The 60,948-nt window shown below is 41.7% G+C and overlaps 1 protein-coding gene across 1 annotated transcript; it reads right to left on the bottom strand.

Annotated features, from left to right (window-relative positions):
- Nucleotides 1–6,665: 6,665 nt before the first annotated feature.
- LOC311187968 (HLA class II histocompatibility antigen, DM beta chain) lies at nt 6,666–56,785 on the bottom strand (the record flags this gene model as incomplete). The annotated part of the gene is made up of 6 exons (XM_084259318.1): nt 6,666–6,851; nt 52,738–52,790; nt 52,833–52,949; nt 54,271–54,555; nt 55,828–56,109; nt 56,731–56,785. 6 exons carry the CDS (start codon nt 56,783–56,785, stop codon nt 6,666–6,668), a joined length of 978 nt encoding a protein of 325 aa, XP_084115444.1.
- Nucleotides 56,786–60,948: the final 4,163 nt, after the last annotated feature.

Below are 60,948 nucleotides of genomic sequence, written 5' to 3'. Positions count from 1 at the left end.
GATAAACTCATGCCATCCACAGCAACATGGATGGACCTTGAAGGAATTATGCTCAGTGAAATAAGCCAGAAGGAAAAAGAAAAATATCGGATGGTTTCACTTATAGCAGGAATTTAGGGGAACCCAATAAGACATCAGTGTAAAAAAATACTAACAGTACAAAACACAACAAAGCGAAAATGGGCAATTATGAATCAGAGACATCCTGCAGGGGAGGAGGAGGGAGAGGGATCAGAGGGAGGGAGGGAGGAGCACAGGGCACTGAGGTGATGGTGCAGGGGTGCATTGGGGAAAGAAACTCTATGGGGGCTACTCCTGGGGGATGGAGGGAAGCAAATATTGTTTAAAAATGAACAATGATGTAAAAAATAAATTTAAAAAAAAAAAGAATTATCTGACAGAGATTTTAAAGCCACCATCACAGAAATCCTTCCGCGCAGCAGTCCATCCCCTTTCCTTGCTCACTTCTCCCCCTTCGCCAGCATAACGACAGTCCATTCTATTGAGCAGGAAGCAGAGACAGTTTAGAAACTGCCAGAAAAGTTTTTATGTTGTTCAAAATGTAATATTCTGCAAAAGAGAGACACGTACTCCCTTAGTCCTGCCCTTCATGACCAAAAATACCTGAACTGGGGCAACAGCCATCAGCCAGGACTGGTCCAAATGCCCCGCAGAGCGCAAGGCCCGCAAGGGCTGCCCTCCTGAGCCTGCCGCTCCCAGCCAAGCCCAAAGACAAAAACTGACCCAGACGTCTAGACGCCTTCCCAAATTTATGATTTATGGCATGGGTGTTGACTTCAGATATTTACTAATCTATGCCTTTCTTTCATCTAGACTCTACCGTGGTTTTCAAAAGTGAGATTTTATTTTATTTTTTATTATAAATTTTATTTTTATATTCCCCATACAATTGCGACCCCCTTATTTTGAACCCAATCCCTCCCCTCCTCGGGCCCCACCCCCCATAGAGTGTCTCTGGTTCATAGTTGTTTGTTGATTTTGATTTTTACTTTCTTATAGTTATTCTTTTTCCTGGTTCAAAAGTAAGATTTTAAATTTAAGAGCTCAGTTTCTTGGTCATCGCTGTTTTGCTGTGGTCCTCCGAGGCAGGGAGGGAAAATGCTTTGTCTGCCTCAATGGTAGAAAAACACCAAGGAAAATATCTTCATATCATCTTCCTCGCTGATGTCTCCGGAGATTTCCAGCCGTGTGCAGTGTGTGTAACAGCACTGGGAATGTCTCAGCAGGTGCCCGCCATCTGGGAAGCAGAATGAAATGGGGCACAGGAATACCAGGGCAGACCTTTGCTAACAAAAGTGAAACCAGGTTATTTACTGTGGAATTTTTAAAATAAGAAATAGGACTTTGTAAAAACGCAATGAATTTCCACTAGATGGTAGTAGAGAATCACAATCACTATCAGTCTGAAACTGAAGGGCAAAAGGTCTCCTTAGGCTGAAATTTAAATGAAATTAAATTTAAATTTGTAGCTACAGATATTTATAAACTAGTTCAGCCTAGAGTTTAATTCCTTCATGAGGACCTCCCTCGTGGCACAAGGGCTTAAGACACACCTAAGAAGCTGTGTGCAGCCACTGCAGCAGACCTCCTTCCTGACTCACCCACTGCTCCCCTCAGCAGTGTATTTCAGTCGATCCACCTGTTCTGTTCCCCACTCTGTCTCTGGTGAATCCTCTCACCCCCTACACCTCTGGCCTGTACCCCAGTTCTTGTATGCATAAATAAATAAATATTTAAAAATATATTCCTTCATGAATGTCAGATGGTATTTTGCCTCTTCTTAAATTTGTGCTATTTCATTTTAGAATCAGTTTATTTAAATTCTATGAAACATCCTATATAGATTTTTCTAGGAATTGCATTAAAGCTGTAGATCATTTTGGAGAAAGCTGACATTTTTATACTGTTGAGGATTCCTAACCATGAGTATGGTATATGTTGGATAAATGAAAGTTATCAGGCTTTTTCCGCCCTCCTGCCATTAGCATCTATGATTGGCACCTACGGTCTCATACGCCTGCCTGATGGTAGACTGGAGTATGGTGTGGGCGTGCATAAGCAGGCAACCTGAGCTGAGAGACTGAGGCTATAAGGGTAGTGTCACTGTCACGGAGGATAGCGTGCGGTGGAGGACTACTATGGTGGTGGCAGAACAGTTGCAAGACAAAGAGATCACAAGAGAAGGTCAGAGCAATCCCAGAGAGAGTAAAGATTCACCGGGGCCTGGGAGGCCTTCCAGTCTCCCGACCACCCCACCTGCCCTGTACCTGGTAGCCTCACTGCAAATGGTGTAGAAAGATCATTAAAAGCCTGAAAAGTCTCTAAGGGCTCTAGGACTCTCTTTTACCCATCTGCCTGAATCAATAGAGATGCCTGCGCCAGGCCTTGCTGACACTACAGTAGATCTCCCCATTTATACAGAACTTCTTCAACATCTTTCAATGTTTTTAACTTTCCCCGTGAAGACCTTGCTTATTGTTTCTTTTTGAGAATTTATCCCTGATTTCTACAAGTTTGCTCTCCAATGGGACAAACTTGCTACTCCAATAATTACTACTTTCTTTGTTTTGATAGAAAAATGCAATTGATTTTTCTGTACTTATCCTACCTAACTAAACTCCCTTATTCATCTGTTTTAGAATCTTTTGCATTTTTTTTCTGTAGACAATCATATCACCTACAAATAATGCAAGGTTGCTTTCTTCCTTTCCTATCCTTCTAGCCCTTCCTTCTTTTCTCCCTCCATCTCCCCTACCCTTTTCTCCTTGGCTGTTGTTAAAAGTCCTCTGTTCTCTGCCTAAGTAATTCTACTATGCCATTGTCCTTTTCACAGTACAAAATGTTACTTTCTAAAACTATCTGCTTCTTTCAGTTCTTAGCCTTGAAATGTCGGTGACAAAACTCTCAGCAAGAAAGAAAAAAACGGGGGGGGGGGGCAGGGAAAGGAGGGGTTGGGTTCAAAATAAGGGGGTTGCAATTGTATGGGGAATATAAAAATAAAATATAAAAAATATTTTAAAATATATTTTAAAAAAAGAAAGAAAAAACGTTCTTTCCTGCCCTTCTAGGGAGAACAATTAATGCTTTTTTTTTTTTTTTTTTGTGGGACCCTCGCCAGCAGCGGGGAAAATGAACCGGTGCTGCAGAGGCTGTGGGCAGCCTCACAGCCCAGCACTCAACCACTGTGCCACCAGGGGAGGCCCAATTAATGCATTTTTTAACATAAAACTGTCTTTGTAAATGATACTTCAAACAAAGATAACTTGTCAGACCTCTAGACTTCAAAGACTTTGGACAAGACCTTATAAAAATGACCCTTAACCTGTAAAACATCTGTAATTTTAACCACTCATCTTTCTTCATAATATAGTGCATCGTTATAATGTTGGTAACCATCATTTGTAGAAAGGTAAAATTATTAATACTTGTGAGTTGTTTTTCTGCCAAACAAAACAAAAAATGATTGCTCTTCTCCCACACACAGAATAAAATTATTCTATTGGTCTTTTTCTTAAATAAAGTGAGAAAGACTGTTGAGTGACTGAACCAAAGGGTAGAGATGTAAGGAGGGTGATTTCCATGCTGAGTCTAAAATTGAGTCATCAGTAATACATTTTTTTTTTTTAATTTTAAAAAGTCAGTAAAGATGAATCTCTATTTGGACCTCAGTGGGAGGCTGCCTGTCTCTGTGATCTTTCCCTAGTTAGCTCAAAACTTTGTTGTGAAAGAATGCTTTTTACTGAAAATCCAGAGGTATTAGAAAGTAAGAAATTTATAGGATTCATTTTGCCTAAATGACTTTTGCAGAAGTCCCAGGGTGTATGTCCAGGTGGAGTCTTACCTATGAGTATGCTAACAATGGAGCACAGCAGGCATCCCAAAGTTGTGTGCATCAGAATTGCCATCAGGATTTGTTAAAATGCAGATTATGGGGTCTCACATCCAGAGTTTCTGATTCAGCAGGTCTGGGTTGGACCTGAGAACTTGCACTTTAAATCCTTTTCTAGCTCAGACCATGTTTTACAATAGTTTAGAGAACTAATGTAATTCTGGCATCTCTTCGTTCTCTAAGTTGATCAAGTTATCAATTTTCTCTGATTTGAGGTGTTCTTTGTGGGAAATGAGACTGAGAAGGAGACGGACACAATGCAGAGCATAGTGGTTCCAGTTTGAACTTCAGAGGCTGCTTTTCCTCAATGGCCCCAAGATTAAAAAAGGAAACAGGGAAATTACATGATTTTTTTTCCTCTTCTATGTGTATTTTCTCCTTCCTTCTCCTTGGAAGGCAAATGCTACCATACAATCTTCAGCTGTCCCAAGAAGTTAATTAATTCTTCTTTTATATCATGTAAGATTTATTTTCCGTATGACAGCCCATGTGAACTGTGTTTCAGAGTCTTGTTATCTATGTTCATGGGTAAAGAGTAATTTATAATTTCCCTTTCTTGTAGTGTTTTGTCAAGTTTTTAATAAATGTACTAGCCTTAAAAAATGAGTATGGGATAAATCCTTTTTTTCTCTAAGAAATTATGTAGTTTCAGAATTGGTTTATTTGGGTGGGTTTTTTTGTATGAGTTTAGCACAACTTACTGGTACAGCAATCATGACTTGAGTTTCCCTTGTAGGGAAATACTCAAAATTCAAATTTTTCTGCAGATGATTATTAAAATGAAGAATTCAGTGGGGCCTCCCCAGTGGCGCAGCGGTTGAGCGCTGAGTTGCGAAGCTGCCCGCAGCCTCTGCAGCGCCGGTTCCATCCCAGCCGCTGGGCGAGGGTCCCACACGGCGTGCAGACCTCTCCTGCCGCCCGCTGCTCCCCTCAGCAGTGTACTTCGGTCCTTCTGCCTGCTCTGCTCCCCGCTCTGGCTCTGGTGAATTCTCTCACCCTCCCGCGCTTCTGACTGTACCCAGTGCTTGTGTAAATAAATAAATAAATCTTTAAAAAAAAAATGAAGAATTCAGTGTAAGTGAAAACTGAGGGGTTGATGATTATCCAATACTCCCAAGCAGCAGCTGTTTAAGAAAGAAAGAGCAAAGTCCCTTACCATCACCTGCCATTTCCTGATGGAAGGTAACTCTGGGTTCAGGCCTTTAGTCCTCTGGAAGTAGGCATGGCTCTGAGGAAGAAGTTTGGAGGTTACTTTTTAGGGGGGCAAAGGACCCAAGAGTTCAGTTCTGGAAGAAGGATCTGTGTTCTTCAAACTTTTTTAAAGGTTATATACGTATATATCTGCTAATACACAACACACACACACACACAAATACACTTAACTAAAACCTTTCATGAAACTTACATTTACATCTGTGATGCAGGTTGGTATTTTTCATTTCATGCCACTAAAATATATAACATATTCATATCTTTATTTTATACAATATTTCATGTATGTATATGCAATATATCTTCAGTACAATTGTATTTTTTAATTCTTTTTTTTAAGATTTATTTTTTTATTTATACAAGCACTGGGTAGAGTGAGAAGCGCGGGAGGGTGAGAGAACCCACCAAGACAGAGCGGGGAGCAGAGCAGGCAGAAGGACCTAAACGCACTGCTGAGGGGAGCAGCGGGCATGGCAGGAGAGGTCTGCGCGCCATGTGGGGCCCTTGCCGGCAGCTGGGGATCAAACCGGAGCTGCAGAGGCTGCGGGCAGCTTCGCAGGCCAGCGCTCAACTGCTGCGCCACCGGGGAGCCCCAGTACAATTATATTTTAACATATTTTTTTATTCCATTCCACTAACGCACAATATAACGTCAATTTTATTATATATTAGACGAGTGTCTGCTTCCAGGGTCATGGGTGAAGCGTGGAAGTAGGAGTGGCCAGTGCTGGGGACCTCCGCAGTCCCACATTTCTACACCCACGAGCCTGAGGCGTCAGGTTATTCTGTTCAGTAACAGACGACACACCTGTGGTGTTAGTGGGGCATGGGGGCGAGCCCGGGGTTAGTTAAGATCCGCATTTATCAGGTGATCAGGAGTGGACTTAGATTTTAAATGCCTGTTCCGTGCTGTGGCATCTGAAGAACCCGAAAAAGCTAGCAGCACCCCGCCCCCTGCTCCCTCCGCGCCACCGGCCGCAGGGAGCGCGCGAGCGGGGGAACTGAGGTGAGAGGCCTCGGGAGTTGCGCTCCCCTGGAAGGAAGGGCGCGTGCAGCAGGCACCCCTCACGCGCCCCCATCTCCCCCAGCGCCTCCAGCTCCCCCAAGGCCGCGCCTCTCCTCTCCCCACCCTCTTCCTGCCTGCGGGCGAGCAGCTCGCAGCCCCCCGGGGCAGGCAGGGGCGGGAGCACAGAGGCCAGGGCCCTGGGGGTGGAGCCAGGTGGCGGGGCGCGGCGGCCGCCCGGGACCCCAGGGTCGCCGGGCGCAGGGCGCGGCGCTGGGGCGAGGACAGAGCCGGGGTCCGGCCTTGGGGGTGGGGGTGAGGGGAAGCATCAGTTCACAGCCCTTGACGCAGAAACAGCGCAGGCAGCAGGGGGAACCCGGGGAGGGTGACTGGGTGCGCGCCTCAGGGCACCGCGGGCCCCGGACCGCGCTCGGGCTCCGAGAAGCCCCCACAGACCCGCCCGAGCCGGTGGGTGGAGCTGCGTCCCCCAGCCCGAGAGCGCCGAGCACTGATTGGCCTTCGGCTCGGCCAATCATAGCCTCAGGGCCGAGGTGGGAGGGGGCCGAGGTGGGAGGGGCCTGGGGGCCGGAGGTGGGAGGGGCCGTAGCGCTCCCGGCGCCCGCGAAGGTGCATCCGGAGTACTTCACCTTTCAGGTCCGTGCAGCGGCCCAGCTTCTCCGCGACTCGAAGGCACTCGTTGAAGTGCCTGCACCTGGGCCTGGAGACCTGGAGAGTAGCGGATGCTGCGGCTTGAAACCCCAAACTCAGCGAGAGATACCTATAGTGCAGGTCTGGAACGCTTGCTGGACAAAAAGGGTATCCCGGGGCACTGCAGACACCAAAGGAATGCGCAGGAAACTCCACTGCAGGGTGAGATTTGGGACTGTAATTACCCCGGTGGGGTAGTGAAGAAGGGATACAGATCTCTGGATTCCTCTCTCATTCCATTGTCCACCCCCACCAAGAACCGATGCTTCCCACTCAGTAGTGTCTCCTCAGAACTTAGAACCTCTACACCTAGGTGGAAGCTGATGACTCCATTTCCCATCTTCCATCTCCATCGAACAAGCAAGTGTCCTTTCTCAGATGAGTTCGATGTGTTTTCAGTGAGTAAACCTTACCTCTATTCTGGAGGCTCCAGAATATTTCTCCTGATTGAGTACCTGAGAGTCCCTCTCTCCCTTCCCTCACCTCAATCTCTGTACAAACTCTGTACAAACTGTACAAACTGTACAAACTCTCCTGACACCGTCCCCTAAGTCCTACAACACCCGGTGCCAGAAGTCTGCAGATGGTGAAAAAAAACACAAGGTATAAAATGTGGGGAAGCAGAAGTTAGTGTGCGGGAAATTCTTCTACTCATCCGATGTGTAAAGTTATCACTGGAAACTATCAGAAATATATAAAATTATAAACATTTATTTTTATGAGAAATCAGCAACAGAATTAGCAAAAACCCCTGTGTGTGGAAAGCATGAATTTATAGGACTGTCTTTCACAGTGAGTACATCGGTGTATTATGAAATCACATTTCATACATACCAACAGTCTTAAAGAGAGCCTCCAAATGTGTACAAGATCCAGGCTTCATGTAACCTGGGTTCATCTATTCTCTGACTATGTGAGCTGTTCCCCCCGGCCATGACAAGGTCACTCTGGAAGCCTGGGCTCTTGAGTCTACCTATTGTTGACTTGGGGACAGGAAAGGAGGCCCAAATCCAGAACATGAGCTTATGAAACCAGGTCTGCGGACATGAGACTTCAGAAGTAGGCAGCTGATGGTGGTGCTTCCTGGAAAGGAGCAGAGAGAGGTACCCTGTCATGTTGCAGCCCGAGGGGCAACTTGACCCCTCCCCCACTCCTGAGATGGGTCATGGAAGGGATATGTGGGGAAGGCACTGTCTTCTCAGACCAAGAAATCAGGAGCATCCAGGATGCCTTAAGCACGACCAGGGATCCAACCTAGAGGGAATCATAAAGCATTTCCTCTCCCCATCTCTCTCATCTTCCTGCCTCCTTGTAATCATCATGGACATAGTGGCTGACCTACTTTTCCTTGGTGTTCTGGAGTTGGGATAATGCAGATGAAAAGCCTGAATACCAACCTCTTTAGCTTGACTTGTGGGTTTCCCACTCCAGGTAGGAGTAGTACACACTATCAGCCCACTGTTTTAGGAGCACAGGAGTCAGTGACTCGCAGATGTGCTATAGAGGATGGAGGGAGTCTCACCATCAGGCAGGAAGGCTCAGCCTGGTGGACAGTGTGGTCAAGAAACTCTGATGTAGGAGGCCAGACATTCAGTTCCTGTTGCTGCTTGGGTCTGAGGAGGTAAGGCAGGATGCTGGTGGAAACTCAGCCTAGTGGTGAGTCTGAGAAGCTGTCAGGATGGAGGACTACAGAATCAGCAGTACAGGTTTTCTAGGAGATTCATTGCCCAGTGCCGCGCCTCTACCAGGGATGGCCAAGCCCTGTGGACTGAGCTCCATGTGTCTGCACTGCATTCGGATCTCCCTACATATTCATAGTGGTTGAGGGACTCTGTAACCGAGGGCCTCGAAAGTGACCAAAGGGGTACCTAGGCACCTGAAAAAATGGTCCTCTTATCTCTAAGAAATCCACTCAAAGAACTCTCTTCCGTATTTCCCAAAAATCAAATCCCAGGCTTGATTAAAAACAAACCACAGAAAAAAAACTCTAGATGAACACGTATGTGTGTGGAAATAGATGTGGGTGTGATTGGGTGGTCAAAAGGGATATCTGCCCCAAGTTTATATGAGGAACATGTACACTTCGGAGCCAAAGAAACATGGGGTCTTCCCAGCTAGGGTCCAGAGGAGGGAAGCCACCACTGCAGGACAGACATTTTAGGACAGCCTTGTCTAATGCCGGGGACCTCGCCTCTTCCTCCATTGTTTCAAACCCTGGGTCTGGCATTTACATTTCTTTACTGCTTCAAGTATAAGATGACTTACTCTGGGACCTCAGAACCCCATTTCCACCCTGGCCTCACAGGGGTCATTTTCTTTTCACAGGTAGTGAAAGAGGGTAATAACCCTCATCTACAAGTCAGTAGGGGGCGGAGGAGTCCTAGTTATACAGAAAAGGAAAAATTAGTTCTTTGCTGTGAGTAAATGTCACTGAAAATCAAACAACCTACTGAGCTGAAGGCAGCTTTGGGATTCAATCATTTGGTCTGTGGGGCAGGCCTTCCAGAATGCCAAGGGCTTCCAGACTTTCTCCCTTAAGGCCAGCTTTCTCGGTTTGAAAGGAATTCCCAGCATAGGACTGAAGGAAATGTCCACTCTTTCGTGTCTCTGCTGACACCTAGCAGCTCTTCTCCATTGTAGTAAGGTAACACAGGAAGGGGGCAGAACAGCTCAGTGGTCTTCCTTTCACATCTCCCATAACTGTGAAATATCATATGCCTCATCCCACAGGCTTAGGTTGATCTGAAATTCTCAGCATAAATTAAAATAGCTGCAAAGAATATAGTTTCCATGTTATATATAAATACTGGAATAAAATGGTTAATTACACTGTCACTTGTCCAATGGAATCTACATACCACAGTGTTTGACATCCACCATTAATTTTTTAAATGCATAAACAACCTCTTTCTTAACAGTTGGAAAATTTTCACTGCTCTCTTTTTTTTCTTTGAATTTTTGTTTTCATTTTACTTCCCCTATAGAATATTTTTTAAATTTCTCAAACCTGTCTTCATCCCGGTGTAATATATTTTTGTTCTTAGAAACTTATTCCTGACGCATCTGTTATTCTTTGCAACAGGATGCTCTTAAAATTAATTTATTTTTTCTTGCCCTAAGTGTTTAAAAAGTCATATTACTAACATAATAGCATACACATTTGATAAAAATATATATAAATAATATAGATTTTAATAAAGTATTTTTTAAGTTAACTTTTACTGGAAATATATGTCTTTCCACCCTGGCCTCACATGGGTCATTTTCTTTTCACAGGTAGTGAAAGAGGGTAATAACCCTCATCTACAAGTCAATAGTGGGTGGGGGAGTCCAGTTATACAGAAAAGGAAAAATTAGTTCTTTGCTATGGGTAAATGTCACTGAAAATCAAACAACCTACTGATAGGGGCTTTATGGATAGGGGCTTTATTTCCCCTATTTCATGCCGATGAATGTTACTTATGGTTATTTTAAAGCTGATGCCTATATTATTTACAGTTCCTTAAAAAAAAATCTTTAGCATGAAGAAAAATAATCTCGTTCACATAAATAATTATAGGAACAGAAAAAGTATGGGAATAGAGAGAATTTTTTGTAGTAACTTCACCCAATTTTTAAATTTCTTCCTCTTGTATGTCCCAAATCATGTCATGAGCTATTATTATTAAGTACTATTTTTAAATAATATCACAGTGCAAGTGTAGAGTTCCTCAATTTTGTTGAAGCAAATAATTAGAAACTACCTGCTTTTCATAACTATTTTTACACACACATTATGTTTTCACTTTCTCAGTTCTTAAAAATATACCAAAAAGGCTTTGCAAATTCTTGTAAAACAAGTACACCTGTTAATCTTCTAAGTGAAGTAACTTGCTTGTGAAACCCAAATAAAAGAGGAATTTTTTTTTAAATCCCACAAAATTGGAAATTAAAAATCAATTTGTTCTGAATAGAAATCTTTTTCCCTGTTTTTCTTAATGGCATCTGAAAGTGCTTTTAAAAGTATAACAAAGAGAGGGCCACTTTAATATTTGTATGTGTGTATAATTTCATCTCATTGTAGAAAATGCATTTGACAGATGCAGTACAATGTGTCACCACCCAAAGAGGGAGACGTTAATCCAAAATAACTGAACCTGGATTTTTAAAGTATAGAGTTTTAAATCCAAGGTTGCATTTGGGAACATTCTGTTTTGTATCCACACATAAAGGGATTTCTGCTTTTAAGTACACAATTTAATCTACTTAGTAGAGATCAACAGTAACATGAAGAGGTCATTAATAAGTGTGAGTTTACAGAAATTCTATTACAGATTGCTATGTGCATTAATTACACTAGAATCCACAAAATATTTCCAGCTGCTGAATCTCAATCTAGTGGTTATATGATAAAAATAAAGGCACAGAGAAGACCATACACACGTAGAAAATGTATTTATATGATCCAGAATTATTTGGGAAAGGTTAATGAAAATATTTCTCCTATGAGTCTAAATTAGTTCAAGGAAACATATGTTAAAACCCCCCAATATGTATTTATCTTACTCTGAAATGAGGTATTGATTTGCCAGAAAATAAGTGGAGACTCTGCCTTCACTGCTTTGGAATTGTGCAAAACCAGTAAGTGAGGTAGAGACAAGACACCAGTGAGTGGGACCTTGTTAGTACTCAGTGCTCTGTGAAAGTTAGTATTTCTTTACAAGATTTCTATAAACTTAGAATATTCTAAGACAGATACGAATTGGAACCTCACCCAGAGCTTGTGACCTGAAATGAAACAACTTGGCTGTCAGTTTTTCAACAAAGCTAAAGAGCCGTTCAGTCTTCTCAATTATGATGAAAGAGGCATCAAGGTCATCAGATGCACATATTTCAGCATTCCAGCTTCTCTGCCAAGGAATCCGAATCCAGAATATTGAAACATAGGCCTAAATTCCCTTTGCTAATGCCGCATGTACTCAATCTCGAGCGTTATGACACTTAGAGCGGGCTGATTCTTGGTATCCGGGGCTGTCCTGTATGGTGTAGAGTGTGCAGCAGCATTGCCGCCCTGCCCTCTCCCTGCCAGTAGCACCAATCCCTGTACCCAACCTCTCAGTTGTGACAGTGAAAATGTCTCCACATTTGCCATATGTCATTTGGGGGGTAAAGGGGTAAAATGGCCGAGGATCATTACTCCTAATAGAAATATGCATAGAAGACAAAGAAGACACAAAGCTGTGATTAAAGGGGGTTTCATGGACACACGTTTCCTACTATTCTTTTGTTCAGTACTTAAAATATTTTATTTCCAACATTGTCATTGCTTTCTTGAATTTTCCTATTAATCTCTTATTTTAGGCTGAGATTGCTGAAACTCTGCAGCAAGTACTTGCAGATCTTAAGCAAATAGAATCATATTACCAACAAGCAGAGCATTTAATTGTTCTAATTTTTCTATCCAGTTTTTCCTTTAGTGTGAATGTGAGATTGTTCCTAAACAGACCCCTGGTGACTATTTGAAAAAGATCAACAAGCAAAGTTGAGGTCTAAAGTTCTCTCTCTTGGGGTATCTGCAGTTAAATTGATCCCTTACAGCAACCTCAGCGATCTCATTTTTCACATCTTTCTGCAATAACTAGTGGTAAATGAGTAGATCTGCCAATGAATGTAATTTGCAATTTACTCATAGTACACCCTTACTCCACATTCATTTTTGTCTTGATGTAATTGACTTAACAAGCAAGCATTTATCACACTTATTGCTGGAAAACATTAATTACCTTTGATCCTGCTGAACCTCAAACACTTATTTTAAGAAAATTTGACCAGGTGATCTAATTACTTAAATAATTACCACTCGTATTAGCAATTCATTAGCATTGACAATTGCATCTTAGGAATCCCACTAACAAAAAAATACAGAAATTTGAGGCAAAATAGATTCACTATTTGACAATAAATTACAATACTCCAGAAGAAATTGGGAAATAAAATGAAATAAATTTAATAGTTATGCCTTTTCAAAATCAATGAGGCTAAATTATTCTCAGTACGAACTCATATGCCTGTGTGAGCTGGCCAAGGTCTTGAGGGAGTGGATAACACATCCCTCTTTATTTAAAAAAATAACATAAATAGCAAGAGATCTTTAATTTCTGGGAGAATCTAAATTTTATGTCTCAGCTTCAGGACGCAGACTAAAGATGAAAACTTAAAAGTTGATTTGGATGTTTGAAGTGTTAACACAAATCAAGCAATGGATAGTGTTTAAAAAAAAAAAAAAATGTTTTGGGCCTCCCTGGTGGTGCAGCGGGTTGAGCACAGCGCTATGAAGCTGTCTGTAGCCTCTGCAGCCTCTGCAGCCTGGGTTCAATTCCGGGCCAGCCAGGGAGATTCCCACATGGCGTGCAGACCCCTCCTGTCTTGCCCGCTGCTCCTCTCAGCAGTGGTTTCAGTCCTTCTGCCTGTTCTGCTCTCCTCTCTGGTGAATCCTTTCACCCTCCAGTGTCTCTGGCCTGTACCCCAGTTCTTGTATAAATAAAAATAAATCTTTAAAAAAAAAAAAAAGAAACGTTTTACTCCCAAATTAAAGCACCACATTGTTTTGAGGGTAGGAAGATATGTAGATGTATTGGGATTAGGTAGATGGGGAAAATGAAAGGGGCAGCCAGAAAGGTGCTGTAAGAACAGTCGAAAGGTCATCAATTTTTATTTTTTCACATACTTTACTGAGCAGTCACACACCTGCCCAGGTTCAAAGGGAGGGGAAATGGACTTCATTTTCTGCTGAGGGAGTGGCAAGATCCTAGAAGCATAAGTGCACCTTTATCACAGATACCGTCTGCCACCATAATTTATTTTTTTAGACAGATATCTCATCTGTGGTTTCATATGTACTAATAAATAGTTAGACTATTCTTTATATAATATATGATATATATACATATATATCTCCAAAAGAGCAGATTTATTATAAAGGGAGGGAAGGGTGAAGAATACTTGCACACAATCAGGCAGAAACAGCTACCCCAGAAAGGGACAGGTTTGTTAGAAGAGGGGCATGGTCACAGGGGGCAGCCTTGCGAGGAGAGTTGCTTCTGCTGCTTTCCAAAGGGGGATGGTTATTCTTTCTTTTCTTAATTGCTGTTTGAGTCTGTCCAAGTTGGTATTCTCATTTTGTTTTATTGAAAATATTACCTTTTTTTCACTGCCTGCTAGTCCCAGTGCTCTAGCCCTCATACCCCACATGCCCTTTTTATTTTTTTCTTTTTCTTTTTTTGGTTGTGTCACTCCCTGCCACACAGCATGCAGGCGGTTCTGTTTGCATCTTTTGCACAAAGTGATAATGCCACAAATAAAACACTAACTGGGAAAGATTCAGGAGAGAAAAATACAGAATATTCCAAGCCATTTAAATTTCTGTAGAAAAAGTGGAGGGGACAATTGCAGCAGTGTTATAGTCATATTATATTAGGGCAACATTTCAAAGTGACAAGTTTGTGACAGCAAGTTGTATCTAAATGGAGAAAATATAGCTCTGTTGTAATTTACTACTTAATCAAGATAAGTAAGATAAATAAGCAGTGCTGCACATGACCAGTTAACTATTATGACCTTAATAGAAATAAAACACAGGGTGAGCAAAGATGTCAAGTTTATTGCCCCCCCCACCAGCCCTTGTGTCTCCTTGTCCTTTTCCCGCCTCCCTCCCTCTTAACCTAAAACCCCCTCAGCATGTGCAGTCACATACCAGCAGTTTTTGAAAGTGTTTTATGTTGTCAAATTACCTTATGTGAATAACCAGTATTGTTTTTATTGACTTACTCTGCTGCACATAATTCTTTCAAATTCCCTCCATTTTGTTGAAGATGGCTTCATCCACCTGTTCTTGTGGCTAGATAATACTGCCTGGTATACGTGTACTCCCGTTTCTTGATCTACTAGTCTGTTGAAGATTTAGGCTACTTCCATGTTCTAGCTATTGTAATAATGCTGCTGTGACCATTGTAGAATATATGGGTTTTTTGGCTATGGATATTGCCCATATATTCTTTGGATATTGCCCAAGAATGGGATTGCCAGGTTTTAAGGTATTTCCATTTTTAATTTTTCAAAGTAAATCCAGATTGTCTTCCATAATGGTTTAATTAGTTCACATTCCCAACACACCAACAGTGTGTTAGCGTTCCTTTTTCTCCACATCCTCTTCAGCACTTGTGAAATATGTGCCATCCTCACAAGTGTGAGGTTGTATCTCATTTTAAGTTTAATCTGCATCTCTTTTTAGGAGTGATGATGAACATTTTGTTGTTTTGTTTTTTTGGCCTTCTGGTATCACCTCTATGATGAAATGTCTGTTCATATCTGCTGCCCATTTATTAATTGGCTGTTTTGTTGTTGATGATGGACTGCACCAGTTTTTTTTTTATATATATTTTTTTTTGTATTTTTTTTTTTAATAGAGGCATGTTTTATTTATTTATTTGTTTGTTTGTTTGTTTTGTTTATACATGCACTGGGTACAGTCAGAAGCGCGGGAGGGTGAGAGAATTCACCAGAGCCAGAGCGGGGAGCAGAGCAGGCAGAAGGACCGAAGTACACTGCTGAGGGGAGCAGCGGGCGGCAGGAGAGGTCTGCGCGCCATGTGGGACCCTCCTCCGGTGGCCGGGGAGCAGCCGGGGATCAAACCGGCACCGCAGAGGCCGCGGGCAGCTTCGCAACCCAGCGCTCAACCGCTGCGCCACTGGGGAGGCCCTATATTTTAGATATTAATCCTTTATCAGTTACATATTATGTAAATATTTTCTCCAATTAGTAGGGTAGTTAATCATTTTTCATTTCCTCATGCTGTATAGAAGCTTCTTAACTTTAGGTAGTCACAATTGTTCATTTTTGTTTTTAGGTCCCTTTCCATAGAGATTGAGTCTCCAAAAATATCGTTATTGTTGATGTTGTGGAAGGTATTATCAGTGTTTTTTTCTATGTATTTTATTGTTACAGGTTCTATATCTAAATCTTTCATCTATTTTTAATTTACTTTTGTGTATGGAGTTAGCAAGTAACCCAACTTCACTCTTTTATACTTGGCTTTCTAATTTTCCCAGCACCATTTATTAAAGAGAATTTTTTTCACCAGTTTGTGGTCGTAGATGTTTTACCATAGATTAGGGTCTATATATGTGTGGATTTGTTTCTGGACTTTCATTCTATGAATGAAAAGACATTCTATGTATGTCTGTCTGGTGTTAATTTGCTTGGAACTCTTTGGGCCTCTTGGATCACAATTTCTGGTTCATTTCCCAGAATGAGATGATTTTTAGTGATTATTTCTTTAAGTAGGTTTTCTATGCTATAGTGCCAGCAAGGCACAGGGCAGTTTCTCTACGGATCCTGGCAGACAGGTAAAGGAGAGTCCTGGAGCCCTCAGTGGTTTTTCAGACTTTTAATCATCTTTCTACACCATTTGTAGTGAGGCAGCCAGGCAGGCAAAGGGGCCGGGGTTCAGGAGACTGATAGGCCTCCCAGCCCCTGGCAAATCTTTACTCTCTGGGCTCTATCTGGCATCGTCTTGTGGTCTCTTCCTCTTGTTGCTGTTCTGGCACTCTCTGCCATTCTTATATGCTTAGCCTCCAGGCTCAAGTGTGCCCACTTACCCACATCCATGCCTTACTCCATGTCCACCATAAGGCATGCATACCTGGAGCCCATGCTCCCAAGCGCCTCCTGAATTCAAGGCTGCAGGTGATAACCACAGAAGCCAATGGTGCAAAAGCCTGAGCATCTTCATTTACCCTACATATGCCTTTCTGTTTTTCTTCTCCTCTGGGACCCTTATGATATGGATAGTATTTCTCTTTAAGTTGTCCCAGAAAGCTCTTACACCGGGTTTTCATTTTTATTACTTTTTCTCTACCTTGTTCTTTTCTTATGTTCTCCAACATTGTATTTTCAAGTTCATTAATTCTCTCCATTGCTTCTATTCATCTTCTACTAAGGCTCACAATATATTTTTTAAATGAGTTATAGCACTTAACTTCATTCCTTCATGTTTTCATTATCTTTACCCTGTTGTTGTTTTGTACCCTTTGTTGTTTTTCCCATTCCATCAGCATTGCCAGAACTTTTGTCCTGACTCTCCTTCCATGCTCTACAACTGTACTAAGTCAGGGTCTTCTATCAGGATTTTTTTATTCTGGCATATGTACTGTGATCTGCCACCTCAATTTTGATTTTTTGGGGGTTTTAATAGGGATAGATCTTTTAAATGTATTTTCTTACATCATTGTTAATTTTTGGACAATATTTGATTTCTCCTCCCAGATGTAGTCCCATGTTCTCCCACAATCATAGCCTCTGTGATCCATCACTACAGTGCCTTGTGCTTTTCCCTCTCATTTTGACCTCTCCCCCTTCCCTGCCACATGCTTCAGTCAGCTTGTCAGTTTGTCTTTTTCCTAACCCTTTTTTCAGTTTTCCTATATTCCACCTGTAAGTGAAACCATCTGATATTTCTTTTTCCTTCTGACTTATTTTGCTTGGCATAATTAGTGGGGATAGATTTTTGACTGTTGTTTTTGCACCTGTTGATTTTGACCAGTAGTCAGGGGACTTGTTCTGGTAGTAGGAGTAGTAGGTTTAAAAGAGGACAGGGTCGATAGCATCAAAGGATGACCTCCAGTAGACTCGGGAATTTGAACTACGTGTTGTAGAGCATTTCTTTGGGGATGGGGAGTGGCAGGCATTTTGGTGACCTCACCCCGGAATGGAGTGGACAGGTGTTTTGGATGTCTCATCCTGGGGTAGAGTGTGGCAGGGGTTTCAGATATCCCAGCCTGGACTTCATTAGTGCTCACTTCTATGATGAGGTCCAGGTGCTCTGACCTGGACCAGGTGTTACACCTGCTCTGTGTTACGAACCTCAGATTCAAGTCAGTTGTCCTCACCCTGACACTCTCCAGCAGTGCACCATCTACCCTGGGTGCCTGCTCATGCTCCCCTTTATCCAGTAAAGTCTAGGTCTTTGGAACCCTGATGTTGGCATGTGCCCAAGTCAACACGGGCCTCTGCACTGCAGCCTTCTCCATCTTATGGGTATACTGCCCCTTTATTACTTTGAACAAAGTTCACTTAGAGTTTCTCCATCCCATTATGTTGGGCTGATGCTCCTGATAATAACTTTCCTTAGAGGTGTTTGCTTTTTTTTGCACCATTTTGTTGTGTGGAGTCTGGAGGAGGCAAGCAGGACATTCTGCCACCCTCTTGTCAGACTTCCTTTTCCCTTTAATCACACCACTTTTTTGAAGTGACCTAAGACAAGTATGTGATTAAGCACATCACTTTTTTTAAATGTATGCGCATGGATGTTGGAAGTCTAGATTCCCTTAAATCCTTCCATGCCTGAGTATAAAGTAAGTGATGCTCAGACTTTTGTGCCATTGGCCTCTGTGACTATCACCTGTGGCCTGACTGCAGGAGACCCTTGTGAGTGTGGGCTTGAGGTACACTTGCCTGGTGGTGGAAAACTGGAGTATGGTGTGGGCGTGCGTGAGTGAGCACACCTGAGCCTGGAGGCTGAGCATGTAAGGGCGGCAGAAAATGGCCAGCAGAAAGGCTACAAGAGGAAGAGATCACAAGAGAAAGCCAGAGAGAGCTCCCCCAAAAAGTAAAGATTCGCTATGGGCTGGGAGACTGCCAGCTTCCTGGCCCCAGGCCCCTCTGCCTGCCCTGAACCTGGTTGCCTCACTACAAATGATGTAGAAAGATGATTAATAGCCTGGAAAAGTTCCTGAGGGCTCCAGGACTCTCCTTTATCCATCTCTCCAGATCCATAGAGAATCTGCCCTGTGCTTGCTGGCAATATACTGTGCATCCCCTGGAAAGTTCTCTGACACCCAGAAATACAAGAACCCCAGTTTGAAGTTGGCTAATCTTCAGGACTGGTACAAACACAGGGCCTTGGTAGATAAAGTAGAGCAAAGAAGTTCTACTTCCACACAGAAACTTCTGATTTTTTTTCTCTACAGTGAAACACAGAAGTGTTAGTTTCCTAAAATTAGACCAGTTCTGTATCCTAAACATTTAGGGAAGTTTTTACCTCCAACTGCTGGGTATTGAACATCTACTGTCTAACTCTCACATGCCACAGTGAGTCTTCCCTTGATACTGAATGGAATGTGAAAGCAACCTTTGTATTTAGGAACTTTAAGTCTTTGAATTATGATAATCCAATGAATGTCATTACTGTGTCTTTGACTTCTCATAGAAAAACATTAGCTAATTATTAACCAGATCTAAATATTGTAGAATGGCCTCACCAGAAGGTGACATGGTGAGTTAGAAATGTGAGCAGCCCCTTTACTGTTTTCATAATTGCTTACCCCACCATGAGAGTTGTCAATAACGTTAACAGACTTCTGAGAAGAGGAACACACGCTCAGGTGCAGCAGGGAGGCGGAAGACTCCAGCCAAGGCTCCAGTCACTTGACTAATTAGAGATTTCATGAATTTACATTAAATTAATATTTTAAAATCTAATCACCAGTGATATTAAGAATTCATCAGAGAAATATGACACCTTAACCTTCACCAGTGGAGTAACTTGAGGATTCCACATCTTTTGCAATATTGAATATTCAAGTGATGTTTGTTAGGTTTCTGGACTTAATTCCAACAGGGATATTGAGGGATATTCATCACCAAGCAATTCAGAGATAGTGTCAGATTCCACAGGTTGAGGGCTCAGTCCTACAAGACCACACACACACACACACACACACACACATGCACACATGCACACACTTCAAATGCCAGTTGTGATGAGAAAATATATTATTGAGCAAATGAATATAATAAAGATTCCAGCAGAACTTCCAGCCCAGGTGCAATGAACACTCCAATGCAGGCATCATCAACAAGTTTGCTTACTTACAGCTCCTTCCCTTTCAAGATTCATGGCCAGAGCCTCAGCACTCTTATCTACAAGGTCGGGCAGCCAACCAGCTGGTCTCTCTCTCCAAGGCCATCCCCGAATGCCTGCATCTTTCCTCCCTTGCCTTGCCCCTCTTGTCTGGGGACTTTGCCACAAATGGTTGTGTCTGATGAAAAACGATGCAAGCAATGTAAGAGATATGGACACAGTTGTGTATAAAAAGAACCCTTGGTCTTTAAACCACTGCTCAGACCTTACGGGGCTACCCAGGCCTGGGACCTCATGCATGAGTCATAAAGCTTCTCCTGACCTCACCATTCCTGAAGTACCGCTTGTTCTTCCTCTTCCTGGGTAAAAGGCCAGAATTTATTTCTACAACAGTTGCAAACTCAAGCTTCTGTGTTTCTGACAAACCAAGTACAAATCAGAGGTTCCAGTGAATCCCCCCAGTGAACCCCTCCAACTCAGGATGCCAATCCCAAGTACAGGTTGCTACTTGTCCTGACAGACTGGCTGCAAATCAGCATCCCACCATTTCCACCTCAGACTCAATTTGCTAGAGCAGCTCACAGAACTCAGAGAAACAGTTTCCTTACTAAATAACCTGCTTGTTATAAAAGGATACAGCCCAGAAACAGCCAGACTGAGATGCATAGAGCAAGGTTTGTAGGGAGGGGTGTGGAACTCCCATGCCCCTTCCAGATGCACCACTCTCTCCAAGTCTTCACATGTTCACCAACCCCATCCTCTTGTTTTTTTATGGGGCTTTATTACTTATTCATGATTGATAAAATCATTGACCATCGCTGATTGAGTCATCCTCTCTTGTCCCTGAAAATTAGGTAGTAGGTCTGAAAATGCTACCCCTTTAATCACATTGGCAACCCGCTGCCACCCTCAGTAAGTTTCCAAAAGTCACTTCATTAACACAACAAAAGACACCTTTATCACTCTTGACACTTAGGAAATTCCAAGGCTTTGGGGAGCTGTGAGCCAGGAACTGTGGACAAAGATCAAATAAATACGAAAAATACATTTTGGTCATCTGAATGACCAAGTGTATATTTGTTATAAACTGCAATATTGCAATCTTGATTTATTTGACTACATTTATGTACTCTTATACATTAATTTTTTTTAAATGATAAATTGTCTGCATCTATAAAGTGAGTGAATTAAATTTAGTACAGTCCATTTAATCTAGCATTTCAGTTTTAAAAGATGGGAACTGCCAAAATACACAAGTAACCAAGATGCGTTTTATTAGGAAAATGGACTAACAAACTGGCATATTTATACAGTGGAAGAGAAATCAGTAGCTTTTAAAAACGAGCTATCAAACCATGAAAAGACATGGAAGAAACGTAAATGCAGATGGCTAGGTGAAAGGAGTCATCTGAAAAAGCTGCATACTGTATGATTCCAACTGTGTGACATTCTGAAAAAGGCAAATCCATGGGGACAATGAAAAGATCAGTGGTTATCAGGGTCTTACAGGGACAGAGAGAGGGAGGGATGAATAGATGGAGCACAAGATGTTTTTAGGGCGGTGAAACTGTTATAGGGCAGGGAGAGGGGCAACCCAAACCCCACAAACCTATTCTAAATGGTTTCTGCCCTCCGCCGCATCAACACAAAACATATGAGAATTTAGTGGGAAGGAACTTTAATACAATTTGGAAACAATACAGGAAAGGCAAAGAATCTAATTTCTAAATCAAGCACCCAAAGTTACCCGTCCCCTCGTTGGTAAAACTCCATCCAAATGGGATTGGCCCAGAGCAAGGCCCCAAAGCCTGCCACAAGTCCAAAGCATCTTCCAGTGGGGACCCACAGAAAAGGGTCAGAAACAACCAGACAAGTCCAGAAGGAAAAGAGCAAAATCAAAATCAAGATAAAAGCTGCCATTGTCACCTCCCCACGGGTCTCACCCACATCTGTGTCACCCAGTCCACGACCAAAAGACAAGCGCAGTTTCTTCACGTGTCTCTAGGCTGCATGTGCCTCCTCCAGGTCTCCTGGCTCCATACTGCTTCCTTCCTTCCTCAGTCTCCTCTGCAGCCTCTTCTCTCCCTGCTCAGCTCCACCCTCTCTTGGGTGGGGCAGGGAACCTGGAACTTCCCCCTTTCTGGGGACCACCGTTACAATCCCCCCTTTTAATTTTTATTCCTCCGTATCTATGGTGGCACAGACCTCAGGGTGGAGGGGCCTCTTCATGTGGAGAAGGCCTTTGTCCCGATGTGTTTAAGGTGTTTAGCAAATGATACTCCTCGTCTTCTAACTCCACCCTTCTGCAGTCCTCATGGGAAGGAGAAGGTTTATCTCTTCTCTGTGCCATTAGCCTAGCCTTCGTCTCCGCCATACCCAATTTATGGAGAGCGGCCTGTATCTGGTCCTCCATACTTTTAAAAGCTGACTCAAAAACGTTATGATTTTCATCCCTTATACTCTTAATAGTTAAATCAAAGCCTGATTTTGTTGTTGCACTTGATCCTGCATGCTTTTAAAAGCTGACTCAAAAACGTTACGATTTTCATCCCTTATACTTTTAATAGTTAAATCAAAAGCCTAATTTTGTTGTTGCATAGCTAAGTTAAAAGCTTGAATTTGTTGCAGCACATTCTCAGTATGTGAAGTGTAACCACTACTTCTCATAGAAACAAGAATGTAGCACATGGCGCCTATGCACATTACCAAAAAAACACCCAGAAGCACAGACTGTAAAGGGATGGCTTGTAAACCACCCACATATGTATACGGAAGTAAAATCATGTGCCATACACTAGGTTTAATCCAATTATTTACTCTTATCAAACTGGTGGTAATATTTAACGGAAAAAGGCTACTTAAATTCAAGGCCAGAAAAAAACTAAAAAAAACTCAAGTTAGGGATAAAACCACTTAAGTTCATGGTTGAGACCACGTTTGGGTCAAAACTACACCCACAAGAGCCGTATGCGCGGGGGAAAAAAAAACAGACTTTTCAAGACGTGACACAAAAATTTTCACTGTGAGTTCTGTAGACCTAGTGCACTTTATGGTGATCAACGCAAGAAAAATTACTTTGGGCTGGTCAACCACAGGTGAAGCTTGAAAACCACGTTGGCGCCAAACTGTTATAGGGTAACCCCGATATAAAATAAAACGGGTTGCCTGGCTGTGGGTCCTCACCCGCGTGCTTAAAGGGGACTTATTAATACTCCACTACAGGCACACACAAAAGGTTAATAAAAGGTTTATTTACAAAAAAAAAAAAAAAAGGAAATTAAAATAAATGTACAACTCAGGGAAAAAATAGGAAAATAAAGTCTTCAATGCGTCCTACCTGATCCGCCGACCTGGAAACCCAAAGGCACTCTCAGAGCTGGCCAAACGCTGTGAGCTGGCGGAGAGCCAAAATGGGGGATTCCCCTCCAAAGCCCACGTGTCTGGCTTTATACCACACCTGGCTGCTTAACCCCACCCTCAGGTTCCAGCCACCTTCCCTTTGGTGGTGATGGAATTTGAAGTTCCCAGTGTCTTTTGGCTTTGGCCTGGGGTGGGGGTGGAGTCCACAAAGCCTGTATGGAATTAGCTTTAGGACATCCTTTTCCCCCTAACAAAACCATACTGTATGATACTGTAATAGTGAATGTGTGTCATACATTTGCCAAAATCCATAGAATGTACAGTAAGAGTGAACCTCAGGGCCTCCCTGGTGGCTCAAGGGGTTAAGACGCGACCTATGAAGCTATCCTCAGCCACTGCAGCACAAGTTCAATCCCTGGCCAGGGAGGTGACGCACATGGCGCAGCAGACCTCTCCAGTCTCGCCCGCTGCTCCCCTCAGCAGTGTATTTCAGTAGATGCCTGTTCTGTTCCCCGCTCTGTCTCTGGTGAATCCTCTCACCACCACCCCCACCTCTGACCCGCACCCCAGTTCTTGTATGCATAAATAAATAAATCTTAAAAAAAAAAGAGTGGACCTTAGTGTAAACTATGAACTCTATTTAATAGTAGCATCAATATTGGCTCATAACATGTAACAAATGTACCACACTAACACAAGCTGTTACTAATAGAGGAAACTAGGCAAGAGGAGCTGAAGGGGATAGGAGAACACTGTTACTTTCCCTCACTTTTCCTGTAAACCTTAAACTGCTTTTTTAAAGTCTGTTTTTAAAACTGGGGACATAATTTTACATGGACTGAAAAGTTATGATAGCAACTTTATTGTACACATAGTGGAATCAGACCAGGGACATATTTTAAACTCAAAATGCACAAAGCAAGTTATGAAAGCATTTACCCACCTGTCAAATGAATTCTATGTTTATTGTCATTGTTGATAATTTGAGTTGTTTTTTCACCACCTTACTTTATGCATTTTGTCTCATTTTTTCTATGCTCATATCTCTCAACATATTTTGGACTTATCGAGGGCTTTTGTTTGTTATTCCATTGCTTTTCCCTCTACTATTGGGAAATTGTATTCTCTCTCTCTCTCTCATAGTTACTTCTCAAATATTACTGTGCAAAAGTTCCATTAATATTGCAGCTTGTCAAGTGAACAATTCAAGAGCCACAAATCATTTTGATTATAATCACTCTCAATTTACAGGCTAATTTTGGCCAGTAGTTATTTCCATTTTCATTCTGAAAAAAAACTGGACATTGTCATTATTATTTTGTATAGCATTTGATTGTTGATTTATTTGCCATTTTTGTTTGCTTCTACGGCTTCTATTTAAAATCATTTTCCTTCTTTCTGAAGTATTTGCTTTAGGTGGTCCTTTAATAAAGCTCTGTTAGTGGTGAAAAAAAGCGTTTATTTATATAGATCAGGAATATTAAATAAACAGATTAAAATTAAGTTTTCTTGGGCCTCCCCTGGTGGCGCAGCTGTTGAGCACTGGGTTGTGAGGTTGCCCACAGCCTCTGCAGTGCCAGTTCGATCCCCGGCCACTGGTGAGGGTCCCACAAAAATAAATAAATAAATAAATAAATATTAAAAAATTAAATTAAATTAAGTTTTCTTGAATTTATTTTACTGAGCAATGCTCTAAGTACAGGCTAAAATTTTTTTTTAAATAATAAATTTTATTTTTGTATTCCCCCATACAATTGCAAACGCCCCATTCTGACCCCAATCCTTCCCCTCCCGCCCCCCACCCCCCAAAAAGTGTCTCTGGTTCATAGTTTTTTGTTGATTTTGATTTTCACTTTCTTATATTCATTTTCCTGGTCCCTTATTTAAGTTTTCTAGATTCCTGCTATGAGTGAGACCATCCGGTATTTTTCTTTTTCTTTTTGGCTTATTTCGCTGAGCATGATCCCTTCCAGCGCCATCCATGTTGCTGCAAATTGCATGTGTTTATCTTTTTTGAATGCTGAGTAATATTCCATGGTATATATGTACCACATCTTCTTGATCCAGTCATCTATTTTTGGGCATTTGGGCTGTTTCCAAAGCTTAGCTATTGTAAACAGTGCTGCTATAAACATAGGGGTGCAGGTGTTCTTTGGAATTGATGTTTCTGTGTCCTTTGGGTAAATACCTAGGAGTGGAATTGCTGGATCATATGGAAGCTCTATGTTTAGTAGGTCCAGAAATCTCCACACAGCTCTCCATAGTGGTTGGACCAGTTTGCACTCCCACCAACAGTGCAGAAGAGTTCCTTTTTCTCCACACCCTCGCCAACATTTGTTGTTGCTAGTTTTTTTAATATGTGCCATTCTCACTGGTGTGAGATGGTATCTCATGGTAGTTTTTTTTTTTTTTTTTTATAGAGGCATGCTTTATTTATTTGTTTGCTGGTTTTGTTTGTTTGTTTTTGTTTATACATGCACTGGGTACAGTCAGAAGCGCGGGAGGGTGAGAGAATTCACCAGAGCCAGAGCGGGGAGCAGAGCAGGCAGAAGGACCGAAGTACACTGCTGAGGGGAGCAGCGGGCAGCAGGAGAGGTCTGCGCACCATGTGGGACCCTCCTCCGGTGGCCGGGGAGCAGCCGCGGATCGAACCGGCGCCGCAGAGGCCGCGCGCAGTTTCGCAACCCAGCGCTCAACCGCTGCGCCACCGGGGAGGCCCTCTCATGGTAGTTTTGATTTGCATTTCCCTGATTACAAGTGATGTTGAACATTTTTTCATATGTCTGTTGGCCATTTGCATTTCCTCTTCAGAGAAGTTTCTTTTTAGCTCTTCTGCCCATTTTTTGACTGGATTATTTTCTTTGTTGTTGCTGAGTCTCATCAGCTCTTTGCAGATTTTTGTGATCAGTCCTTTATCATTAGTGTTGTGTGCAAAAATGTTCTCCCAGTTGGTGGGGTTTCTCTTTGTTTTTGTTATTGTCTCTTTTGCTGTGCAGAACAGGCTAAAATTCTTAATATAGAAAGATTTTTCAAGTTTTTTTTAATGACCACTAATTACTGGTTTACACTCAAGTTAAAAACCTTTGATTTTTATTTTATAGCTTAGCAGAGACATAAGGCCATTAAACCAGAATGGTATTATAATGTAAAGAAAATAGATTAGAAAACAAGTTAAGCTATTCACTGTCTAAATAACTTAGTCATTTTTACATGAGTTTGTACTTTTTTCATTGTACGATATACATTGTACATTTCATATTCTCCTGTCAGAGGAGACTATTTACTTGTGAACCAAGATTTTATAATAAGTAAGTTTTTTCACTTAGAAGGAAACTTTTCCAAGTAGAAAATCATTAAAAGATTCAGTCTTCTGAAGGCTAATTCGTTTGATTTACTGAACTTCATTGTGTGAGATACCGACTGGAATTTTCCTTCACGGTCCCTAAAAACAGGTGACGGGGATCCCAAGTTCATAGATGCTGTGATTTCATTTTATCCCAACCTGGAATTTTTTTTTAAATATTATGAACATTCAAAGCATTAGGAATCTTTTTTTACTTTCTTTTTCTTTCCCCTGGGTTGCTTTCAGATTCCTGTCAGATTCATAGTAATCTCTTAAAATAGTAATCTCTTAAAATCATTAAAAACAGGAGCTCCATTGTCAGAGACATTGGTTTTTATTTTCTAATATCCTCCAGGTACAGACCTCATCTTAATTTAGGGAAGCCTTCCAAAGGAGGCGCCTTTCCTTTAATATCCATGGTATACCCATTGCAATCTTTGAAAAACTAGATTTAGGCCTTAAAAGTTCATGCTCTAGAGACATACAAACTGAGCAGTCCCCTCCAGTGAAACTGCTTAACAGTGTCAGAGAGGAAAATTTTCCCTCTACCCTTCAAGATTCTTTCAGCTGAGACAGAGTAACAGGAGGAAAAATAATTTAATTTCTTGTGTGTGGGAACCCTACATACATGACAGGTTCAAAGACAGAAAAGCAAAATGAGGTATATATATATTGCCACCCTGAGCTAAGAGTGAGATAGGGCTGGTGCTTCAGAAGGGAGGAAGCAAATTCACAGGGGGGTTAAAAAAAACAGCCGGGACCTCCCTCGTGGCGCAAGTACTATGAAGCAATCCACAGCATCTGTAGCTTGATTTTGATCCCCAGCCAGCCAGGGGACATGGCACAGCAGACCTCTCCTGTCTCGCCTGCTACTCCCCTAAGCAGTGTATTTCTTTCAGTCTCCCTGCTCTGCTCCCCACTCGGTCTCTGGTGAATCCTCTCACTGCACACACCCCACCCCCACCCCAGCCCCCACCCCACCCCCACCCCAGCCCCCACCCCACCCCCACCCCCAACCCCCACCCCAGCCCCCCCCACCCCCACCCCCTTACCCCCTCCCACCTCTGGCTTGTACCCCAGCTCTTGTATGCATAAATAAATAAACCTTTTTAAAATTTTTTGAAAAGCATCTGGTTGGTAAATAGATGTTTGTTCTGACACAGAGATCGATAGTTCAGATAAAATTTATCTCTTGGAATAATTGTTGGGGTACAATTTCATAGGATTAAGAACTAGCCCCCAAGAGCCTCCCCTGGTGGCGCAGTGGTTGAGCGCTGGGCTGCGAAGCTGCCTGCAGCCTCTGAGCGCCAGTTCAATCCCTGGCCACCCGGTGAGGGTCCCACATGGTGCGTGGCCCTCTCCTGCCATGCCCTCTACTCCCCTCAGCAGTGTATTTCGTGGGTCTGCCTGTACTGTTCCCCATTCTGGCTCTGGTGAATTCTCTCACCCTCCCGCGCTTCTGACTGTACCCAGTGCTTGCATAAGTAAATAAATAAATCTTTAAAAATATATTAAATAAATAAGTAAGAACTAGGCCCCCACTCCTGACCCAGCAGGCAGGTTTGGAAGGCTGAAATAGATGAGGGAATGTTAAGGCTGCCTTGGGGACAAGGCCATAAAACTGACCACCATTACCAGAAAAACCAGCCCAGCTCCAGGAAGTCAGAAGCAGAGGCCAGAACATGCTTCTGTGTCAAAGGCCGGCACCAGAGAACAGACATCCCAGCAGACAACTGGTGCAAACTGGCACCCCAAGTAGAAAGCCTGTGAAAACAGAGTGTAAAAGAGAGCCTCTGACCCTCCTCCCTGTACAGAACACTCCCTACTTGCCAGCTGCTTCTCTTAGCAGTGTATTTCAGTAAATCTGCCTTTTCTGTTCTCCACTCTGTCTCTGAATTCTTTCAGTACCACCACAACCCCCATTCCTGCCCCCCACCTCACCCTGATATTTCTCCCCACTGCAATAACTCCCATTATATAACTCCAATAACTCCCCTCCAACTTCCACCAATGTGAATTCTTCTAGGTAATTAATAGAGGTAAAACTCTGTCCCCGTGTCTTAATTGCCTTCAACTCAAAATAATCCACATGCCAAATGGCATATTTAGAGGAAGCCTGTTCTGAAGCCCTTCATTAGTCATGTCTTTCCAGAGCCCAGTTGTTGCATCTAGAAATGGGCAGTTTCTGCACCAAAATAGCTAGAGTTTGTAGTTCTGGATCCTCTTGATACCTAACTCTGCATCTCCTAGTTAACCCCTGTTTTCACATAGGTAGAAAAAAACTATCACGTTATTAAGCAATGGAAGAAAACGGTTCTTAGGAAAATTGAAAATTACTCAACAGCTTCTTTCCAAACGGAAAACAAGCATATAATAAAGGGGGAAATGCAGTCATATGGCTCCACTGAGCTGCTCAAGCATCACTCACCTACCCGCTTGTTCTCCAGAGGGCAACAGCTGTCCTGTAAATCAGAAAAAATGGCTATGGCCAGCTGCAGTCTCTGCACCTCCACTGCTTACCTGTTCACTATCAGTATGGGAAAACTGGGCCTCCCCTGGTGGCACAGCGGTTGAGCGGCCGCCAGCAAGGGTCCCAAATGGCCCACAGACCTCTTCTGTTACGCCCGCTGCTCCCCTTAGCAGTGTATTTCGTCAGTCTCCCTGTTCTGTTCCCTGCTCTGGCTCTGGTGAATTCTCTCACCTTCCCGCACTTCTGACTGTATCCAGTGCTTGTATAAATAAATAAATAAATCTTTAAAAAAAAAATATGTGAAAACTGACCTCTACCTGACTTCAGTTCTCAGGAAGCAAGATGCCTCACTAGGGTCTAAAACTAGGCTAATTGTGGATCACAGAATCATATGTTTGCTAGGGACAGTGTACAATTTAGTCTTAAAAATTTCCAGCAACTATCTCAAAAAGGTGTTAATAGTGTCTCTTGTAGTTTTAAAAATAAAAAAAAAGCTGATATGATGATAAAACCAGAAATATGTTCTTCCTTTAAGTCCCCACAAAAAGAAAACCTGTAATTAAGTGAATGACCAACCAATAATATTGTTTTAAGAAACCCAGTAGAGAGTTTTACAGGCTTTTTCTTTGGGGTTACTCATTACAAGTAAGCATCATCAGACCAAAAGACAATTTTGTAATAAGAATTCTACAGAGAATTTTCTACAATAGAAAAAAGTATAAAACAACCTAAGAAAATAAAGTGATTGGCTCTTACTGGTATGAGTCAGGTCAAGAAAGGCCTCCTGGGGGAAAGAGACATCGGAATGGAATTTTAATAGACATAACTTGGAATTTTCCAAGTAAGCAAAAAAAGGGGACATTCCAGGCAAAGGAAACCACATAAAGGTAAAGGCGGGGAGTCATGAATCAGCATGTTTTTAATAAGTCGCTATAATCAAATCAACTTACCAGAAAATAAGTGAAGTAGGGAAGGTCAAGATCAAGAAATGCTTCATATGCTAGGCTAGAGATTTGACGGTTATTATAAAAGAAACAAAATCACCAAAGTTCAGAATGATGAAGTTTAGAAAGAGTAATGGAGAAGAAAGAAGATGCTTAAGATTATCAGGGAGGTGGAATCTACACTAAGTATTGAGAAATGAAATGAAAGGGTCAAGGGAGAGGTTAGAATGTAGGGTGAGTCTGAAGTTTTTGATTCCGGGGATAAATGACAGGAATTCACTGAAAAGCTCTTTTACCCATGCATGATTCTAAAACACCATGCATTCATTGGTCAACAGAAAATATTGGGTCACTGAACTCTGCAGATATTTGAAATGTTAACATAGTTTACACAATATCAAAAAAGTCATATTCATTAATATTGCAGCAGATCTCACCAGAAGTTTTTAATTATCCTATAGCAGTATGTACAACTGCCCCAAGTTGCAATTTTCACGTGAAAGTCTCACTTTGTTCATTGTCACTGCCAAATACTCAAGTCTGAATAAAGAATTTTCATTCAGTTGTTTGATTTTACAAGTGAAAAAAAAAATGTGTCCCGTGAAAAAAAAGCAGCTAGTTCCAACTTCCTGTAGATAATCGTGGTATTTCTGCAGGCAGCAAAAGTTCCTCGTGGGTATTTCTCATTTCATTGCATTTCTTAAAATGGACTCAAGAATTGAGATTTAACACAGATAGCCATTTTTACTGCTTCATCTAGGACATTCTCTAGTGAAACTGCTCAAGAATACAATGACTGCTTTACAGATCATGTCACTCCCGAGGTCCGTGCTAAGATCCCACAAGTGTCACCCGCAGTGGTTTTTGTACCACTGGTACAAATGTCAACCAATTGTTGCAGGAGAAACTGAGATTTTAAAAAGGTTATGAGCGCCGTTAATGTTGCAGCAGCCCCTGTATCTACTGCCGGGGATTGACATAATAGAAGAGCATCAATGAGGAGTTGATGCTGATATGAAACAAGGCAAGCAAAACAGCATGCCCAGGCTTGTCTAGAGATCAGTTTTTCAGATGAGTTATTAGCTCAGTCTTTATGTTTGCAGTTAAATCATTAATGTGATAAGTTGTTGGATCACTGGGAAGCGGCACTGCTATGCTGTCTTATACTGACTTTTCATCTAGCTTTTCAACATTTGCAACTGTGACAGACTTTATTAGTGTTTGCTACTGTGAGTCCCTCCAACCACTGCAAAATGGTCACTTATCCAGGAGGACTGACTTTGAGCATTTGGCACAGAAAGATTTAAAAGTTTTGATTCTTTTTACTTTAAACACTGGGATTGGACCAAAATGATGATGCAGTTTAACTGGAGCCACATTGATTTTTGAAAAATGTTCTCTTGCATAGACCTAATAAAATCATTTATTAACAGTTATAAAGCTGAAAGAAAGATATCTTTTGAGAGTTTTTTTTTTTTTTGTATTTGAAATGTTGTCCAATTAATTTGGAATACAATCCTCCTTTCTATAAGCCTAAGAATTTACTATGCTAGTTTCATCTCTTTCATTATCTTCGGATAAAGGCAACAAAGATACAGGCTGTGACGTGTCTCCTGATCTCCCTTTTAATTCATTCTTAAATATAACAAAATGCATTATAAATACATTAATCTGAAAGTAAACCTTCACTCGTCAGCTTATTACAGCACCATTTACGATAGCCAAGATATAAATCAGTCTCTCATCCCATTCACTTCCACTGTATGTGTATTCCTCACTACACCTAGGCATAGGAAGATGTCTAGAATAATAGTCACCTTTTAAAATAATAGTATTTTTTTCTTTCTATGCCAGTTTTTTTTTATTTTTAACAAAGTTATAAGTGAATACATATATATTTTACTCATCTATTGAGAACACAGCAGACTTCTTCCTACGTTGTTGTAATTATTCAAACACTATATGTAACTGAACCACATTGTATGATTATTTCTCTTTTGCTGATAATTTTATTTTCTCAGCATTTACTGCGTTGCTTTTATTTGCTAAATTTTCTACACATTTATAATGACACCAACTAGATAATAGTAGTGATAATAATAATAGTTTTTTCTGAGTGGAGAAATTCAAGGTGATTATTTCTCTTATCTTCATACTTGCCTTATATTGCTTGATTTTTTTTTTTTTTTGGTAACCAGTAAGTAACACTGTTTACAATCAATTGTTTCAAAAACTGAATCCATAAGTTTGAAATTAAATAGTGACTAAGCAGAGCTCCAAAGTGGTGGAAAGAAACAGAGTTGAAAATTTAAAAGGACAGAGAAAAGGTAAGGATTTTCAGCTATTTTCAAATAGCTATATCAAAATGCTTTTGCCATGCCTCTCCAAAAATTCCAGAACAGATAGGAAAATAATCTTAGGAACTCCCAGTAACTGCTCCAGAAGGAAGGCATGAGAATAATTTCTGGAGAACAGAGAGATCCTTGCCACTCTACAAAAACTTGCAATAACTCCTTCTTGAAAGGATAATCACACAGCATTTGCTCTATATTAAAACAACTGTCCACTAAATAGTCATGTGGCCTTGCGCCAGGCTGTTCTAGTTGCACTAAACCTCAACTTTTTCCTTATCATGATAGGAATGTATGACATATGAGGTGTCTCCCAGATAAAAATTCTTATTAATCTATTCAACTCAGATGTCTCCACTGATTTGTTTAAAAGATAATTTTGTCCACACATTTATTCAATTGCTTTTAACTTTATTAAATGGTTTGTCACAAAGTTCTATTAAATACTGGGATTTCAAATATATTTCAACCATTCAGAAGACATTCTTGAATTCCCACCATCAAGGAGACCGAGACACAAAAGTGAAAAATTCAGGTCAATTTCTTTCCCACGAAGCTTATGATTGAATGAAACTTATTTTTTTTTTAAATTAAATTTTTTTTTATTGAAGTAACATTGTATTTTTTTTAAATAAATTTTATTGTTATATTCCCCATACAATTGCAGCCCCCCCATTCTGACCCCAATCCCTCCCCTCCCACCCCCGCCCCCCTAAAAGTGTCTCTGGTTCATAGTTTTTTGTTGATTTTGATTTTCACTTTCTTATAGTTATTCATTTTCCTGGTCCCTTATTTAAGTTTTCTAGATTCCTGCTATGAGTGAGACCATCCGGTATTTTTCTTTTTCTTTTTGGCTTATTTCGCTGAGCATGATCCCTTCCAGCGCCATCCATGTTGCTGCAAATTGCATGTGTTTATCTTTTTTGAATGCTGAGTAATATTCCATGGTATATATGTACCACATCTTCTTGATCCAGTCATCTAGCCCTTTTAGAGCTTTAAATGAAAGCACTAGCAAATTGTAGCCTCTAGATGTCAGCAACAACCCAACCAGGGCAGGAAGGAAGTTGTTTCAATTTCTGCTGTTACTCATTTTTGTCATTGAACACATGACAGTGTACCCAAAACAAATGTTTCCTATTATTTTATCTATTTATTGAATATATAGTGTTTTCTGAATTTTATTCAATTTATTTACGTCCTGCTAGTTTAGGTTTGCTCTTCCTTCTCTCTACCCTAAGGTATTTTCGGCAGTAACATAAAACTTAGTGCCTGATTATATACAGGCACAAATTGTTTTCTAAAGAGCTCGTTTCCCAAGTGGACTGTGCACACTGCAGCGAATGCACAAAAGGTCCTTTAGGGTATGGGAAGGAATGTAGGATTTCTACTTATACTTACTTGGCAACTGCCTTCCATTTGTGTGTGTTATAGTATGTTATAGTGCTACTAGTACATGTGGATAATTTATGATAATTTATAAATTAATAAATGTGTATGTAAGTGCACAAACATTTTTTACTGAGAGGGTTTAGTCCATTCTTACCAGAGACTAGGGAGTTGATCAACAACAGAAGTTCATTTCTCACAATTCTGAGCAGAGCAGCCTAAGACCAAGGTATCTGCAGGACTCATTCCCGTGAAAATGCTCTTCCTGGGTCAGCGCTGACCCCTTTCTATGTCCTAAAGTGGTGGGAGGGGTGAGGGACTTTAGTGGGGTGTCCTTGGTGGAGTGTCTTTTTTAAACACGAATCTGATTCATGAGGACTCCACTCTCATAACCTAACCTCTCCCGGCACCAAAGCCCCAGCTCCTGAACCATCGTATCAGGCAGGATAGTTCCAAAATAAGAATTTGGCAGGGGAGGACCATAGCAAGCTTTATGCTTTTTTATTTTAAGCTTGACCACCAGAGTTCAAATGTATATTTAGTCTTATCTGCATAATTGGGGCACATGATTCCAGAGAATAATTGTGTCTTGTTTTCTTGAACTCGGTCCAAAAGACTTTGTTTGTATAAATGCTAAGATATAATTACTGAACTTCACTGGCATACCATTCATTTCTTCAGACTATCACTCAATCTAGTAGCTGCTTTTTGAACATGTTTTGGAAATATTTTCATTAAAGCTAAGGATACCTAAAAGTTTTTATTTTTGATTTTTTTAAAATAAAGTTTCACTGATTTATCATTGATTTACAATATAATATAAGCTTCTGGAGTCCAGCTTCACACCTCATGTGTGTATGCCTTATCACACACACATATTGGAAATTTTTTATTTAAAATTAAAGTTAAAAGAGAAAAAAAAAAGATTTTCCATTTGCTCCAGCAGAAAAACCCTTAATGAAAAATAAACTTCAATAGTAAATGTAGACGTGAGAGTGAGAGACTGTAGAACAACTACAAAGTGTCAGAGAAAAAGCATCCACAGCATCCTCAAGCCAAAGAAATGTCCAACTGCTTCTAGTTAAATCACATTTGGTATAAATTTTTATCGACCACAATAACTCATAGTTAACCCAACCAGCTAACCCATGCTTTTTAAACCTTAATGTACATAAGAATTACTAAAAGGTAGTAATTACTGAGAAGTAGAAATTCTGATTCAGCAGTTCTAGAGGATCCAGAAATCTGCATTTTCATCAAGTACCTAAGGAGCCTCTGGTGCTGGTTATCTGTGGCACAACTTCAAGGCAAATATCCTAGACAAGCACAATCTATTTGCCACCAGCCATAAGAAATTAATCAAGGAAACATCTATCATTCCATTACAGCAATCATCCCTTGTAGCCAACTGTGATCAGAAGTGTGGAACACGAGTCCATGTTCTTCCTTTGAGGGTGATCACGTTCCCTAAATGGCCCAGACCCCTCAGAGCTGTGCTCCTGATACCCCCCCAAGTGCCAGATGAGCACTTGTAGTTACTGGATATATTGCTGCTCAGTCCAGAACCTCTGGCTTCCTGATTTTGCATGAGGAACTGCTCCTCCATTTACCCACAGGGGTGCCACTATCTGGCCCTCCCATCTTCCCCATCAAATGTGGACATAAGGAACCCTGGAGCCCCAGTGTGAAAACAGGGGGGACTTAACTCTCCTAAGACCTTTAATAAAACATGCTTTTAAAGGCTCCCAAGAATGCCCTTTTCAGGACCTCTCTGGTGGCACAAGGGGTTAAGACGCAACTGATGAAGCTTTCCACAACCACTGCAGCACAAGTTCCATCCCCGGCCAGGGAGCTACCCACATGGTGCAGCAGACCTCTCCTGGCTCACCCGCTGCTCCCCTCAGCAGTGTATCTCAGTCAATCTGCTTTTTCTGTTCCCCACTCTGTCTCTGGTGAATCTTCTCACCTCTGGCTTGTATGCAAAAATAAATAAATCTTTAAAAAAAAAAAAAAGGAATGCCCTTTCCCTACATTTCCTCTTTAAGGGATTAAATCACGATCTGCTCAACTGTCCAAACCAGAAAATTGAGTCTGGTCAGTTTTCAAATCCTATCAGATCTCTTGCTTTGAGTCATTTCACTGATTTTATCTCCTTTGCTTTGAAGTAGGGCCATACGTAAGTACTGAGTATAGTAGTAAATTTAAAACTGGAAAAATGGATTTTGAATGCATCTTTTATAGGTAAATAAAGTCCATGATAAATTAGAGTAAAAATAAAGACGAAAAAACATCAAGTTAAAAAATGTCCATGAAAGCACTTTGAAAAATGCAAAGCACGTTTGTGCATTATACACGTGATGCTTTTTTATTAAACATGACTTCATTTTTGTGCTAATTCTGTCCAGAGAAATTTGAGTGCTGTGATAAAAACTTAAAGATTTTAGTCAAAAAACACTCTGATTTTTTTAGTGTATTTAATTAATTCCTTGTTTAATTATAATAAAATTTCAGCATTGGAGAGAACATTGTTTTATAGGGATAAAAACCCTATAATGCCTACTCTGTACAACTCACTAAGTCTTGGGTCCGGTGAACACAAATACTCAAAAAGCAGTAATGAAGACTGGACCAGACCCTGGAACTGGCTTACTTTGCCTTGTAGGCAACTCCAGGGCATGAAGGGTAGCTTAGCAGCCTGACAGCACTAAACATATCTTCATTGGGAGAAGCTGCTGAGCGCTGCTTCTCAGTCCTCTCGTGTCATGGAAAGATCTTGGTCATATTTCTAGAGATGGATGAGAGAAAAAGAAAGGAAAACCTCACCATGACCGGAACCACATCTTAACAACTGTGAGCGTGAATCCCCAGTGAAGAGGCACATTCCATTTCAAGAAACACATACCCAGAATCCACGGTCTGCATTTCTCAACAGATTTTTATGCATTCCTGTCACACAGGCCCACAAACTCTACAAGTCTTTTCAGTCTACCCTATAAGCATGTAGTTCACCAAAGGGATCATTTCTGCAACTTAAATATTACTTTGTAATACAACTGACATTCCACATTTATCTAAATCCACTACATTCCAGAGAAACAGTAAGAAAAAGGTAGGAGTTTATCTTCCCATGCAAAATAACTGGTTTAAACTACTATTAACCCCAGGGCTCATGCAGAGCTGCTTTTCTCCCCCTCAGAGTTGGTGCCACTGAGGGCACTTCCTGGTAGCAACCTGAGCATGGCAGGGAGAAGAAATTGGGGGTGGGTGCCATCAAGAGAACAGCCCTCTATCACTTTTAGCCTTCAGAGCTAAAGAATATAATTCAGGGCCTCCCTGGTGGCCTAGGGGTTCAGTTTCAGTGCTAACATGCTATCATTGCTATGTCCTCACATCAATCCCCTGCCCAGAAGTTGACCCACATGGCACAGCAGACCTCTCCTGTCTTGCCCGCTGCAGTATATTTCAGTAGATCCACCTGTTCTCCTCCCCACTCTCTCTGATGAATCCTCTCACCACCCCACCCCCCCGAACCTCTGGCCTAGACCCCAGTTCATCCATGCTAAAGTAAATAAATAAATCTCTCTTTTAATTAAAAAAAGAATGTAATTTAACAAGTACTGGTGCTGACCTGGTGCCGACCATTGCCACATATTAATAGAAAGGTTCCTCTGCCAGGAGAGGGATGGGGACAGGGAGAAAGAGGAACCCCTGGAAACGCTGCTGTGAACTGCCTTTTGGATGCTAAATACCCATGCCAGGGCAGCCTAACGAGCTAATATGAAAGAATTCATAGATCATACCTCTAAATTAGAGAAGAAAAAACCACAGGCCTTGAGGTTAGCACCACCCAGCAAGGAATGCAGCCAATCACACAGCTCCCCCAAAGCTAGCCAAAGAAAGGACTTCCTGGAAAGGACTCCCTCAAAGCATTCTTCCTGGCCTCTTTGAAATAAAACACCTCTGTAAGTGCACCCAGTAAAGGCTCTAAGACAGTGTATGCAGTAAGTGCTCAGCACAAGTATATCTCACTGCCACACACTCCCCAACTTCATGAATCTGTTTCCTTTTTCTCCTGTCTGTGGAACACAGGTGGATCAGAATTCCCACCTACCACCCCACTTGACATCAGGAAAGACCTTTGGAACAGGCACGAGCAAGCAAGTCCTGGCCCAAATGTGAGAGTGGGAGCAGGAAACTTCTGAACACAAGCTGCTGGGTGTCACTTGTCACTCTGACCTTTGAGAACCAGAAATGAAGCTGCCAGTTCCCGCTGAGATGGCAAATAGGTAGATTTAGTGGGGGAGGGATAGAATTACAATGATCCCTTTTGAGAAAATCAGTGAATTTTGACTGTGTACAGTGGGTTAGATAATAGTATTATATCAGTTACATTTCCTGAATAATATCATTTTCCTGTTTTCATATAAAAATATCTTTGTTCTTAAGAAATATTTAGCAATAAAGGGGCATGATGTCTGCAACCTTCTCTAAGATGCTTAGGGAGAAACACTAGAAAGACAGAAAGAGAAAAAGCAAACACAGCAAAATGTTAAGTATCATTGAACTTAGATGAAGTGTCATAGGAATTCTTTGTACCATTCTTATAACTCTTCTGTAAGTTTGAAATTACTACAAAATATAAGTTTAACATTTTCATAAACAACAGTCAAGTTAAAATAAAAATTATAAAGAATATTAAAAAAATGAGAACAGAATAGAAATTAAAGCACTACTTATCAAAATTTGTTAGCTATAATTAAAACAGAATTTAGAGGGGAATTTTTTACCTTTAAATACACTTATCAGGAAGCTAAAAAAAATATGTAAATAAAATGAACTAAGCATTCAATTCAAAAGTTAGGTAAAGAGGAACAAAACAAACCTAAAGAAAGAAGTAAGGAAATAATAAATAAACATAAAGACAGAGATCAAGAAAATAGAGCACTTAAATCATAAAACAATTAATAAAAACAAAAGCGGGTTTTATTTTTCTTTCTTTTTTTTATTTTTTACATCATTGTTCATTTTTTAAACAATCTTTCCTTCCCCTCCCCCCCTCAGGTGTAGTCCCCATGGAATTTCCTTCCCCAAGGTACCATGCACCATCACCACAGTCCCCTGTGCTCCTCCCTCCTTCCCTCTGATCCCTCTCCCTCCTCTTCCCCTGCAGGATGTCTCTGGTTTATAATTGTCTGTTTTTGCCTTGTGTTTTGTACTGTTATTATTTTTTTACACTGATGGCTTATTTGGTTCCTCTATAGTCCTGCTATAAGAGAGACCATCCAATATTTTTCTTTTTTCCTTCTGGCTTATTTCACTGAGCATAATTCCTTCTAGCTCCATCCACATTGCTGTGAATGGCATGAGTTTATCTTTTTTGATTGCTGAATAATGTTCCATTCTGTATATAGGCCACATCTTCTTCATCCAGTCATCTATTTTTGGGCATTTGGGTTGTTTCCAGGTTTTGCCTATTGGAAATAGTGCTGCAATAAACATAGGGGTACAGGTGTTCTTTTGAATCAATGTTTTTGTGTCCTTTGGGTTAATACCTAGGAGTGAAATTGCTGGGTCATAAGGTAGCTCCATTTTTAGTAAACTGGGAACCTCCAGACAGCTTTCCATAGTGGTTGGACCAGTTTGCACCAGCAATGTAGGAGAGTTCCTTTTTCACTACATCTTGCCAACATGTGTTGTTGCTAGGTTTTTTGATATGTGCCATTCTTACTGGTGTAAGGTAGTAGCTCAATGTGGTTTTGATTTGCATTTCCCTGATTATAAGGGATGTTGAACATTTTTTCATATGCCTGTTGGCTGTTTGCATTTCCTCTTTGGAGAAATGTCTTTTATGTTCTTCTGCCCATTTCAAAAGATGGTTTTAAAAGAAATATGCATATATATATATATATACACACAAATATATACATATATATATATATATATGTATATATTTGTTCCAGAAATGATGAACAAAATCTGCACAGCTCTTTGTGTGGAGAAATTTTTGCTACAAAAATAAATAAGAAAATACAAGAAAAGTGAGGTTTTTGTCCAAGTAAATATGACCTCTAAGTAAAATAGTAACTGCATAAAACCACCAGAAATATGCAACGACAGGATGATCATCATAGAGGGTACATCCCAGAATTCAAAGATGTTGCACATCAAATAAAAAAAATCTCAATACAATTCACTATGTTAAGAGATTAGGAGGGAAAATACATACAATAAAATAAATCAATACTGGAAAACGTTTTAAAATTTCAACATCAATTTATGAATTTCTATTTTTAAAAATCTCTTAGAAAACTAGAAATAAAGGGAAACCCCTTAGTAAAGATTGTATGTAAAAACCTGTTGCAAAGACTTCTGCTTCTAGGAAGACAGAATTGACATATTTTTCATAATTAACCCCCCTCACTAAGTACAACTATAAACCTTGGACACTATAAACTAAGCAGAGATAAGAAGGCAAACCATCTGGGACACCAGGATGGACTGACACATGGTGAGTTCGCTGGGTTGGTTTCTGTTTTATTGGTTTGTTTGTTTTGTTTTTTGCCTCATATCTCAAACTTGGAGATGAAGAAACTCACAACTTGGAAAGGCTAACTTGGAAAGACACAATAAATAAACAATAACCCCCCAAAGAAGTCTGATATCACTAGCCAAAAGACTAAGACAAGGCACCTATCAAGACAGAAAACTTTTAGAAAATCACTGCTCTATTCCAGGCAAACATCATAGAAATAACTGGGGCCCCATTCATGCTCGCACCAAAAACACCAAATGGAATGGGAGATTTTTACCCTCTTGAGACTGCAACAAGACACCCCAACATCCCCCTGCAGTGGTGTTCAAAGTGGATTAGGATACCAAGAATTTCATTTCTACTGAGAGGTAATGAGGCTCCCTCCCCCAAAAGTGAGTGGAGACAGGGGGTGGGGAGAACTGCCACACCTGCCCAGCAAAGATGAGAATGGCTAAAGGAAGTTCTCTGAACAGAGTAAGAATGACAACTAGGAATCCTGGAACATCAAGAAAGAAGAATGGACAGCATAAGCAAAAAACATGGATAAATACAAATAATCTTTCTTCTTCGTTTTTTAAATATTTGGTGGTTGAAGCAAAAATATTCAAAACTGTCTGATATGGTCCTAAATGTACATAGAGGAAGTATTTAAGACAATTATATGAGGGGAGGAAAAGGGAAATAAGGTTTGTTTATGTCACTCACACTGGCAAAATGACACTAGTAGACTCATAGTTATGTATATATGTATAATGTAATATAGCTGGTCCTCCAATAACATTGTTTCACTCAATGTCATTTCGTTACAGCATTGATGAGGGAAAAAATTCAGGGACATATCTCATGAAACCACATTGCTCAAAAACCACAATTATTTAAAATTGTTTTGCTCAAAATTACAGTTTCCTAGAACCTATTAAGGTTGTTAAGTAGAGACTTACTGTACCTAGAACTAGTTATATAAAGAGATATGCTCAAAACACTATCAATAAATTAAAATGGAATAACAAAAATTGTCCAAGTAAGTTATAGGAAGGCAGAAAAAAAATACAGAAATGAAAAACAAAAAATTAAATGGCAGAATTAAGCTCTATTATATTACTTTGAACTGAGTTGTGTTTCTACAAAATTCATATATTAAACCCTTACCCCCTAATGTATTTGAAGATAGGGCTTTAATGAAACTAATTAAAGTTAAATGAAATCATAATGGGAGGGCCCTAACAGGATTAGTATACTCATGAAGAGAAGAACAGAAACCAGTGTCTTTTTGTCTCTCTGTCTCTGTCTTCTGTCTGTCTGTCTCTCTCTCTCTCTTACACACACACACACACACACACACACACACACACACACACACTTCCGTAAGAAGACAGAACAAGACGGCAACCATACCCAAGCCAGGAAGAAAGCTGTCCTAAGAAACCAGTCATGCTGGCACTCTAATCTCAGACTTCCAGCCTTCTGAACTGTCAGAAAGTAAATTTCCCTCGTTTAAGCCACCACCATCTATGGTATTTTGCTATGGCAGCCCAAGTAGACTAGCACATATATCAATAATTGCATTAAATGTAAACAAAAATTGGTAAAGTGATTTTTTTTGAAGGTGAAACAAAGATAGGCTATCTGCAAGAAACTCAGTTCAAATATATCAATATAGATGGGTAAAAAAACAGGAATAAAATACCATGCAATCATTAATCAAGGGGAAAATGAGTGAATATACTACTATCAGATAAACTTCAGAGTAAATAAAATTATTAGAAACAGATCGGGACATTTTAACGATAAAAAGGGGTCAATCTATCAAGAAGACATAGCAATCCTAAATATGTATACATAAATAACAAAACTATGAAATATGTGAAGCAAAAAGTGATCGAACTAAAAAGGAAAATAGGTAAATTCCCAGTCATAATTGAAGACTTCAACACAGCTCTCTCAAAAATTAATAAATACCAGCAAGGATATAGATCTTGGTAATAACATCAACCAATATGACTTATTAACACTGCACATTTATAAAACACTTTACCCAATAACAGCAAAATTCTCATTTTTTCAAGTGGCCATTGAACAAATATTAAGATGGAATTCTATTTGAGGCCATAAAGCCAATGTTGATAAATTTAAAAGAACTGAAATCATACAGAGTGTGTTCTCTGAACACAATGGAATTAAACTAAAATTCATTAACAGAACAATAACAGGAAAATCTCCAAAAACTTGGAGATTGCTAAGCAATCATTTAAAATAATTCCTGGGTCAAAGAGGGCATCTCAAGGGAGATTTTTAAAAAACATAGAGTTGAATGAAAATGAAGGGACAATATATCAAAATTTATGAGATATAGATAAAGAGTGCTGAGAGGGAAACTTATAGCAACAAATTCATACATTAAAAACAAGGAAAAATCTTAAATCAATAATCTAAGTAAGCTTCTACTTCAAGAACCTAGAAAATAAACCCAACATAAAATAAAGCAAACAGAAAAAAATGAAAGAAAAAAGATGATAAAACAAAAAAAAAGAGAAAATCCATGAAATAAAGATCTGATTCTTTGAAAAGATTGACAAATTGATGAACCTCTAGCAAGAGCAACAAACTAAAAAAAAAAAAAAAAAAAGAGATGGTGAGAGTCACCAATACTGGTAATGAACTGGGAATATCACTACATACCGTGCAGATATCAAAAGAAAATAAGGAACTACTGCAAACAATTCCACAACCATAAATTTGACAATTTAGACCAAAGAACCATTTCCTCTAACAAGACAAATTACAACTCACCCAATATGAAATAAATGATTGGGATACCCTATAACTATTAAGGTATTGAATTTGACATTTAAACCTTGAGATTTGAAATATCTGGACCCACACACAGTTTCACTGGAGAATTCTACCAAACATCTAAAGAAGAACTAATCAATTCTACATAGTCTCTTCCAGAAAATAGGAGACGAGGAAGCACTTCCTAATTCATTTTCTACAAATAGTATTACTCTGATATGAAAGTCAAATGGTAAAGAAAACAACATTAATTAATATAATCACATTATATAACATTGATATAATCACAGAAATCCTTAAAAATTATTAGCACATATAAGTTAGTAACATATAAAAATGTGTACACTATGACCATTTCCAGGCACTGGGGCATTTCTAGGGATGCAAGTTTTTAAAAATTCAAAAACAAATCAATATAATCTATATTATCAGTTTAAGAAGAAAAATCGCATGATCGTATCAATCAATACAGGAAAAGCATCTATTAAATTTAATACCTTCTTATGATAAAAATTCAGAAAAATAGGAACAAAGGGAAGTTTCTCAACTTGAGAAAGAGCCTAAAGCTAACATTATATTTAATGGTAAAAGATTGAATGCTTTTCAATTTCTATCAAAGTTCCAGCAAAATTTTCGTAGACGTAGAAAATTTTGTTCTAAAAATGTATATATGGAAAAGTAAAAGAACTAGAATAGGTAAAACTGTCTTGAGAAAGAAAGATAAAGTGAGAATATTCAGTCTATCGGATTTCAAGACATATTATATAGTTTATAGTAATCAATACTGTATGGCATTGTTGAAGGGACAGGCACACAGATCAATGGAACAGAGTAAAGAACCCAAAAATCGATCCACACAAAAATGTCCACTTTATTTTTGACAAAAGTGAAAAAAAAAAAAAACACAATTCAGTGGCGGGAAGAACAACACTTGCTAGAAATATTGAACATCCAGGCAGCTGAGGAGGAGGAAGTTGGAGGAGGAGGAGGAGACTCAGCAACTCACTAAGATGTATTACAAACTTAAACACAAAACAGCAAACTTTTTTTAAAAATGGAAACAATCTTGAAGATCCAGAGCTAGGCAAATAATTCTCAGAGTTGATACTAAAATCATGATCCATACAAAGAAAAATTGGCAAACTGGACCTCATAAAAATGAAAACTTTTCTTCTGTGAAAGACTTAGGAAAAAACAAGCGACAAATAAAAAACTCAATAGTAAAAAACAAAAAATTACTAATCAGAAAATGGGAAAAAGAAATGATATACATTTCTTGGTGTAGGATACACAGATGGCACATGAGCACATGAAAAGATGTTCAATAATACCCATTAGGAAAAAGCTCATTAAAACGATGGGAGATCACCATAGCCTTATTAGAATGGCTAAAGTTAAAAAATAGTGACAATACCAAATGCTGGAGAAGATTCTAAAAAGTTGGATTCCCCATATTTGCTTGTGCAACTACTCTGGAAAAGTTTGTCAGTTTCTAAAAACTAGACATACAACTACCACAGAATTCAGCAATTATACTACTAAAATTCATCTCAGAGAAATAAAGACGTATGTTTACATAAAAACCTGTATATAAATATTAATAGCAGCTTTATTTCATGGTAGCTAAAAACTGGAAACAGCCCAGGCGTCCTTCAACCAACTGGGCTCTAACCATATCACAGGATAGGGCTCAGCAATCATCAACTGTTGATACCGGCGACAGCCTTGTGTGACCTCCAGCAAAAGGTGCTGAGAAAAAAAAAAAAAAAAAAAAAAACCGCAAAAGGTTATATACTATATGTTTCCATTTACGAAATATTCTTGAAATGACAAAATTTAACAAATGGAGAAAAGATTAGCAACTGCTGGAGATTAAGCGGGGTGTGGGGCCGCAGGGAAGTGGGTGTGGCTACTCAAGGGTCTTCGGGAGGGAAGAAATGTTTTCCACCTTTGACTCTATCAGTGTGTCCTGATTGAGATTTCGTGACATCGTTTTGCAGGATGCCACCATTAAGGGAAACTGGACAAAGGGTACACAGTCTTTGTTTGAACTATTTCTTACAATCACATGTGAATCTACAGTTACTAAAAAAAAAATTTTTAATTTAAGAAACCTGCAGTGAGGGCCTCCCCGGTGGCGCAGCAGTTGAGCGCTGGGCTGCGAAGCTGCCCGCAGTCTCTGTAGTGCCGGTTCGATCCCCGGCCTCCGGAGAGGGTCCCACATGGCTTGCAGACCTCTCCTGCCCCCCGCTGCTCCCCTCAGCAGTGTACTTTGGTCCTTCTGCCTGCTCTGCTCCCTGCTCTGGCTCTGGTGAATTCTCTCACCCTCCCGCGCTTCTGACTGTACCCAGTGCATGTATAAATAAATAAAAAATAACTCTTCAAAAAAAAAACCTGCAGTGAGGGCCTCCCTGGTGGCCTAGAGGTTAAGTCTCAGCACTACCACCCACACAGCCTGAGTTCTGTTCCCCCAACTGACTCCCCCACCCCCATCCCTCCACCCTCACTCATCGCACCCCCAGCCCCACCTTGGCCAGGGAGTTGACCCACATATGGCTCAGCAGACCTCTCCTGTCTCACCAGCTGCTCCCTCAGCAGTGTATTTCAGTAGCTCCACCTGTTCTGCTCCTCACACTGTCTCTGCTGAATCCTCTTACCCCCTGTACCTCTGGCCTACACTCCAGTTCTTCTACACACAAAAAAATAAATAAAATCATAAAATTTAATAATAATAATAAAATAAAAAACCTGCAATGAATGTTGTACTTAATGGAAGATAGTTAGGTTATTTCCTTTAGCAATGAAACTCTTGTCACTGGAGCTGCTGGCCAATGCTAGAAAAAGGAAAAGTTATTAGGAACTGTGAAGACCAGAAGGGAAGAGAGAAAAACCTCAGTGTTTGCTGATGATATTATTCTCTACCTGCAAAGAGAGAGAGAGAGAATCAAAAGCAAACTATTAAAAACAAGAAGAGAATCCAGAACGTTTATACCATATATGATCCACCAACAATTTTGGTAAGAAGTTACTATCCAGAACATATAAAGAACTCTTACAATTCAACAACAACAAATAAAACCACACACAAAAATATTTTTAAATAGGCAAAGGGCTTGAATAGGCATTTCTCAAAAGTTGTTATACAAATGGCCAACACATGTACAAAAGATATTCAACATCACTAGTCATTAGAAAAATCCAATTCAGGGCCTCCCTAGTGGCATAAGGGATAAAGCACCACACTATGAAGCAATCTGCAGCCTCTGCAGCATGAGTTCTATCCCCGGCCAGCCAGGGAGCAACCCACATGGCGCAGCAGACCTCTCCTGACTGGCCTGCTGCTCCCCGCAGCAGTGTATTTCAGCCAGTCTGCCTGTTCTGTTCCCCACCCTTCTGGGGAATCCTCTCACTCCCTGCATCTCTGGCCTGTACCCCAGCTCTTGTATGCATAGATAAGTAAATCTTTAAAAAGAAAAAAGAAAAACCAAATCAAAACCAGCATGAAATATCACCATTAGGATCACTACTACTGAAGGAAAAAAAAAAAACGGGACTTGAACAAACATTTGCATACCCATGTTCATATCAGCACTATTAGCAATAGCCAAGAAGTGGAAGCAACATAAATGCCCATAAATGGATGGCTGGATAATCAAACTGTCATCTGCATATAATGGAATATTATTCCATCTTAAAAAAGGGAAGGAAACCCAGTCATATGCTATAACATGGATAAACTTCAAGAACACTGTGCTGAGGACATTATCATAATGGACAAATACTGTGTGACAAATACTGTATGACTCCACTTATATGAGGTATCTGAAGTAATCAAATTCATAGAAACAGAAAGTAGCATGGAGGGTACCAGGACAGGGGTGAAAGGAAAAAAGTGAGCTGTGGTTTCATGGGTACAGAGGTTCAGCTTTGCAAGATGAAGAAGTTTTTGGGATTCATTGCACATGTGTTGTCTGTGTTAAGTGTACTTAGCACTGTTGAACTACACCTACAGGTGGCTAAGGCCATATGTTTTGTGTTCTATGTTTTTACCCCAGCTTTTAAAAAATGGTTGTATTTCTCTATGCTAGTAACAACTGATTTGAAAATAAAATTATAAGATCCCAACCATAATCACAGCAGAAGTTATACAATGTCTAAGAATAACTGATAATACAAATCACCAAGGAAAGTGAATTTGAAAAACATAATAAAGAACAAGACATTTGAATAAAAGGGGGAATTTGAAACACATGATAAAGAACAAGACATTTGAATAAAAAAGGGAGTGCCTTCTTTTTTTTGCATAGAATGACTTGATATTAAAAAGAAATCAATAACCCCAGATTGCTCCATAAATTCAGTCTAACCTCAATAAAAACCCATGTTTAATATTTTTTATTTTTATTTTTTATTTTAAACAATATTTGCTTCCCCCCACTCCCTCAGGTTGAGTCCCCATAGAATTTCCTTCCCCAAGGCACCCGTGCACCATCACCTCAGTCCCCTGTGCTCCTCCCTCCCTCCCTCTGATCCCTCTCCCTCCTCCTCCCCTGCAGGATGTCTCTGATTTATAATTGTCTGTTTTTGCTTCATTGTGAAAAACCCAAGTTTAATTTTGAGGAACTCAATAAGCTTACTGTAAAATATGTATGAGAAACTAAAGATCCACAAAAAGCTGTATAAGTAAGAGGCCGGTGGAAGGCAAAGGGAAGTGGAGAGAAACTAGAAAGACTATTCTCCTGGTCCCCTGCAGGAAACTACAAATTAGTCTTCTCTTGCCACGGAGGCCTTGTCCCTGTTCAAGGTCAAAGGACGCCCGCTCTGCCTCCTCCTGCCCCCCCCCACACTGACTTTTTCCTTCATATTGTGAATGTGCCAACTGTCCTCATCTGTCCTTCGGAATCCTCGCTTTTCCACCCGATCTCTGCCCACTTGCTGACTGGTACATCATATATTCAGAGTTCCCTAACTTCCTCTTGCTTTTAGCCTTGCCTGGAGCAGAGGGAGGAGGAGAGTCCAGTCAAGGTTTCTATTCCCTTGGCTCCCTCCCTGCAAGGTCATCTTGGGCTGGCTGTGTCCCCTGACTGAATGGTACTGCTGCAAGGGGGTGACTGTAGAGGACTTGCTCTCCCGAGTCCCGATGGCCCACGGGTCCATTGCCTCCAGGCGCCAGGGTAGTGACAGCTCAGGTGCTGCCAGCTGCAAGTCACTGAACTATCCTCCACCTGCTTCTTTGTAAACACTTCCTTGTAAATAGACTGCCCTTGAACTCCCCTCTGTTGAGGAGGCCATGTATTTTCTGCTAAGAACTTGCTACAATGAAAGCCATTTATTTCTTCATTCAAAGCCTCAGACCTGACTGGCCAGGGGTTCTTGGAAACTGCAATGGAAAAGTCGGAGAGGAAGTGACTTAAAGTAGGTGAGCCCCTCTGCCTGGGAGCAATCTTTTGGGGCTTGGGGGCTCCCTGCTCTCTGCAATGCCAAGGGACTGGCCCGGCACAAAGCACCAAGGAGTTTGAGGGCTCTGGGGAATGGTGGGTATTCCAGCCAAAGCCAAGTGGGGATGGGGTTAAAGTCCACGCTCATTCGTCATCTGACTTGCCTGATTTTTCTTTGGAACCAGAATTATTTAAAATGGTGTAAAAATATTTTCCTAAATAAACATTGAGATTAAACATGAATCTTTGTCCTTTCCCTTGGCATGAAAATGTACATGAGGAAGGAAAGGGAGAGGTTGGAACACGGGAGCACGCTCTCCCATAGGAAAAGCACTGAGGGCCCCCCCAGTGTGCATTTACCTTTTATTCCCATGGTCCTTACTGGTGAAAAGAAGACCTCAAACTTGGGGCCTGAAGTATTGGTACCTGTCTGGAGGAATGAAGGGAATTCCTGTGTTGTGCTTGTTCTCAGGACACAGTTACAGAGTTTTTTTTTTAATGCCTGGAGAGTTTGGTTCAATGACCTTTGAAGTCAATTGCAGCTCCAAGGTCAAGGGAGAGAATCATTCCTTGTACCATTTGGATTAGATATGGCCCCAAACTCTCTCTCTCCACTTCCCCCTTTTCTCTTTTCCACCCCTTTCCCCCTCCTCCTTCATTCCCCTTCTCTCCCAGCACCCCCCACACACCTTTTTGGCTTTTCATTGGATTTAGCATTCCACTTTCCTCACACAGTCCTGGAGCTGAGCCACCATTTCCCCTGCCAACCTTTCCCCCCAGACACCTCTGATTTCTTTGTGTGATGCCAGGTATCCCCTCTATTTCTCCTTAATGTATTCTGACTTCCCAGAGTCCAAGAGACCCACAGGTGCTTTCTCCTACTCCCCATCTAGAAGGGCCTGCCTTCCCTCCAAAACAGAAACCTAGGAGGCCAGGGAAGAGAAAGCCCAGAGACCTCCAGTGCTGGTTGCTGCCAGGGAGGTGACTCTCAGGGGGGCTGTGACCAGACTCGGTGCTTTTCCTTCAGAATTGTGCCAGGCAGGCACCAGACCAGCGCCCCACCCAAGACTAGACTAGAATTTCAAAAGGAATTGGTTTTGTCAAACAACAACAGGAATAGCAAGTGGAAAAATGAAATATGACAAGACTTAAAACAGAAACTTTAAAAATGAAACACGCACTGATAAAGTACATAAAGATTTATTTATTTATTTTTTAAGATTTATTTCTTTATGTATGTATACAAGAACTGGGGTACAGGCCAGACGTGTGGGGGTGAGAGGATTCACCAGAGACAGAGCGGGGAACAGAACAGGCAGATTGGCTGAAATACATTGCTGAGGGGAGCAGCGGGGGTGAATCAGGAGAGGTCTGCTGCACCATGTGGGTAGCTCCCTGGCGGGGCTACAGTGGCTGCGGATAGCTTCATAGGTTGCGTCTTAATCCCTTGAGCCACTAGGGAGGCCCTACATAGAGATTTATTTCTGAGTCTACATGTACTAATCAACCCAGCGCACAGTACTTTTCCTCCTTTCTCCACCCAGCTCAGAGAACAGGCTCTTGAACTCAGGAGCATTCTGAGTTCTTCAGTCAACTCCTCCCAGAAAAGATTCCCTGATCACAGGATCCTCCTGGGGAAACCGTGGTGGAGATCGGGTCATCAATTCAACAAACTCTAAGCAGACTTTGGACATCAATTCTGTGTGGACAGCGCTAGCTCTAGCGCCACTTGTCTCTAGATCCATCAGCATAGAAACAGCCTAAAGACAAGGGTTCTCGCCCAGGACTGCGCCTTCCCCTCCCACTCACAGCCCGGGACCGCGGCACCCGCATGATTGCACACAGCCTGTCTCCCTGCTCCGCCCCTCAGCTTGTCAGATTCTCATCTCGTGTGTTCCTGCACAGAAACCCAGACACAAACATGCATCCATAACCCCTTGTTCGCCCCCCCCAAACCCTGTAGACTGAGCTCCTCCAGCTCTTGTCCTCATTCCTGGTTTCTTTCCCTTGCCCAAAAGTCCTGCGTCCAACTCTAATTTCAGAAACAATTCCAAGCCCAGCCTTCTAGTCCAGCAGGTGTCGCCCTTCACTGAAAACAACACACCTCCTCAGCCCGGTGAAATCTAAACAGGCAGGCCGAGCCGCAGGAGGTTGGGGTAGAAGGGGAAAAAGTGGTGTGCTCCCCTGCCTGAGGGTCCTCAGAAAAAAGTAATCTACTTACTTCTTGCTCAGGTGAGCAAACATCCCATAGGAACGTCCTCCCTGTGTTACAGGGCAACCCCCCCCCCATATAAAATGGGGTTGCCTGACTGTGGGTCCTCACCTGCGCCCTTAAAGGGGACTTATTAATGCTAAACTGCAGACATACACAAAGGTTGATAAAAGGCTTATTTACAAGGGAAGGGGAATGAGGAAATGAATCGCTCAGGGAGAAAAAGCAGGAGGTAAGTTCTTAAATGCGTCCTACCCGTTCCGCTGACCTGGAATCCCAATGACCCGCCAAGTTGGCAAAAAAAAAAAAAAAAAAAAAAAAACCTAGCTCGCAACCTTCCCTTTGGTGATCATGGGATTTGTAGTTCCCAGTGTCGTGGGGTTGGAGTCCACAAAGCCTGTATGGAGTTTGCTCAGGACATCCTCTCCCACAACATTTGGACCTTGGATATGTTATTTAGCCTCTAGGAATTCCCCTTCTTTATCGATGGTATGAAGGAAGAAAATCTACTCTTTATGGGGTTTTTATTTATTTTTTATTTTTTTTTTAAGATTTATTTAGTTATTTATACATGCACTGGGTACAGTCAGAAGCGCGGGAGGGTGAGAGAATTCACCAGAGCCAGAGCGGGGAGCAGAGCAGGCAGAAGGACCGAAGTCCACTGCTGAGGGGAGCAGCGGGCAGCAGGAGAGTCTGCGCGCCATGTGGGACCCTCCTCTGGTGGCCGGGGAGCAGCCAGGGATCGAACCAGCCCTGCAGAGGCTGCGGCCAACTTCGCAACCCTGCACTCAACCGTTGCGCCACCGGGGAGGCCCTTTATGGGATTTTTATAAGAAGTGAATGAGGCTCTAGCATAAACCACCTACCCTGGTATCCAGGTCATGGTAAGCGTGGAGCTCGGGGGCCTTCCACACGGAGGACATGGAAGAAATAACTGCCCTGAACTTGGACCTGAACCTCTGTACCCTGAATCCTGATCATCTGTGAGTCTGCATCAGGGTTTTGTTGAAGATCAAATGAAGCTATGGGTGTAAGGAACTTGAGCGACTGATAATTGCTAAGCCATTACTGTGGGTTCCTATGGGCTGGGCAGTGCTCTAAGCCATTTGAAGTGTGAACTCATTTAATCCTCACAAGATTCCTCACGGGGTAAGTGAACTGTTAATCCTTCCTTTCCGTCACTCTGTGACTCCGTCCCAGCAGTTAAATTTTTTTTTTTATGAATTTATAAATCAGAACACTGCCCCAAATTCTGCCATGCCTAAATAGAAAAAATGGGAGGAGGCACTGACACCCCTACTCAAGTAGGACAGAAACAAATCCAGTCCCTAAATGCTCCTCGTTCCTCCAGGGCCCTCAGGAGAAAGCACAGAAAAACAATATTTCCATCAGAGTTTATTCCTCAGAGATGACCACCAGCAACTCATTGCCCTCCATGGCACCATGGTGTCCCCAGAAGGGTCGTTAACCTCCTCTCTGGATTATAATCACCTCAGAAAAATGGCCTTGGACAGTAACTGGGTTACAGAATATTCCCAGGAATGAGTCCTCCCCAAGTCGCGAAAGTTTACATTGGGGCAGCTGGAAAACTCAAAGACTTGGCTGGAGAAACCATAGGATCCAAGATTAATCAGAGGTTTCAGGGCTGTTGTGTGCACAGCAGCAGCATTAAGAGTCTGAATCTCCTTCTCACTGGGAGTGAAAGTTGTCGGTTTCCGGCTCTAGGAAATATGCTCACCTGCAGAAGAAATAAAAAGATATAATAAGGCTTCAACCCCAATTTGACCTCATCACTTGCCTCTCTAACCATTCATGCCAGACCCCTTCATATGGCTATAATGAAATTTCTAGATCCCTAAGGACTAATACAGAAGAGCCATCTTCGGCCTCCTCCCCATAGACACTCCACTGGGCAGAAGCGGAAGCTGAAGGCTCCTCTTTCCTGCTCCAAATCCCAAAATACCATGGCAGCTTAAATCACGCCATTCACCTCTATTGAACCCAGCACTGAACCCTCTACCACCACTCTGCCTCCCAAGGACCAGTAGGCAAACAGACCAACAGAGATATTACCTCCTGGATAACTGGATCCAGGGATGTAAGTGTAGCCTAGAAGAAGAAAATATCAAATTAGAGGACAGTTTTTATGGATAAAAATTTCTGGCATAACTCACAGCAAATAGGACAGCAATGAGATAATCAATCACAAAGAGCAAGTGAGAGAGATCTAGAATGAGAACAGCCACAGGGGCTCAGGAGCCCCACTCACCAGAGGAGCGATGTCTCCGCCAGCTGAAGAAACCAAAAAAGAAGATGATGAAGCCCAGGCCCAGGGTCACTACAGACACAGAAACCTTCACTGTCTGGATCAGGGACAGCCCAGGAGCTGCAAAAAATAGAAACTTACCAGAACCAACCTCTATTGTTCAGTCCCAAAGCAATTGAATGTCGCCTCTCCTAGCAGGTTCAGTGGTGCTTTATCTCATCCTCAGGGTCTAGCTGGCACCACTCTGCTCCCAAGGAAATGGCCTTTCCTCAAAACCATCCTGTGGATAATTTTATTTCCAGAGTAACCTAGGCGGCCGTCTCTCCAGAGCTAGCACTCTTTCAGACTCTGCCCAATATGGTGGGGCCTCTCAAGGTATCTTCTGTTCTTCCTTCACCCCATGAGTTACCAGTGATTCCACCCCATGAGTTACCTGAGTACTTCTGTGTCCCTACCTGTTCACATCCAGACTTGCCCTGTGTCCTTCCAGAACCAGTCTCCATCCCACTCCATAGGCCCCACTTCTCAGAACTAGTCTTATTCTGAATCATGCACCTCAGGACGGCCTTTCTCATGCTAAAATGAACATTCTACCACCAAAGGAAACTCCCTGTGCCGGGTGTGAAGGAGACTTTGCCAGGAGAGTGCAGGTGAGCCCCGGGGTTCTACTCTGCTCCTCTAGCCCTTCTCAGCTGCCCAATGGCCTGAGTCCACTGGGGCAGGAGAGGGGGGTGGGGAGCTGTTCTCAGCAGCCAGCCTAGGATTCAGTTCCTTGACTCTCTGTAGACACCCTTCCTCTTCCTCATTTCTTCCTTTTTTTTTTCCAAGAATCCCCAAATCTATGTGCAACTTCCCTTTTTGCCTTTAACTTCTTCCGGTCCTGGGGCCCAAACAATAGTGATGGCTCCTTGTTAATCAGCCCCCACGCATGCACACCAAATTGGCCCCCAGTCGTGGCTTTTTCCTCCTTCATAGAGCAGGAGATCTGCAAATTCAGTACCACCCCCACAGCAAGAGAAAGACCCCTTCTACAACTTTATGTCTCTAATTCCCTTTCCTAAGGAACTGACAACACAATAGTCAGATTCTGAGGATCTTAGAATATTGCATCATAATTTTTGGCTCCAAAATATGGCACCTAATCATATCCCCTTTTCAGGAAAGGCATTCTCCCCTCCATCCTTAGACAAGCACTTGGCATTAACCACATCACCATAGCAACAATAACTAACTCCTTCATTCTTGTAGCCCATTGCTCTGTCTGTTCATAAATCCTCCCTAAGTTTCTGCAGATTCACACTCTTCTCAGCATCTTTGTCTCTACACATTCCTTGGATCTATCCACCCCTTGCCTCTGCCAAAATACTAGAGTTCTTTTTGAACCACCCCCTGCACTAGCTCCCTATGTAACTCTAATTCCTCCCACCAGCCATGCACTTACTCCAGTACTGAAGGATGGGCTGGGGAGTCCCAATGTGCTCCACTGCACAAATGTAGGTGTCCCCGTAAGAGGGTGTTGTTGCTAAGTAGGAGACGGTCTGGTAGGTCCAGTCTCCATTGGGCTGGGCAATCTTGTGGGCGTTGCTGTGAGGGAGGACAGGCTCCCCGTTCTTCCTCCACATGATGTTCACGTCAGATGGATAGAAGCCCCACACGTAGCAGGCCAGCATCACAGGTTCCTTCGTGTTGAAAGGAGTAGTTTTGGCTACTTGCACAGATGGTGCCCCTGCACAGAGGAGAGCATGTGTGTGAAGAAAGGCAACACTGGGTCTTTTCTCCAGCCTGGTCCCTTGCCTACTTCAATTCTTCATGGATTTTCAAACCTACCTCCCACCCCATCCCATTTCACCATACATCTCTTCAAAACCAGAGGTTAGAATTTACTCCAGTTTCTTTCTTTTATCTCCCATTCCATCACTGTTCCTCCATTTCTTTTCTCCTCCAAAATTATGTTTGACCACAATAAATAGAAGGTGGAACTGCACTGCAGGCTGTTTCAGAAGTCATTGTATTTAATTTCTAGCACAAAAACTAGCAGTTGTCCAGAGTTGTATGTTGGCATTTGCAAAGGTAGAAAAAGATTTCTTTCCTCAAATCTGGGCTGACAAATTAATGTGCTATATCAAGACTTTTTCCTTGGATAGTTTAAGGAAATAAGCCTAACTCACACTATCTCTTAAATTTGGATGAGTATAGTCCAGGTTAATGAGATTGTTCAAGTCACCATCTTTTACTAGTTTACTAGTTTATTCTCCTAGGAACCCTCCTCATTGCTTCTATCTTCATGCTTTTCAAGCAAAATGTTAAATAAAAAATCTAAGAAATTGTGTTAAAATGCAGATTCCCTAGCCTGCATCCCCAGAAATTCTTATTCCACGGACCTGTAGCAATAATTTTTAACAAACACCTTCTCCAAGCAATTCTGAGAAAGAATACTCCGAAATCACATCTTAAGACACACTACTTTGTCCTATGAGGCTCTTCAATTTTTATCTAACCCATCTCAAGTTCTCTCAGTGCAAAGAGTTAAGGGTGGGAGAGCAAAGTAGTCAAAACCCTTCTGGGGGCTTTTCCAAATATTCCCATGCATGGGCCCAACCCAGACCTTGAACATCAGCACCTGAGATAAAGAAACACGAGCAATTCAGGAAAAGCCACTCTGGTTATTCTGACACAGCCCTGGCAGAACCTGGCTGTGCACCCTAGGATAACTGTGTAGGAGGAAAACTGCTTACTGCCCCCTCAAAGCAGCTCCTCACAGCCCCAAGCATCCCCTTCCTAAACATCGCCTCCCCTTTTTTAATTCCTGTTTCACCCCACTCCAACCACTTTGTTTCCCCCATAGGGTCACCCCTTCCTCATTTCACATTGCAGCTCCACATAATTTGGACTTCTTTCCTGCCCAAATCTCAAACCCCTCGCCTGCTGAAGGTAGCACCTGGCTTCCCCTCTCCTATCTATGCTTCCTAATAGGCCCCCTTTACTCCTCTCTCCTTACGTGTCCTACTGGTCAGTGATCCCCAGAAGGCCTGGGTGTGTGTGGCACAGTTACTGAGTCCCCTGGACAAGCGCTGGTGCAGGCCTTCAATTTGGTTGAGCTGCTTTGAGATTATATCAGCCAATGGCCTCAGTGTCCCAAATTCACAAGTGGTCATATTGCCCTTGTCTGGATCCCAGCAGGACAGCAAATCCTTGTTGAAGGAAATACAATACGTGAAATCCAATGGAGTCCCATCATCATCCAACAGACAGGTGCTTTCCACGTGGGCAACAAAGCCACCTAAGGGAAACAGGGGGTAGGGAGGGTCAGAGCCTCTGGCGGGATCCCAGCCAGTGAGCCCACCACAGGCTTCCTTCCTCAGCAGCAGATACTGACCAGGCTCCTGTACCGGACTCTCCGAGAGCTCGGACCAAAGGAAGAAATGTTAGAAACCAAAAAGTGCTAAGAACCTGTTTCCTTTTTATGTGACACTAAGCATGGAGACAGGAGTCATTCAAGATTATTTTCCTGTTTAAATATGATGATTTATCCAGGAAGAGACTTTCATAAGGCAAATTATTGAGTAAGAAAAGGGGTCAAAGGAAAGAATCAGCCTTGTTCTGTGCCAAATATATTATTAAATATTTGCTTCCTTCATATTTATGAAGTACTTGCTATGGGCCCAGCAACTGTGCTTGTAGCTGGGATGCAGAAGTAAACAAGACAGCTGATGCCCTTGCTTCCTCCCAGCAGGAAATACACTTACACAAATAACTGTAGAGCTTCATTACCATTAAAATTGCTACAAAGTGCTATGGGAGTTTATAATGGGGAGATAAACTCATCCGGGTGTGGGTGTTTGAATCCAATAAATAGCATAGACCCCTTCCCCAGAAACAAAACAAGAAGGAATGTTCTTACCTGCTCCGGTGCAGCCCAGGCTGAGGCCCAGCAGTAGGGGCAGGAGTGCAGTCATGCTCTGCTCCGGGGAGACAAGGGGAGTTCAGTCCCCTGAATCAGCTCTTGCAGGGACCTTGGGTCCTCACCTGTCACATAAGCCCCAGCCTGAGTAGATCAGATGAACTCCAGGCACTAAGTGGAATATGGAGTTGCCCAGGTCCCTTGATCCTGACTCAGTGAGTGATTTGCAATTACTCAGCTCCTAGATACTAACCCTGACCCCGACACCCTCCTCTAAGCCAGCCATCCCAACTGAGATGCAGTCAGATTGGCCAGTCGGTGGGAACATGTGTGGAGACAAATCGCTGAGCACCTCCGCCTAGCATCATCAGTTACTAGGTAAATCTCATTCTGCCCTAGGCTTTGCTAGCACTCCTGGTCTTTCTCTGAATTCTTTCCCTGTAAGTGGATTTCCCTAGATCGGTGGAGAAAATTCCCATTATTTGCAGAATATATGCAGCCTGGACAGTCTCTGGTTTAACTGTTTCTTCCCAATGTCCCTAAACGGAGGACAACTCCTCTTGTTCCTTTAGGGGAGGTTACTTAGAAGATACTACATAATGCTTGGTATGATGGGTCCCCTAGGAGACAGGTCCTTCTGGGGCAGGCAGCAGAGGCAGTGCTGCTAAGAAGGAAGGAGGCACAGGAGAAAAACAGTTATTTAGCTTCAAAGCAAGACTTTAGTTTAAGGGAAGCAGTTCTGTCTGTCTCCGCGGTCAGGTCACAGACTTAGAAAATCCCTGTCTGGGCTCCAGTTGCTGCTTCTGTTCTAGCGCAAGGAGCTTCATTTCCTGCTTGCTGCTCTCGGGACCCAAGAACTCCTATCCGCCTACACTATGAGTCATCTGAGGGTAGACCACAGGGCAACTCCTCTTAAACCTCTTGATAAATAGCTGGTGATGGGCCGAGCCCAAAGCACATCAGTCTCCCCCAAATTCAAAACGCCCTTGTGTGTTTCCCTTGCTGGTCCCATCTGTCTGGGATAGGTTCAGGCATTATGAAGCCACTATAAAAATGAGAAAAAGGTCCCTTACATTTTCCCCAAAAAAGACAGATTTTATTTTTTTGTGCTTGCGTCGGCTTTTTTTTTAACTTTCTTTTTTATTAATTTTTTTTATTTTTCACATCATTGTTCTTTTTTAAACAATATTTGCTTCCCCCCACCCAGGTGTAATCCCCAGAGAATTTCCTTCCCCAAGGCACCCGTGCACCATCACCTCAGTGCCCTGTGCTCCTCCCTCCCTCCCTCTCATCCCTCTCCCTCCTCCTCCCCTGCAGCATGTCTTTGATTTATAATTGTCTGTTTTTGTTTTGTTGTGTTTTGTACTGTTACTATTTTTTTACACTGATGGCTTATTTGGTTCCCTTATATTCCTGCTATAAGTGAAACCATCCGATATTTTTCTTTTTCCTTCTGGCTTATTTCACAGAGCATAATTCCTTCCAGCTCCATCCACATTGCTGTGAATGGCATGAGTTTATCTTTTTTGATCACTGAATAATATTCCATTGTGTATATATGCCACATCTTCCTGATCCAGTCATCTATTTTTGGGCATTTGGGTTGTTTCCAGGTTTTGCCTATTGTAAATAGTGCTGCAATAAACATAGGGGTACAGGTGTTCTTTTGGACCAATGTTTTGTGTCCTTTGGGTAGATTCCTAAGAGTGAAATTGCTGGGTCATATGGTAGCTCCATTTTTAGTAGACTGAGGAACCTCCAGACAGCTTTGCATAGTGAATGGAGCAGTTTGCACTCCCACCAGCAATGTAGGAGAGTTCCTTTTTTGCCACATCCTCACCAAGATTTGTTGCTGCTAGTTTTTTTGATATGTGCCATTCTCACTGGTGGAAGTTGGTATCTCAATGTGGTTTTGATTTGCATTTCCATGATTATAAGGGATGTTGAACATTTTTCATATGCCTATTGGCCATTTGCATTTCCTCTTTGGAGAAATGTCTTTTCAGTTCTTCTACCCATTTCTTGACTGGATTGTTTACTTTGTTTTTGTTGAGTCGTGTGAGTTCTTTGTATGTCTTTGTGATCGGTCCCTTATTGGTTGTATGGAGTGCAAAAAATTTTTCCCGGTCACTGAGGTGTCTCTTTGTTTTGGTTAATGTTTCTTCTGCTCTACAGAAGCTTTTCAGTTTCATGTAATCCCAGGTGTTTATCTTTTCTTTGACTTTCTTTGCTTTGGGTGATGAGTCTTTAAAGATGTTACTGAGATGTATGTCAAAAAGACAGATTTTAAAGGCAATACATTTCTCTGTTCTGTTGGGAACTATACAATTGATGGATTTTTTTCATCGCAAATTTAAAGCCCTAAATAGGCGTCTTTCTGCTCAACAAGCTTCAAAAGTGTCTATCCTCATCTGAGTTTTTAAAAGTTGTTGGAACTGATTTAATAATATAAGAGGATTTAGAGGGAGTCCCTTGATAGCACACTAATCTATCCTCCCTCAAAGTCACTGGCTCAAAAGAATCTGATATTTATGAAGAAGAATGTAAAGGAAATGAAGAAAGAACCAAAAGTGAAAGAAGGATGAAATCAGAAATGAAAGATTTGCTATTGTTACTAATTAGATAACCCAGAGCTCCACCATGTTTCTATGCTACCCCCTCTCTTCACTGTGCCTCAGTGATAAGATTGTTCTATATTCTAACTTTGCCAGTGAACTATCAGTGTGTTGGAGTGAGCAGAAGATGGGGTGCAGGATCCAAAAGTTGAGTTGCTTGTGACAGAGCGCATGCTAAGTAAGCCCTTTACATGCTACCTTATTTAATCTTAAAAGGTCTGCTCATTGTCCTCACTTTACAGTTTCAAAAACAGGTCCACAGATTCCTACCCAAAGTCCAGAGACCTTAATGCCTTTTTTGACACAACTCCCACAGGTGCATAAGTGTACACACAGACACACACACGTGCGCACACACTCACAGCTGAGTGTGCCCACATTCACTGCATCCTGGGACTGAGATGATCCACATAAAGGTAGTTAGTGGTGGCCTCTACTAACAAAGGAAACAAGAAAGAGCTACCCAGTCTACCCAAGTCGTATCTTTCTGTTCTCAGAGTTCCTTCTACTGCTCTTAGAACCACTATCTCTTCCACTTTCTCTCTGTATAGTCTCAAAACTGAATTCTCCTACACATACACCCATACACACACTTCCACATACACACACTTCCCCTTTACATCCTCCTCTCCCTCCTGGCAGGAGGCAAGCCTAACAGGAACCAGATCTTGGGAGCCTTTTCAATGTCTGCAAGGCCTGTTCACACACAATTGCTCACCCCATGTCCCTGACCACAGACCCATGTGCTGAGGCTGAGCGCAATGGCCTCTTGTGTTTAGGTCTTTGCTCGGGTAGTCAAAGTAGATGTGAAACCTTCTGTGAGGCAGTAGCAGGAAATGTAGAAGATTTCACTTCTCTATTATTGAGAAGAGTAGGTATTTTTTAGAATAAAGCTGGACAGAAAAACCCAAAGACCTGTGCTTAGTAGAGCGCTGTCTTCCTTCCCCTCTTCCTCCTAACTGGACTTTTTTTTTTTTTTACAGACATAGCTCTGTCCTCCTCCTCGAGTCAACCCAAAAGAATATCTTAATTGCCCCATCCATTGTTGGTGATTTGATAACTATTTAGGTAGCACTAAGACTGAAGAAGTTAGGGATCCCTAGCCAGCTTCCCACCTGCTGTCCCTCTTTTGCTGCCACTGTGCAAGTACCCAAAGAACAAGTCCTCTCCTTACCCTGTGCCTTTTCCCCTAGACCGGCCACCATGTGCCCGAAGTGGACCAACCATGGTGCTCATGCACAAAGCACTCAGGAAACACCCAGGTAGGAAATATGGACTCTGCCCCCACATCTTTCACTCATTGGTCAGTGGGGAGTGAGAACAAACATCTATAAAGAGAAGAGTTTATGATAAAACGAGTAAGCAATAAAGCCGGAGGACTTGTGGGTGTAGTAGACAAGGAGATCTCTCCATGTAAAGGGCCTGGAGGTAAGCCTTGGATTCTGGGCTAGGTTCATGTTGGAGAAGAGGAAGGCAGCTGGCATAGCAGTCCAGGCACACAGCTCTACTCTACAAACTTGACAACTGGATGAGGTGCTGCTGGGGGTCTACCAGGAGCCAGAGCTGGCTAAATAAGAAACTACAAAAATGCCACCAGCATTGC

The sequence above is a fragment of the Talpa europaea genome (genome assembly GCF_964194135.1).
Source record: "Talpa europaea genome assembly, chromosome: 2".
Lineage (NCBI taxonomy): Eukaryota > Metazoa > Chordata > Mammalia > Eulipotyphla > Talpidae > Talpa > Talpa europaea.
Note: the sequence above shows the minus strand (reverse complement) of the source record. Positions and strands in the feature narration are given on the sequence as shown.